At 45.7% G+C, this 71,166-nt stretch overlaps 3 protein-coding genes across 3 annotated transcripts in view; 1 reads left to right on the top strand and 2 right to left on the bottom strand.

Moving 5' to 3' along the window:
• Window positions 1–6,909, bottom strand: part of LOC134393306 (dnaJ homolog subfamily B member 6-like) — a 10,239-nt gene extending 3,330 nt beyond the window's left edge. The window contains exons 1-5 of the mRNA XM_063118337.1: window positions 6,845–6,909; window positions 4,687–4,796; window positions 3,677–3,730; window positions 3,092–3,202; window positions 2,008–2,110 (exon numbers count right to left, since the gene is read on the bottom strand). Of these exons, the coding sequence (XP_062974407.1) occupies window positions 2,008–2,110; window positions 3,092–3,202; window positions 3,677–3,730; window positions 4,687–4,796; window positions 6,845–6,909 (443 nt within the window). The remainder of the gene's footprint in view (window positions 1–2,007; window positions 2,111–3,091; window positions 3,203–3,676; window positions 3,731–4,686; window positions 4,797–6,844) is intronic.
• Window positions 6,910–29,438: 22,529 nt separating this feature from the next.
• LOC134392452 (tubulin alpha-1D chain-like) lies at window positions 29,439–59,164 on the bottom strand. The gene is made up of 4 exons (XM_063116796.1): window positions 59,067–59,164; window positions 32,821–33,043; window positions 31,626–31,774; window positions 29,439–30,504 (listed from the first exon to the last, which is right to left on the bottom strand). The coding sequence occupies exons 2-4, from the start codon at window positions 32,939–32,941 to the stop codon at window positions 29,521–29,523; spliced, it is 1,254 nt and encodes a 417-aa protein (XP_062972866.1). The 5' UTR covers window positions 32,942–33,043; window positions 59,067–59,164; the 3' UTR covers window positions 29,439–29,520.
• A 128-nt stretch (window positions 59,165–59,292) lies between these two features.
• Window positions 59,293–69,165, top strand: TUBA4A (tubulin alpha 4a). The gene is made up of 4 exons (XM_063116785.1): window positions 59,293–59,400; window positions 64,956–65,178; window positions 66,085–66,233; window positions 68,130–69,165. The coding sequence occupies exons 1-4, from the start codon at window positions 59,398–59,400 to the stop codon at window positions 69,099–69,101; spliced, it is 1,347 nt and encodes a 448-aa protein (XP_062972855.1). The 5' UTR covers window positions 59,293–59,397; the 3' UTR covers window positions 69,102–69,165.
• The last annotated feature ends 2,001 nt before the right edge of the window (window positions 69,166–71,166 follow it).

Genomic DNA, 71,166 nt, shown 5'->3' with positions numbered 1-71,166 from the left:
GAGGAGAAAACCAGACTCCTCTGAGCTAATCTAACACCCTATGGACCTCCTGCCTATACTGTACCAAGTGGTTGCTGCAGAAGTGGATCTTCAGGGGAGAGGGAGCAGGTTTTGCATCTAGCAGAGCAATCCTAAGTGGAGCCAGAAAGGAGCAGAGCGGAGCAGAGGATCTCCCACCACAGCTCAAGGATGTGTGGGTGGCATCTCCCTGTTTGACAGCCATGTGGAGGGAGTTGCAGAGGTGACAGGCCCAAGTCAGGACCACCTGGGAGAATAGAGCAGCTTTGGATCCAGCCAATCCAAAGCTGGTCCTCCCCATCCCAACCTTACCCCTGAAAAGCACAATTTTGGGTGTTTCTGCAACTTACCACCAATGGGAGAAGCATCAATGGTAGTTTTCCACCTGCCTGGGCACAGCATGTAGATCAGGGATGCAGAACCTGAGGCTCAGGGTGAGGGGCAGAACCGGCCCTCTAGGATTCCCCAGATAGCCACCCCCCCTTCCCTTGGCTACACCCCCTTTCACCAACCACTAAGGATTTGATAGTTTCCCAGCTTTTGCGCATTTCCCCCCATTCTAAAATGGTGAAGATGCCTCTCCTGAAGCAAGAGCTTTCAGCTAAAACAAGCTGGTATTTGGGGGGGGGGGAGTATTTCTGGCTCCACCCTTTTTGACTTTGGCCCTGCCCCTTTTGCCCAGCCCCAGCCCCATTCATTGGAATGTGGCCCCTGAGTGCTTCTCCAAAATGGGATTTGGCCCTCAAGGCTGAAAAAGGCTCAACACCCCCAATTAAGATGGGAAAGAGTCAACCAAGCTTGAAAGCAAAGCTTCAAAATGGAGGATGTAAGTCAATATTTGAATACACCCATATCTGTGAAAGATATTTTGCTAGGGGAGGTATATTTGGCTCTTATCTTCTCCCACCTCCATTCCACAATATAGCTTCTTAACCTTAGGTTTGCCAACTTTTTTTCAGTGGTCCTAATTATGTAACTTTCACAACAGTCTGACACACAGACATTAAATGTCAGGGGGGGGTCTTGACAGTGGTGCATTGGTACCGCCAGCCCCAAGACCCCCATGCTAGCACTCCTTTGCGTTGTCCCCACAGGAAGGAGCTAACGCAAGGTTTAAATGGGAGGAGCAGGGAACCTTCTCCACCTTGCTCCATTTTTTTTAAAAAAAGTTTTACTGCGAAACTTTGCAGGAGGTGAGGAGGCAGACCGCACCTCCCCATGCCTGGCTTAGCTTCTTTTTTAAAGTCTTTTTGTTTTCCTGGGCAGGTTCAGGGGTCCACTGAGACAGAGGCTCTCTGGACTGCCCTCTCCCCTTTCCCCGTGCCCCCCTTTTTAAAAAGAAAAATGTGTTTAACTGCAAAGCTTCACAGTTATAGGAAGGTGAGGAGGTGGACCGCTGCCTCCCCCCTCTCGCCGTGCCCCATTTTGCTTTCTTGTTTAAAGTATTTTTGTTTTCCTTTCCAGGTTTGGAGATCCAGTGAGGTGGAGGCTCACTGGATTGCACCCCAGTGCCTCGCTACATTTCATTGTTTTTTTTTAAAAAAATACATTTTCTTTTAATGCCAAGCTCCGGGAGGCATGCTCGCTGACCCACCCCGTCCCTGTCCAGCTAATGCGACCAATCAGGGGTTAGCATCGGCTGGGGCATGCCCCTGACGCAGCTCCGGATCAAGGCAACAGACAGCAGATACCGTCATCAGCTCACAGTAAGCGAAAAAAGTTGGGGTAAGTAAGTAGCCATTTTTTAAAAACCAGGGCTTTAGGGGAATGCTCTCAGATGGCTTCGCAATGGCGGCTGCGTCATATAAATGACCTGCTGCCACTGCGGATCCACCCTGAGTCTTTCCCCTCATCAAGACATACTGCAGGTTTCTGTTAAAGGCATAGGACAAGTGCCAGAATTAAGTAGGGTACCCTAAGTAAGCCACATCACTTGCTTAATTGGCACAAGTCATGGCTCTGGCTGCTACTGGCCCACCCTCCCCTCACCTTTTGGTGGTGATTTCTTTGCCATTGATGAAGTTACTTGACGAAGAGTAGAAACGGAACCCTTTTCCTCCACTGGCACAAGCACTGAAAGCCATTGGCTCTCCTCCTGAAAAAAACAAGATGGTTAACTCAGGTCTCAGGTACTGGGGATGAGAGCCAAGCGGCACAGAGAAGCCTTTAGCTTTCTTGATTTCAGAAAATGAAGTTGGAGGCAGATAAACATTTTGTAAGAGAGTTGAAAATAGTTTGAGAAAGGCATCTCTTCCTTCCCAAGACATTTTGCGGCCTAAGGGCTTCCCATTGTGGGAAGTTGACTGAGAGCTTTTCCACAGGAAGCATTTGTTGTGCACTCATTATTCCCTGCTCATGATTGTTTACAGATTCTTTAAATGACATTGTGACCCACCAGTTTCACTTCTGTTTGTAAAAAGCACTTTCCACAGGGTTTTTAAGAGTAAGGAAAATGGGGTATTACTTCTAATTGGAGAAAGAAAATATGATTTCCTCTTGAGTATTCCTCTTGAGCTATTCTGTTATACCTCAATGCCACCTAGAGGTTATGTGGAGGAAAGGCAGGAAAGGAAATGCTACTCGTGTAGTGCTTGGATCTCAATTCTGCAACAAAACCAAAAGTAAATGCAGCTGGATGAACTGTGTAGAAGAGCCCTGAAACAAGATGTTGGACTAGAGAGTCCCTTGGTCTGGGACAAATCCTCAATTAGGGTCAATTCCTGTTTAACTTTTTCCTCTCATTGCTATTAGACCCACACTTGGGATTTCCCACCTATGCCAAGCTAATAGCTAGAGCTGGTTTAGCCCTAATGAGCCTGTGATTTTCCAATTTGATCTATTCAATGCAAGGCTACTTCCAGACAGTCAGTCAGAAGGCATTGTGCAGCAGTTCAGCCTTTTCCTTAACAGATTTTCTGCAGTAAGAAGAAAGACAGAAGAAGCCGTGGAAAAGCACAGGAGGGTTTTGAGTGGAAAACAATGATGGCTGGATAGATTATGTGAGTTGATGGACAGGGGCTTGGACCAGATGGCCTTGTGCTTCTGTCCATTCTTTAAAAGGATTTTCACTTACCAAAGAAAGGGTCCCGTCCCCCAAAGAAGTCCCTGAAGACATCATGGGCACTGCGAAAATGGAACATATATTCGGGGCCAAAGTTGGTCCTAGAGGATTCCCCAGGCCTACCTGAAAGAAGTAAAAATGAAAGAAAAGACATTTCAAAGGCAGGTATTCAGGGTATATGAACAGGTGGTTGGGTGGGACTCAGGATGTAGAATATGTCAAAACAGGAAACCCCCTCCTTTTTCACAGCCAGGTGCTGTGGAACCAGAATATAAAAGCCCAAGAAGATGCAGTGTTTTTTAACAAGGTATTGATCCGTGTGCAAACAATCCCTTGAACCTTGACTAGTGAGCTCCTGCAGGGGCAAGTACAAATGGGTCAGTTTAATGTAAAGTAACCCAAACTAAAGGCGTGATCTGTCCAACCTTAAACACTTTAACAAACCACACTGAAGCCACTGTGCTGGATGCAGACATCATGACAAGCCACTCTGAAACAAACAAGGCTGACAGCCCACTGTGTGTTGTCAAGTTGAGTGAACCAGATCACTTATGCAGTTTTGACTTGGAGGAAAGTTTTATCTGCGCTATCACTTACCTCTTGCTATGAGTCCATCCTTACCATAGCAGTCATAGACATCACGTTTGCCCTCTGAAAAGGAGAAAAAGTAAGAACGTAACCGGCTCTCCATCAGTTTTCAGAAGCAGTTCTGTTGTTGGTTTACAACACACTGGCCTGTATAACACCTAGAAGTAGAAACTACTGACTGTTTGGGGCAATTGCTTTTGCCAGTGCTCTTCCAACCCCAACTATGGAAGATGCTTTGAAATTTGAAAATGGATAGGAGCCATAGGAACAGTCAAGATAGATCAAGCATGTGAGAATGAATGGTGCCGACCATGACACATTTAGGTAAGGATGTGTGAGAAACGCATTTTAATGCAAACTTACCAAATTTGCAGTTTCTGAACCTACATCTGAATTGCAATGTAGTGAAATTGCGATATTCACACTTCCCCAAATTTTGCAATGCAGTTGCAAATTAAAAAATACGCACAGAAATGCATATTGGGGGAACAAACACACACAACCACTCCATAATAGACAAAAACCGCTGGCAAAAAAGAAAGTATATATTTAGAAACTAAGTACATATTTAGCGTTGTCTCTTAAGGCAACACTGACAGTCAACGTGTCTGGTAACACCCAAACAGACATCACAAGGAAACACACACACCTCCATCTTCCAAACCACAAATTGTTGCACCTATTGAAAAGCAGGTGTGCGAGTAGTAGTGTGCAACTGTGTTTTGCCTACCCACTCCTTTCAGTATTCTGAATATTTGTATAGTTCCTAAATATAGTTCCTATATTTGTATAGTTCCTGAACTATTTGTATAGTTCAAAGAAGTGCATCATCAAATGAATTTACCTTGAGTTATTGTTATTTTTTAAGCAAAACCTCAACCCTTGTTTTAACACATACGAACAAGAAACATGTAATTTGTTCAGTTCTGGAAAAGAAGGAGGGGGAGGGGAGAGCATTAAATGCATAAGGGGCACTGATGAAGCAGAGAGACAGAGAGAGATCGAGATCAAGTACTTACTGTCAGAAAGTACTTCATACGCTTCTGCAATCTCCTTGAATTTCTGCTCTGCATACTGCTTGTTTTCTGGGTTTTTATCTGGGTGCCACTTGAGAGCCTTCTTCCTGTATCTTTATGGTCCCCAAAACACAATGAATGGTATGTTAGCATCCCTGTAACCAATGTCTACCATGAAGCTGCTAGAGTAGCAGCTTTTAACCATCATAGCCTTGTGTGCATAGCTGCCTTTTGTATTTTACTGACCCCAGGACAAGGGAGCAAGCATCCTTCTGCTCCTGATCAGGTAACTTTATTCTCTGCTACATCCAGGAGCAAACTATTCAACCTACCCTCAACAAGTGTCTCCCGACTGGGTGGGAGGAGTCATGGGGCCGGCCCTATTATCAGGCAGTGTATGCCACGTTTAGAGGGTTGCATCCAGATTTTGGCCCATGGGAGGAGGCAGGGCACCTCCTTCCACAAGTGGGTATCTTAATTCAGTCTATTGTCCTGTAATTATTATCGCATTTTAATGTTATATGGTTTGCAAGCTGCCCCAAGAAGACTGTTATCGGGCAACATATAAATGCTGTTCATTAACAAATGGCCTTAATGGCCATGGGCAAAGTTACCACCTTTGCTCAAATGAATGTGCCCAAGTCTTATTATTTATTTATTGCATTTATATTCTGCCTTTTTTTCTCCAAGGAACCCAAGGCGGCATACATAGACCTCCTCCTCCTCTCCATTTTATCCTAACAACAACCCTGTGAGGTTGGTTGGGCTGAGAGTGTGTGACTGGCCCAAAGTCACCCAGTGGGTTTCCATGGCTGAGTGGGGATTAGAACCCAGATCTCCCGACTCCCAGTCCAACACTTTAGCCACTACACCACACTGGCTCTCTTAACATCTTAATATCAGCTTCAGAGTCCCTGCTCTCTGATCTATCTACATTGGGAATCCAGCTGCTGAGAACCAGGGACATGGACGATGGCCAGGGCCGGCAACAAGGTAGGCATGAGTGAGAACGTAGGCCACTCTTGCTCCTTACAGTCAGAATACTGTGGCTGCCATTCATTTAACATAAGCCACATTAAGGTGTATAGTCCCTTTCCCAAGCTCCATGCAGCTTTTTGAAATTGCAGAAGCATGGGTAGTAACACAAAGAAGAACAAGAGGATTGTGGTCTCCACAACACACTAATGTTTCTCGGTGTGCAGTAGCCAAGGTACGCAACTCAAATGTGTTGGACACTGATTGTGGTGACCTGTGGCGGAAAGCTATCCTACGCATACTCAAATGCACTCCCCAATTCATTGTATTGTACTAATGCTGTTCCCTGCCTCAATCCAAAAGGACAGCCAGGTAAAACTATTATTATTATTATTATTATTATTATTATTATTATTATTATTATTATTCCATAAATTGTTGAACTGAGTGCTTGTATAAGTTTGGAGTCCTGACTTTGGAGAGCGTCTGGGACTCAGCCCTAGTAAGTCCTGGCTCAAATTAAGTCTCCAACACCCCCACTCATCTTGCCTGTGTATGTATGCTTCTCTGCTTGCCTGCCACTGGCAGCAGTATACTATGCCTTTTGGGTCACAGATATACAGGGCCCTGGTCTGTAATTCCACATAGACGTGGCCTGGCCTTTACTCTATCCCTACCCTCATTAATGTGTGTGCATGGTAGTGGAGGATAGGATCAGGGTCCTAGGGCTATTACTAAATTGAAGAATCTTATTGATTTGGTGGATGTATTGTATTGGCAGCATTTTTATACCTCCCATTAACATATTTTTTAAAAAGCATTCTACCTCTTGTGTAAGAGAAGGGGTTTACTTCTTCTAATGTTGTTCGATATCTGCCGTTTTAAAAAGTACTTGTATTTCTTAAAATATTATGTGGGTTGTTTTCGTTGTTGTTGTTGATCTAAAGTTTTTTAATTGGTTAAATGCAATCCTACTGGACGACTGTTTGGGGGAATAAAAAGAGTTGAAGCCCAACCAACTCTTCCTTCCTTGGTCCCAAAATTACAGCAATAAGAAAAAGTTAGTTAAAAAAGTACCCTGCTTCTTCTCATAGTGCCAATCTTGGCTAGGAGCCTGGGAGGACAATATCCCTCTCAGGAAAAAGAATAATAACACGGGGTATGAGGTTACACAAGAAGCACTTACGCCTTTTTAATGTCATCTAAAGAAGCATGTCGGGGAAGGCCCAGTGCTTCATAGTACTCCACCATGGTGAATTGATGCCTTCTGCAGAACCAGTGAGGATGTAAACACAGTATAAGCAACCAGGTCAGGTGTGGTCTCTGGGTGTAAAATCAGCGTCTTTGGTTTCTCAAAGGAGGTTAGAGATGGTCATGGCCATCCACCAGGTTGGGCAGTCCCATGCGGAGTGGCAAAAGGCAGTGGTGTGGACAATTGATCCTATGGTATATAGAAGAAATCTTATGCTAATTGGATATACATTAGCATCTCCCAAATTCCAAACTGAATACAGACGTGGAGAAAATGGACCTCTGTTTTGGCATTTTTGGCACCCAAAATAAAGCCAAAGTGTCTATATACATGCCATGGGTGACTGCAGAACTGCAGATTTTAAAAATATATAATATCAGTCTGTCCATTCTAGCTCTCTTTTGTTCTCGGTCCATCCTTCATTGTAAGAGACAGCCAATTAGGCCCCTCTAACTTAAGCACAGAGCAGCCAGATCATTCTGCTACATTTTTTGCCTGTTGGGCACCATTCCATCATTCTGTCTTTTTGGATTATCCTTTTTGGTTGTTTAGAAATATGGTCCTCTTCTCTTCCGGCCATTGCCGGTACCAACATATGGTCTGAGCAGCTACTCAACCCAGCTTATCTGATCTGCCCTGCAATCCTGTCACTTTTTCTTAATTCAGACTTCTGGACATCCCCAATCATCCATTTTGGATGTTTGGAACTTCAACTCCCATCAGCTCCAGCTAGCATGAGCCATGGTCAGGAATGCTGAGAGCTGCAGTCCAAATCTATAGAAGCGCACCAGGTTGGGGAAGGCTATATGTGTCTTTCAGAAGAATTCATAGCCATTAATTAACTACGAGCAGGTGACACTGTGAAAAGTTTAATCTAGAGCAGTGTAGCCCAGCCTGACACCCTCCAGATGTGTTGGACTACAGCTCTCATCATCCTTCATAGTCCAACACATCTGGTGGGTGTCAGGCTGAGGAAGGCTGTTCTGGAGTTTAGAGTTTAGGTAGATGGTCCTAAGTGGAACAGGTCACTATGTTGACTCACATAAAAAGACCTGTCAGGCAGGATCAGAACTATGCTGCCCATCTTTGCCTCTGCCTGCCTGTACTAAAGAACAGGATCGAGTGCCAAAACCAAGGGAAGCAAAAGAGCTACTCATTAAAACAACGTTCACTGCTTATGGGCTGTAGCACAGGTTCCTTTCTCTCACAAAGGGACTAGTTCAATCTTCCCTTGAACCTGGTGCCCTCCAGATGTTTTGGACTTCATCTCCCATCAGACCTAGCCAGCATGGCCAATAGTCAGGAATGCTGGGAGTTGTAATCTAAAACATCTGGAGGGCACCAGGTTAGGGAAAACACTGATTGCTCTAAATTTCACCCCCACCTACTAACTAAGGACAGGACTGCAGGCATACCTTATTGTGCAAGGAGAAACTGTCCTGGCTGCATGGTGGGCTCAGTTCTAAGGTCTTGCAGGTGTCAGTTTTCACCTGCACAGGCACAGTTGCTGCTGCCTGATGGGAACATGGGAAGAGAATGAGAAAGGAACTTAGCAGCAGCCCACCATACAGTTCCTTTGTTGATTAATAACAGTAGCAGCAGCAGCAGCCAATGGGAAGCTCAAGCTAATTATGATGTCACCCCTTTGTATTTTTCACTTAGGAGATTATAAACTAGCCACAGATGAAGAGGTGAGAAATGCGTAGCTGTTCTCATACTCAACATACTGATATCTATAATTTCTAGTCCGGCAGCAATCCTGTATTCTTTTACCTTGGTATAAGTCCCATTTAACTCAGTGGGGCTTATTACTGAGTAGGTGTAGATAGGAATGCACTGTAACGTTTTGATCAACTAAAAAGACACAGTTGATGTATTGAACTTCATCCCACGTACCGGTTTCCCTCGAATTATCCCCTACAGTGCTAAGCTGTCACCGTTGTTGTTGCTAGATCTGTTGTTGCTACAGGGCAGCTAGATCCTTTGCATACCAGGAAATGGGTTTAAGGGGGGAAATGTAAAAAAATAATAAAAAGTTAACGGATGACCCAATCTGATTTAAATTGGTATGCTTAAAGCTCTCCTTAATATCTATTACTGTGCCAATTTTGATGCCTTTATCTTTAAAGCTTACGCAGATGCAAGCGTTTAATTTTTCTTCAAATCCTGCTCCTGCACCCCAGTGGCCACTCGGAAAACAACAAATGATATACTCGAAAACTAGTAGCAAAATATTGCACTTCTTTTGGTTAAGAAGTGCAATTAAAGCAGGACGCACGGGAGTACTTCACAATAAAAGCAGATTATAAACTGGAAAACTTCTGAGTCCTTTGCATGCAGTTCACAGTGATTGCACAGTATAACGCTGGTATGATAAAGCTCATTATCTAGCAGATCTTTTAAAAAGAACACAAACGGCACAATCCTATGCATGTTTAGACAGAAAAAAGCCCTGGGAGTTGTAGAACTATTTCCCACCCACCCCTAATGGCTGGGGAACGCTGGGAGTTGTAGAATTTTTTTCTATCTAAACATACGAAGGATTGCAACTTAAAATATTTTGAATATAAGTACCTCTAAAATCTGCAGGTGGCAAGTAGCCATCACAGGAGGCATCCCTTCCTGTCAGAAAGAGAAGATGCTGCTACAATACATAAGTATCTTCTAAAAACAAAAGATTTTTTGTAAACCATTTGAATACAGATTTTCAAGTTGGCGTGCAACCTTATGTTTTGTATATTTCTAACTGTAAAAAAAAAGCTTCCTTTTTTCCTTTAGAATTGCTTTTTCTTATGCAAATATATGCAGATTTAAATGATTAATCAACTACAATTTATACATCAATCAAAATTTTAAAAAATTCAGTGACATTGCTAATTACCTGTGAAACATCAAGGAAAGGCTTTTTTCCTGCTTCATCAGAAGCAAAGGGCAGGGCTTCATATGTTGTGTGTGGTACAGCTGCTTGTTTTCCTAGCTGTAGGAGTCCTGATTTTGTTGCAAATGCGTTTGTTTCGTCACCGTTTCCTTGAGTGTGGCAACAGGCATCCATGCACTGTCATTAAGAATGGCCTGATTAGGGGCATACCAAGCAGAACTCACTTCAGTTAAATCTCTTAGCAAAGTTTAGGACTCCAAGAAGTTGCTTGTCTTTGGCTCTCTGTGGCTGGGTTCACACAACATGCTAACCCACACTCAGTGGTTGAGTGTGGGTTGTTGTTGAACTGTGGGTTATCATGTTGTTAGGAACACAGCACGTTTTCCGCAGGGTGGCTTGTTAACCATGTGGTATAGCCTATTAACCACCCTGAATAACCCAACAATAAACCATGGGTACTCAAGGTGGCTTGCTTGAGAAAAATAAGCCACACTGTATTATTAACAAACCACCCTGTAAAAAATGTATTGCACTCAGACAACACAATACCCACAGTTCCGCAAAAGCCCACACTCAACCACTGAATGTGGGTGAGCGTGTTGTGTGAAATGGATACTGTTTTACACTGTTGCTTTTATATTTTTGATGGTTTTAAATTTGTATACTTTTTAATGTTCACTGTTTTAACTTTTGTAAACCGCCCAGAGAGTTTTGGCTATGGGGCGGTATATAATTTTTTTATCATTATTATTATTATTTGAAAATTTTTATTGCTTTTCCACATTACTTAAACACACATCATTACAATAACAACAACAACATACTACATACATGTTGACTAAATGTTGATTACAAAATATCATATCATAACATAATCAATCTTAACATATAAGTGCTCCCCCCACCTCGGGATCTCATTCCTGATTTCAAAATCTCATACTTTCTTCTGCTGGCGGTTTCCCACTTCCCTTAGAAAACATAAATATTAGGAACTGTTTCCAAATTCCTTCAAAATCATTTGTTTTAGCTATACCTCTTCTCCACTTAATATTACAAGTCAATTTATCATTAATAGCTATATCCCATACTTCTTTATACGATTCTTCAATAGAATATTCCCCTTGAATCTTCCAGTTCCTAGCTACCATCAGTCGTGCTGCAGTCAGCAAACTCGATATCAGTTCTTTAATTTCTTTTCCACATTTTAAATCTTCAAATAGTGACAGTAATGCAACTTTTCGGTATATAAATTTAATAAATCAATAAAGCCAGCCTTTGTGTCTTTTGATCCCTGTCAGCTGGTGTCTCTTTTTTGTCCCTACCTCTCGAATGCCTTGGGGCTTCCACTAAGTTTTATTTTTGGCAAATCTACACATTCCTGCTTTGACTTGATATCTCAAGGCTATCTCTACAATCAATGGTATATGTTGTAACATGGCATCCACACATACACCTGACTTTGCTACTGGTCTTCTGATTTATATAGGGTTTGTTGTGCATTGGCAGGCAGAAGCAATTCCAAGATGATGCTAGTTGTGCAAACTGCAATAAAGTGGCAGAATATCTGAGAAGTTCACCATGAGCAGGTGGAGTGAAAGCATTTGAATTACCCCCCATGAATGCATGTGGAAGAATAAAGTGAACGGAGCTTCCGTTTCAGACTCAGAGCCCTAACATGAAGCTAAGATGACAAAACTCTTGCAGCCCAGTACAATGCAGGATTGTCTGGAAGTAAGGGGCAGTATGTGATACTGTGCTTCCACTCATTCTGTTGCATTAGTGAGACCCGTCGCGAGTGCTAGGATGACCATATGGAAAGGAGGACAGGGCTCCTGTATCTTTAAGAGTTGTATAGAAAAGGGCATTTCAGCAGGGGCCCTTCCACACGCCGTAGTGAAGGCGCCTGCATGCGCCCCAACTACGGCCCCAAAACGATAGTGTGTACCTGTAGCCTGAAGAGACGGCGGCGGTGGCGGCTGGGGAATCCGGGTGCGTCTGCCGCCGCCGGCCTCCTGCTGCCGGGGTAAGAGCGACCCGGGTCGGAGAGCTCGGCTTCCACCTCTGCCGAGCTCTCCGACCCGGGTCGCTCTTACCCCAGCAGCAGGAGGCCGGCGGGGAGGTGGCAGCAAGGACGCGCCCGGATTACCCAGCCGCCGCCACCTCCGTCTCTTCAGGCTACAGGTACACTATTGTTTTGGGGCCGTAGTTGGGGCGCATGCAGGCGCCTTCACTACGGCTTGTGGAAGGGCCCCAGGTGTCATTTTTATGCATGCAGCACCTAGTGAAATTCCCTCTTCATCACAACAGTTAAAGCTGCAGGAGCCCTCCCCTCTTTTGTATCTGGTCGCACTAGGTAGATTCTAACAAATGACGAGGTGACCATGTCATGAAAACTAGGTCAATGTTTCTAATTCAAAAACAGTTTCCAATGCACTGCAAATGTGCTCCATTTGCAAAGGTCTTTTCAGACAACAAAATCTGGGCTTTGTGGTCAGTCTCTGGAACACAGTGCCTACTGCTGGTATAACAATCACTCCCAAAGCTCCTAACTCCTACATGTACCTTGGGCCAAGCTTCCAGGGTCTTGCTGGCTTGCCTCTCACAGTGCTATATAAATAAATAATAATAATAATAATGTCTATGTCCATTGTTATTGTTGCTGTTATGCCTTCTTCCCAATATTGGGAATCAAGGCAACTTTACGAAATAAAAACATATACAATTAAAACATATAAATGGAAATATACAAATGGAAATATACAAAAGTTAAAAATATAGTTAAACCTGCTGATACAATAATAAAACATTTAAAATACAATTAACAAGTTAAAAAGGTTTTTTATGGAAGTACAGTGGGACAGAGACTGGAAAATTTTCACTTCCGCCCTTTATTATGCATCTCTCCAGCTCTCCAGGATTTATAAGCTTCTCCTCAGTCTAGGAGTTATAGGAGCAGCTGGAATGGGAAGGCAAGGGAGAGAAATCCCCCCTGCCAGGGAGTCTATTTACTCTGCCCAGGAGCCGGTGGGAAATATCTGGAAGATGAGGTGTCACTCCCCCTCGTGTCCAGTAGGCTCCTTTGAGGAGATGTGGCGGGATTGCTCTACCTACGCATGGGTTCCGTTCCCCTTTGGGCCAGCCGGAATGGTCCAAAAACATATTGCTTCCATGCAGGAGAGGGCTGCCTCCGCCTGGCAACGGCCTCCTCCCCCGCTGAGGGGGGCTGTTTATATTTGGGAGTTGGCTGGTGACACTTGTGCCCCTGGCTCCTTCTGCAAGGGGCTCTTTGGAAAGTTGGTTCCCTCTACACAAAAGCTTCTTCGTTCCATCCAGAAATCTCCTCATACCACTTAGTAGCCCATCTGAGCTGTCCAGGGACAGCTTCCTTGTGCCATTGAGTAGCTGGCCCTGCTCATCACAAGGCAAAGCCAGCGCGGTACTTCCACTTTCTGCCCTAACGCAGCTGGGAGCCCCTTCATTGTAACCCAAGGATGCTTTGCTTCCAACAGCTGGCCTGTATCCACCAAGTAACTCCTTCAGTCCTTGAGGGACTTCATTCCCTCCAGAAGATGGCTCCAGGTGATCATGCAATTCATTGCACCCTGGAGAGGATTTCCCTTCCTTCTGTAGTTTGTTCCAACTCGCTGGCAAGTCATAATCAGGAGTCGGGAAATCTTTGGGCTGAGACTCGTTCTGCTGCATGGGCCACTCGTACACAGGCGAGGACTCATATTCATAGATCGACTCGTACACAGGGGAGTTCTTGCATCCCCTATATTGCATTTCATAGACCGCCGGGGTCTCGTATCCATATTGCCACTCATATGGAGAAGAGTGGTCAAACCGGTACTTAGACTTGGGCCCCGTGGTTTCGTAAAGGTATTGTGACTCGGGTGGAGAAGAGAAGTCATAATCGTATTGTGGCTCGTAAGCGGAAGAGCATTCGCAGCCATACTGCGACTCGTAGGACTCGTAGGCACTTTGTGGCTCGTACGCAGGAGAGGTCATGTATTTAAAATGTGGCCCGGTCTTCCTTGCATACGACATAGGAGATGTGCACCTGGGAGGCAACTCATAAGCAGAGTAGGAGGGGCATCCATACTGCGACTCATATGTTGAAGACGAAGGATAGGTGTAAAACAGCTCATCCTTCCCTGCCTCGTATCCCTTCCACTCATACGCCTCAGGAGTCTCATACGCCTCAGGAGTCTCATACGTCTCAGGAGTCTCATCATCCTCATCAGGGGATTCACACTCAGGCTCCAACCCACATCCAGCATGCTCTTTGTATTCTGGTACTGACTCATACTCCGCCTGTATCTCATTGTCTACTGCTTCTACATTGTTACTTTCATGCTCATCTGTTATCACAAAAACACAACAGTTGTTGGATTATTATTTTTATCAAAATAGCAAATCCATGCTCCAAAACAAGCCTTGCACTCCTAATATTCTCACCAATAGAGCAAGGGGTTGAGCAGGGGGTTGGACTCTATGGCCTTATGGCCCGCTTCCAACTCTACTATTCCATGATTCTATGATTCTAAAGAGTAATACAGGTGGGGAGCAGATTTCTGCTTTCCCCAGAAATAAACTAGATAATTTCCCCATGGCTAAGAGGTATAAGAACATGCTTCATCTATTTTATTTATGTATTAAGTTTATTTTTAAAAAATATTTCCATACCACTTAGCACATACAATATATTTAGACAACAATAAAACTGCACTGTAAGTATACATTATTGCTATCACAAAGCACACCTGTATTACATTATAAGTGGGCCGTAAACTAAAAATCATGACAGGTGTCATGACCCAATAAATGCTGAGATGAATAAAAAAAAGTTTTCACCATATGCCTGAACTGGATCAGAGTTGTTTTACTTCTACAGGAAGGGTATTTCAGAGTGTGGGCATCACCACAGGAAAAAAAACCCTCTCTTCCTGGTTAGTAACAGATGGACATCTACAAGACGTAGCACAAGTAGAAGGGCCACTGAAGATAATTCCATCAGCCAAGAAGATTTATCCATTCCTTTCCTTACCATGAATGAGGTTTATTGATGCTGAGGTATTCAGCCAAAGTGCTTTGGTCAAGGTCAGCCAGGTACAGAAGGTGGAAGAAGATCAGGAACAGTGGACAGAACATCACATCAGGAGCCTTGGGGACCAGTTAAAAATAATAATCCTAGAACTGGGAAATGCTGGGGGTTGTAGGACTTTTGTCTTTCTAAACATGCATAGGATTGCACCCTATGGCCCTGTTCACACAACTATGGGGTGAGGGATGGTAAAGTGTCCACGGAGTGGGGAGAGGTAGAAAAACCATAGTGGTTCATTTTCAGCCTAGAGTGGTGAAAGGATGGTTCATTTCCACCCCCTTCAATGCATGTTTATGGAAAGCCTAATTCAAATTAGACTTTCCATAAGCATACACAACCGAGGGATGATAGTTATTCAGGTTTAATTAACATAGAATATGAAGTGTGGCCTCTGTCTGAGATAAAAAGGACCGGGCCCTCATACTTTCTTCTGTACCTTTTGCTAGAACTGTATGTTTGTGAATAACAGATTGCTCTCGAACAATTCCTAGTTTCATGAACCTTGCTGTGGCCCATAAATCATTGCTACTTACCTGAAGCCTCAGCAGATTTCAGCTCTCTATCATCCTTAGCTTCTACTTGCTCAGAATCCTTCTCCGCAGACCTAGAAAAATCAAGAGTTTGGCATTACCTAACAAGAGTCAGAGAACTTTTCTACTCAAGGCTGTGAATCAGCTATCAATCCACCGTATTTACTTTTGGTATCAATGCAGAATTGAAAACTGAGCGCTACACAAGGAATGTTTCCTTTCCTGCTTTTGCGCTACCTGATCTCTAGATGGCACTGTGTCATAGCAGAATAGTGCAAATAAACAAGAGGAAATCACACTTTTTTTCACAATTAAATGGTACATTTTCCCTGCTCTAAAAAAAGTCACCAAAAGTGTTGGTTAGAGACAGAACAACCATGAGTAGGGAATGACAAGCACACAATAAATGCCTTGTGTAGAAAAGCCCAGAGAGATAGACATCTGAAAGATCCTCATCCCACCTCCCACATGCCTTGAAATGGTTGTCTTCATTTTTTAAAAAAATCCAAGATCCTTTTTAGTTTCTTGGCACATCTGGAGTAATTTCAGAGCATCCTTGAGAAACTTTCTTGGCACATTAAGAAAAAATTTGAAAAAATGTAAATGATCTTGATATTATCATTATCATCCTTACCATCCTTGTATTTGCTATCTTTCCAGCACATTGTAAATTAAATAGCATCCATCATAATTGCTGTTATCACTTGACTGATTAGACTAGCCAGCCCAACCTGGATCCCTCCAGGTGTGTTGGATGGGAACTCCCATTTTCCCCAGGAATGATGGAAGAAGCAGCCCAACACTTCTGGAGGGCACCAGGTTGGGGAAGCCAGATTTTGATTGATTTATATTCTAACCAGGATTTATCACTATATCTGATTGTTATTGTTCCTATTAGGGCTTTTCTAAATGAGGCTTTTAACCCACGACTTTACTGTGTTTTTGATTCTGGATTCTTTGTGGGATTAAGATCAGATCTGCTACACATGTTTTTTTTTGGGGGGGGGGGGTTCTCCTCTACTATAAAACCTCTAGATGGCACTATGATACAATGAAATTGTGCAACTACACTAGTGTTTAATTCTGCCATTCCCCAATATACTGGATTTTCCCTGATTAAAACAACAACAACAACAACAACATGAAAGGTTCTGGAGAATGATGATGTTTAAAGCACACACAAACTACCATGTGTCAGGAATCACAAGCACACAATACATGTCTTGTATAGAAAGATCAAACTCATGTTCACATTTGTACTAGCCTTTTTATGCTGAGAAGTTCTTTGTTTGACCTAGCACGACACCCATGAGACATTTAAATAAATAAATAAATAAATTTGACCTACTATGCCAACCCTTCCTATCCCACCTCATCACTACTACCATCACAATATGACATGGCAAATTGCCCTTGCAATTTGGGACAGCTGAGGGATGGGTACTTACTTTTTTCTGGTTATGATGTGTTTTAAATTGAAGACTTTGGGATCAAGAGAGAAGAAACAGAGTGATCTTTTGGGGCCGAAAGTTATTGAAACACCTGCAAAGGAAGATGACAAACTAAGTGGTGGGAACACTTGACCCATGCTACCAGACAATGGTGCTGGTGAAGAGGAGGAGCAATAGATGCCGCTGCCTACTTTCTCACTGGCTCCCTGGCCTGTCAAGCAAGCAGTAGCAATGATGAGAAAGAGAAGGCGGAACAGCAGCAGCTGGTGGCAATGGCAGTGAGAAGGTAGACTCACCAAGGATGGGGTTCCACTGAGGGTGTCTTGCCCAAAGAATCTCCCAAACCTGGATCCAGCATTAATCCTGCCCTTACTCAAAATAGCTCTGAGTAGATTGAGGTTATACCGGTGATGGGAAGGGGCAAGTTGAGAAAAACTGGTTCGGAGGACGAAAGGGCTGGCAAAGACCATTATGAGGAGAGCAAAGATATTGCTACACACATTAAACATATCCTTTATCAAGTGATGGTAAATATTGTTAATTTGTTTGCAGGATATGCCTCTTGTGAGAACTAGCAAATATTTATTGTGCAACTGCCCTGCCTCAACCACAAAATTTTAGGATGGGGGGCAGACAACATCAGCTTCCCTTTGTAAAACCCCAACATGTCTGTCTTTTTTTCTTACTGCAGAAAATGTGTTAAGGAGGAAAAGATGGAATAACTGCACAATGCCTTTGATCGGTAGCACTAGGGACCCTAGGTCTGGAAACACCCTTTGACTGGGATTTTTTCCTTCATCGAACATGACAGCCAAGTTCCCTAACTGGTTATTTGTCTTGCTAATATAGGTATAGACTTATTTTAGAGGCAATTACTAGAATAATATTCTTCAGCTGATTCTTCCAAACGAAGGCCTGTTTCTGTCGGAGCACAGCTTATTAAATTTCAGAGCATTTGCTTTTCTCTGAGCTATTTTGTTCCCTAAAAAGCTCTTAAATTGTAATGATTGTTTGTGTGCCATTTTTTTTAAAATTAAATCATTGTGTTCATAGATTAGGTGGGCATGAAGAAACTGAAAAGCGTACACTAGCAATCCAGAAAGAGAAAACACATCTCAGGATGCTAGAAAAATTGCTTTATTCATAGAGTGACCATACAAAAAGGAGGACAGGGCTCCTGTATCTTTAACAGTTCTAAAGAAAAGGGAATTTCAGCAGGTGTCATTGTTATGCATGCAGCACCTGATGAAATTCCCTCTTCATCACAACAGTTAAAGCTGCAGGAGCCCTGCCCTCTTTTGTATCTGGTTACTCTAGTATAGCTAGGTGCTGCATGCATACAAATGACACTTGCTGAAATTCTCTTTTCTGTGCAACTATTAAAGATACAGGAGTTCTGTCCTACTTTTCCATATGGTCACCCTATTCTTAAGAAAGCCCTATGTCTTTTCTGCCAGAGATTCTTTAAAATAGCCTTCAAAGAACTCTGGAAGATATGCCTCATACTCACCAGTTATTGATTGTATATAAGACACAGGGGTCTGCAAAGCTTCAGGACTGAGGCAGAGAACAATAGAGCCATACTGGCCACAAGAGGAACCAGGGTGAGGCCCACAAATATGGAAAGGGCCCCAGAGAAGGATGAACTCATGAAATGCCCAAAACAGAAGCAAAAGAGCTGAGAGATTACAGCAATCACATCAAGAGGCAGAAGAAAGGCAAAACACACACTATCATATTCAAGGTTCATGCTTAATAGAGGCCAGTAACATGATCCTACCTGAGTCTTCCGAAATGGAGATGGAAAATAAGGGGCCTCGTAAGTACCATGGAACGTCTTCCTCCTTCCTGGCTGAAAAAGCAGAAGAGTATGGATAAACTCCTGGCAAGAGCATGTTCCCCACCCTTTTTCCATGCCTGATCCTTTATCGTATTGCAGGTCCTTCCTCCCCGCGCATTCCTTTTTCCTTTATATATGGACTAATCTCCTCCTTATTATCTACTCTTTCAAATCCCTTAGCTTCATCACACCATGGTTATACTGTGCAATCACTGCAAATTGCATGCAAAGGACTCTGAAGTTTTCCAGTTTATAATCTGCTTTGACTGTGAAGTACTCCCATGCATCCTTGCTTTAATTGTGCTCTAAAGCCCAAAGAATCAACCTATTTTGCTACCTGTTTAAGAGCGAATCGCTTGTTGTTTTCCGAGCGGCCACTGGGGGCGCAGGAGGCGGATTTGATATGTTTAAAGTACAAATTAAACAAATACTTACATCTGCATAAGTTTTAAAGATAAAGACATCAAAATTGGCACAGTAATAGATATTAAGGAGAGCTTTAAGCATACCAAATTTGAATCGGACTGGGTCATCGATTTTTAATGATTTTTTATATTTCCCCCTTAAACCCTTTTCCTGGTATGCAAAGGATCTTAAGAGCGCTGCCACCTGGGGTGTGATTTAGCTAACAACAACAACAACAGCTTTACGCTGTAGGGGATAATTAGATGGAAACAGGTATGTGAGATGAAGCTACCTCTTTAAGGGCCTTAGTTCTGGGGCTTATCAGGTTGTGGTTGTTACTATAAAGGCCTACATGGATATTTTCAAATTTGAGAGTTACAGTGGAGGGATGCTCAGAGCTCCATCCAACAAGGGTTTTATTGCATGCTCCTTCCTGGGCACTCACAGATTTTCGAGGGTCCCTCTCATGACATCGTCTGCCTCCCACACGCCTTGCCCCTTCTAGCCTTTGCGCCACAAAAAACCTCCCCAGTAGGTTTCCCCCTGTGTGATTTTCCCTCAGATTCTAAAGACATGAAGTACTACTATGACTACTGCTACTGTTACTACTACTAATAATAATAATAATTCAACCATTGCAACAATAATGACAATATTGTTTCGCTTCCCAAAATAAATGACTGTTAGATTCCACTACTATCTACCAAAGAGGGTTTGTTGATTTTTAAAGTCCTGTTTCCCACCCACATGGGCTCCATTGCTTATCCTGTGTACCTGAAAGTGGTATAATGCCAGCGGGTGAGTGGATGCCCTGAAAATGGGAAGAACCCAATGACTCTGGTGGGTGTAGTTCATGATTTCATAGAGAGAATGATATGAAAGTAAGGAAGGGGATGAGGCTAAGAAAGGGATGGCCTGAGACCTTTTGCTGCTTGGTGAAAGATAAAATGGCTCTCCTCTCCCATCCAGAAGCAGAGCCAAGAGATGGTTGAAACTTACTTCAACACTGGTGATGATGGGACAGCATCCTCCACCACTCCTGAGGACAGTAGCTTCACAGTGTGTAGCACCCATAGCTCAGTCCTCCAAGACCACATGGCTGCCGCCGCCCCTGCCCAGGTATCTGCCAGTGAGGTATCTGGATAACTCACTTTACCCTGGGCTAAGGGATTGGAATTCTTCATTCCCATGGACAAGGCCCATTATCTCAAGATAATAACCCAGGGGTAACAAATTCTGGACCTTAAATATGCAAGCACACCTCAAATAAGAATAAGAATTTTCCTATGTGAGGATTTTAACCTGCCACTTTACAGAGGTTTCTACTTCCCAATTCTTTATGAGATTAAGATCGACTCCTTCACACATTTCCCCCCCAGGGATTTTCTTTCTCTGACTTTCTATATATTCCATTATACAAACAGTAGATGGTGCTGTGGTATAGCTGAATTGCACAAATAATACATCCGTTTCATGCAAGTTCAACCACAGCTTTTAAAGCTCAACTAAAAACTTTTCTTTTTCCTAAAGCTTTTAAAACTTGATGTTGTGCAGACTTCTACTGTTACTTTCTACTGTTAGTTTTTCCCTACCCTGTGCCTGCTTACCCTTCCCTGTACCTGTTGGCATTCTCTTCCCCTCCTTATTGTTTTACTATGATTTTATTAGATTGTAAGCCTATGCGGCAGAGTCTTGCTATTTACTGTTTTACTCTGTACAGCACCATGTACATTGATGGTGCTATATAAATAAATAATAATAATAATAATAAATGCTGTTATTCCCAGAAACACCAGACTTTCCTCATTAGGAAAAGAAAAGCTATAATGTTTGCAAAGGTTGAGAGATGCCCTGAAGGATGATGATGTTGTGTAAAGCACCTGCAAACAACCACGAATGAAGAATCGCAAGCACGCAAGAAGTGCCTTGTGTAAATGGCTCTGCAGCTTACCCGAACAGGAGTCTGAGCTCCCAAACATCTCTCGGAAAACATCCCATGGGCTACGGAAAGTGAATTTCAAATCTTCTCCATCAGGAACTGCTGTGGAAATAATGTGATTCACAAACATGTCACCAAAGTCCTGGGGTCCTTCCATTGTGGGATTTTTACGGAAAAAACTGGGGGGGGGACCCTATCTCTCCCTCTTCTTCTCCCTCTCATTCCTAGACCATCAACAGTAGGTCTATGTAGCCAGGATGAAAGGCCCATGATTGATGCTCCTTTGGGGAAAACTCATGGAAAACCATCTCCCAATTCATCCAAAGTTATCCTTGAGACCATGAAGACCGAGAACAGTTTAGGGCGATGACCAGTTTTACACCAGTCCCTTATTTCTTTATCATTAGTATTTTTGAATTAAGCCTCAAATGCTCATTTCAGACTTAATATATTTAATTGAACGTACACACACACACACACACACACACACACACACACACACCCCATACTAGCAAAGATTTGTGCTACATCCTCTGGGTACCCCTTCAGAACTAGTTTGTTTGTCATGGGAGAAGAGTGTTGGGATCTCCTTCTATGGCTATGGTGTGTGGGTACAAAACCAGATACCAGAGACATTTAACCTGCATGTGAGGCTAGCAGGCTTTGCAGTTGCATGAATTAGGGAAAGGGACTGGATCCTCACCTGCTGCTGTGAGTCCATCCTCATAGCAGTCATAACGTTCACGTTTAGCCTCTGGAAGGAAGGAAGGAAGGAACAAAATTAGCTCGCCCATTCACAATGAAGATAGTAGCCTTTGCATTATTCTAACAACTGCACTCTGGTTCTATAGGTTGGCCTACCATGAAGCTTCCTTCAGGTAAGTGATGGTCACCAATTTGGATGGCTTCAAAAGGGGGTTGGAAAAATTCCTGGAGAAGGAGGCTATCAATGGCTACTTGTCCTGATGGCTATGTGCTACCTCCAGTATCAGAGGCAGTGGCCCTATGTACACCAATCGCTGGGGAATATGGGTGGGAGGGTGCAGTCGCACTTGTGTCATGGTTGTGGGTTTCCCATAGCAGCTAATTGGCCACTGTGTGATCAGAGTGCTGGACTAGATGGACCCTTGGACTGATCCAGCAGGGCTCTTCTTACGTTCTTAAGTGTTTGGCCCAAGGTTTGGGGGATTCTTGGGCAAGATGCTCGGAGTAGCCCCTCCTTCTGCTCCACCTCCTCATTGCTGTTGCTTGCACTGTCCTTCTTGGTCCAATCTGCACCACTGCCCCAGAGGGAGAGAGCAAGGCAAGGAGACACTGCTGGTCTTTCTTCATGCACCTGGCACTGAGCACTCACTTGAGCTGGACAGATGAACGCAAGCAGTGGCAGCAAGAAGAAAGAGTAGCAGGGTTACAGAGCAGGGCCTTTGCTGGGGTGGGGAATTTCGCAGGTGCCTGGTGATGCCAGTCCCTGCCAGGTAATGGCCTTCATTGTTGCTCACAAGACAAGAACCGTGGTCTGACTTAAGGTGTCCCACCACTATCATTGTTCCCAGGCCACCTATGTTGTACAACCTCCATCCTCAAGAACTGCAAGAGACGAGCAAGGGGGAATCTTCCTGAGGGACAGACCTCACTAGGGGAGGGGCTCAGTGACAGAGCCCCTGCTTTGCATGCAGGAGGTCCCAGGTTCAATCCCCAGCACCTCCAGGCAGGGCTAGGGAGGAGGAATCCTGCCTGAAAACCTGGAGTGCTGCTGCCAGTCAGTGTCGGCAATACTGGGCTAGATAGACCAATAGTCTGACTCAGCATAAGGCAGCGTTTTATGTTCCTCTCACAACCCCACACTCCTTAGCGGAGATACTTAGCATCCCAAAGTCTAGAGTGATGTATAGTCAATCCTCAAAATTCCTGGTGAACTAAGGGAGAGGCAGAGGAGGCAGAGGGATGAACTGGGTCTCTTACTGTCTGACAGCACTTCATAAGCTTCTGTAACTTCTTTGAACCTCTGCTCAGCATATTTCTTCCTATCTGGGTTTTTATCCGGGTGCCACTGCAGGGCTTTCTTCCTGTACCTGCAGAATCCAGGAGAGAAAATAAATGTAGCATTGGCACTCCAGGGCACATTGCCCAATAATAAACCAGCTTCAAAACACAACCCAGTTACTCCGGAGACATTCCTCTCCACTTTCTGAATAGACATACCAAACAATCCCAGGCTGGATAGACCCAGGCTACTATAGTGCTTTCCTGACCACTATCTGCCAGTTTGCTGCGATCAGCCACTGATTCCAATAATTATTCAATTATTCAATACCTTGGCCACTGTGGTTCACTGTGGGCGCTCCCACACTAGAGGCCTTCAAGAGGCAGCTGGATAACCATCTGTCAGGGATGCTTTAGGGTAGATTCCTGCATTGAGCAGGGGGTTGGACTCGATGGCCTTGTAGGCCCCTTCCAACTCTGCTACTCTATGATTCTATGACAAAACTGGATGATTGTAATATGCTCTATGTTGGGACTACCCTTAGGCCTGGTTTAATAAATTTTCCTGCACATTGCAGAGGGTTGGACTAGATGATCCTTCCAACTCCACAATTCCATGATTACCTTGCCACTGATTCCAGTAGTTCCAATCACCCTATGATCTGCTGTTCATACCTGCCTGTGGAGCCCTTTCTTATTTCTGTTGCTAAATCCAGGGAAAGGAGGAGCACCAATTATCCATATATAGTGGTGTCATAGTAAATTTGAAGTGCAAGCACGAGTCGGTCAGGTTCACTCGATCACTGCAGTGGAGAGCTATTCCCTCAGGAATTAGGACTTTCCTACATAAAGCTTTTAACCTTCCGCTTCTGCTTCCAGATCTTTTGTGGGACTGAGATTGGCTCCTTTACATGTGTTTCCCCCTGTCCCGGACTTTTCTTTCTCTTCTTTTGTATATGTTTGATTACAGAACCACTAGGTGGCACTGTGGTATAGCAGAATTGTGCTCATACACAAGAGTTGCATGTCACCATTCACAGAAATACCAGACTTCCTTTGCCATGAAAAAAAGACCCACTATGTAGAAAGGATCTTATGCTGAACCTTCCAAGGGATAACATCTATGTGACCTTTTACCCTTTGTGACACCTTAGGAGACTAAGTTCAAGGAAAGGATCCTGTTGTTGACGAAGTATTCCAGATCCAAGAAGAATATTTTAACAGGATTCTGAGTTCGGTCCAAGGAATAGCTGAAGCATCTGGGACTCGTGTCCCACCCCCCTATCCTTTTTACTAACATGCACTGAGCCTTCAGGATAGACTCCTATTCAATTCATGGATTCTGACTGACGGTAAAGAGCTGAAAAGAAAGACTTACGCTTTTTTAATATCATTGTCGGAGGCATCCCGGGGAATCTCTAAAAGCTTATAATAGTCCGGCACAGCAGCCATTCGTATGGCCTGTGCAGAAACCAGTAGCAGAGAAGTGGAGGGAGATTTGCAGCTGCAAGGGAACAATGTCTCTGGGAGCACGGCAGGGGGCGTCCACACCACTTGAGCTGCTTCTAGGGCTGATCATGGCCGCACTCTTGGCTGCACTGCTCCTTACAGCACAGCAGGAGGTGGGTGCTGTGGGCAACAGGCCCTGTGGGACAGGAAACAGAATGATGTGCCACAAGAACCAACCACCCCACAAGACAACCCGCCCACCCTGACTGGACTCAGTCAGGGCTCCCCAACCCTTTTGAGTTTGTGGTCACATTGGAAGTTTGAGAGCTTTGTGGGTGCTCTCATAAAATGGCTGCCATGGGGATTGTTGCCCATTCATAAAATAGCTACCATGATGGACATGGCCAGTCACAAAACACTCATTTCCCAGAAGGCAAACTGATGAAAGTAAAAGAAAAGTAACTTGCCCAAGATAATGCCAAAAGTGGGTTCTGAGCTCTAAAACACAAAGCCACTGTTTGAATCTAAATTAAAAAAGTAAAAAATAAAAAATCAGGAGGGCAGAGAGCCTGATGGACACCAAGAGAGGAACCATACTGGAGATCCCAGGACAAGGTGATCGGTCTCCAGTTTCACCAAATTGCTTCTCCATTCATTTTCAGCAAATCATAGTATAGAGGCAGAGTTCCCCATCAAGTCTGTTTTTCTTCCTTAGAACTGGAAGGGCGGAAAGGGAGGGGTACAAAGGGCCACTTTTAGCCCAAATTCTCTTGTCAAAGGCATGACTATCCAACCATCAGCCCCCTCCTGACCAAGCCACACAAACCTGACCATAATACCATGTCAATCCATCTAAAAGATTGGCCAAAGGAAATGCATGATTGGCCAAACCAGAATGGGTTCAGAAGGATAGTACGTTGTTCTGGAATATGCAATGCTAATACATGGATAAACCCCAGTCCATGGAGGCAGGGTTGGTTGACCAGGTAGTAAATACCTCCCATCAGCCAATCTGAGCTAAAAGAAGGCTTTGACCACCTTTACAGGATCAGTTCTACTCACCCTTGATTTTTGAGCTTCTAATAATGTGTGTGTGTGTGTGTGTGTGTGTGTGTGTGTGTGTGTGTGTGTGTGTGTGTGTGATGGGAGCGTCATTCCATAAGAAACAAACTGAACTTTGGGAAGGCTGATGGAGGATAGTGTCAGGATCAGGCCTGGTCTCCCTGGTGTGTATCCCAAATTGAACTCAGAGCCTGAAGAAGAAGTAGACAAGCCAACACAGGAAGCAGGGAAGGAAATTCTCCAAGACTCTCCAGGAGGTTTATCTTACCAGGAGTTTATCGGATAGGAGGCCCAGGCTCAGAGACCATCCCCACTGCCCCTAGGAACACAGTCTTTGTCAGAAGGGGAGGGAACATCAGAACTGACAGATCCCAAAGTCCACCGCAGGGTCAAGCAGGCAGAGCTGAGAGGAGGTGGGAGGCAGTCTACTAGGTTAGCCACTCACCAGAGGTTACACTTGAAGACCCTCCCTGAAGGAGGGATTCAGTAAAAGCTTGTTGAGCACTGTGGGAAACCGTCTACTTAGTTGATAGGCAACTGCCTTGCTTTGTAAAGCTAACTAAGCTTAGAGGATAGCTCCGAGCATTCACACTCCCTTCAGGTGTGAAGAGATGTCTATTTACTGAATAAAGCTTCGTGGATTGCATAGCAGACCTCTTTATTATCTCACATCTCGGTAGGAGGGCTTGGAATCATGACAGATAGTGATGAGGCAAAGGTGTTTGGGTTATACTGATGGCTGGGTTTTCAACACCTCCATCTGAGAAATAAAGATAGAGCCCTGCTAGCATTCAACTACTAAGCCTGATCTTCCAAGACATCTTCTCCTGGCTCTTCTTCCTTCAACCTTACTTCCTGTTTCCCTCTGACCCCAGGTTCTCCTGTTCCCTTATGCCAACTTCCACCCTCTGTTTTTCTCTAGAGTTCATTTCCTGTTTCCCTTTTGATACTCTTTCTAGTTTCTTAACATCACCTAGTTCGTCTTTACCTTAGCTCATCCAGAGACTGCCCGTGTTCTTTGCTCCACCTGATGGCTAGCTGGGCAACAGATGACTTTGGGGAGGCAAGAGCTTACCAGAACCCCAAACCTGCTCCCTCCCCTGATGATTAACAGCTTCAATAGCCAATGGGAAGGTGGGAGTCATTGTGACATCAGAGCTTTATGCTTTCCTTAAGGATGTAAGGGAGGGAAATCTTACAAAATTCTTGGCATTTGCTCAGTTCTTGCTCTTTGTGGACACACACTTACCTTTAACTCTTTTGTCCCTGTAACAGAATTAATTTCAGGGGTGGGCAGCTTGTGGTTGACCAGATGATTTGGCCTACAACTCCCATCAGCTCTAGCCAGCAAAGCCAATGGTGAGGAATCATGGGAGTTCTAGGCCCAAACATCTGGAAGGCCATAAGTTGCCCACCTTTGCATGGACAACTTAAGACTATGCTGGAGCTTCTAGCTCAAAGATACTTCTCTCCATGTGATTTGGAGGATTCCAAGATTTGTTTGGATATTTAGAATTTCAGATGAATGGGAGGACTGTATCTATAAGTTTATCCTAATGTGAAGCTTTGGACTATAAAGTGATTTAGTTCTCTCAACAAAGGGATTCAACTATCTCAGTTATGCAGAAAAAGTATATTATGAGGACTTCTTTGCAAAGCAGATATAAGGCTAAGTAAGATTGTGATCATCTGCACAATTTACTTAGGGAATAAATCCCACTGAATTCATTAAATAGGGTGACCATATGAAAAGGAGGACAGGGTTCCTGTATCTTTAACATTTGTACTGAAATGGAAATTTCAGTAGGTGTCATTTGTATATATGGAGAACCTGGTGAAATTTCCTCTTCATCACCCCAGTTAAAGCTGCAGGTGCCTTACCCTCTTTTAAATCTGGTCACTCTAGTATAGCTCCTGCAGCTTTAACTGTTGTGATGAAGAGGGAATTTCACCAGGTTCTGCATATATACAAATGACACCTGCTGAAATTCCCTTTTCTATGCAACTGTTAGATACAGGAGCCCTGTCCTCCTTTTCATATGATCACCCTAAATCATTAAGAGATCTGAGTTTGATACTGTGGATATTAGACCAGAGAAGAAAAAGGAGAAGGAGGCAGTCTATGGTTAGTGCTTGTGAACTTGCCAGAGGGGAAGGAGAAAAGTGAAGTGGTAGTTTTCTTAGCAGAACTTACAAATCACCCAACCTATTCTTGGGAGGGTCAAGGTCTGTATCCTCTTCCAATAGGTTCAGAGTGCCTTGGAGGGTGATCATAATCAGAGAATTTGGGTAAGCTTAGCCAAAGCACTGCTTTCTTTGAACTGAGGGTGTGACTAGAACAGCACCACCTTGAGGTGCCAAGGTGTTTGTCATATAATTATAGGCTTTTTCTACATGAGGCATTTATTGTGCACTCAACATTCCCTATTCACACTTGTTTATGGGTTCTTTAAATGACATAGTGACACTCCAGTTTCATTTCTATATCAAACCAGCACTTTTGGCAAGGTTTTTTTTTTTAAGAGCAGAGAAAATGTTGCATTTAATTATGAAAGAGAGTGATTTCCTCTTGTGTATTTGTGCTATTCCACTATACCACATTGCCACCTAGAGGATATGTAGAGGAAAACTAGGAAAGGAAATGCTCCTCATGTAGTTTTCAGATCTCAATTCTGTGATGAAACCGCAAGTAGCTACAGTGGATTAACAGTGTTGTGTAGAAAAGCTGATAGTCCTAAACTGTGATAGGATTAATTTTGTTCCAGTGTTTCAGCCAGTATATTTTAGTGCTGTACCAAAAATTTTGGCCATTCCATTTTCAGCATTTCATGGGGGGCGGGGTTTGAAAACTTGGCCGAAAGAGGCTCATCCAAATGCTCGAGGAAGGGGGTGGGGTTTTGTTGTTGTTTTAGAAAATTAAAAAATAGGATGAAGGACCCTCAGCAATCAGCTACGCTTAAAAAAAAGTATATGGAAACCCTGTCCCCCTCTCCAAGGAGAAAATTCTCCAAACTTTCCCCCCCTCCCTGTGAAAAAAAGCAGAAAAAACAATGCCTCTTTCACAAGAAGAAAGTTCCCAAAAATAGGGGGCAGATTTCAGCCCAGTACTAGTATATTTCCCTCTCCTTATAGCTCAAAAACAGCCATTTTCCCCTAGCAGCAAACTGAATTCCACAGAAGCCAGTTAGACTTGCTTAGTAACATTGAAGTGGTCTGATACAATTGATGCGTTTGTTCCTATCACAAAGAGGGTTGCTCCTTCAACCCAGTTTGGTTTGTATCTATATTAATAACTGCAATATAAACTGCCTCATAAAATAGTTTTACACAGTTACTTGTGAGTAAGCCTCATCGAACACAGTGGGATTCATTTCTGAATAAATGTGCACAGAATTGTAGCATAAGGCCTTTGTTTATACCAGGAAAGGGCAACTTGTGGCCCTGCAGACGTTGGATTGCAACTTCCATTATCCCTTACCATTGACTATGCTGGCTAGTGGCTAGGGCTGATGGGAGTTGCAGAAGTTGCCCATCTCCTATTTACACTACAAATGTGTATTAGTTTTTATACCACTTTCACTGTCAGGACTTTTCAAAGAATCCTGGGAGTTTTAGTTTGGTGAAGTGCTGACAATTCTAAGTTAGAAATCTATAGTGCCACCTGCCACTGCATATGTATAACCACATTTGCCTGGCATCTGTGTTAGTGATATGCCACTTCGACCGGCTCTCCCTAGTGGGACAGAGCCACTTGAATAGTAATAGTAACCCTCAGGAATGGAGACTGCTCCAGACATATCTTACTGTTTAGACCAGATGAGTAAGGAAACGACTGGTGAAAGTTAAGAGTCAGCAGGAAAACGAAACCACATTTCTATGACACAGTGAATATTTTATTTTGAGAAGCAAAACCCCAAGTGCTAAAGCAATTGAAATTTTCATACCCCATACAAGAGAGATTTGGCTGTGCTAATACTCATCACCTTCCTCTTCTTCTCCTTCCCCATCAATGGTATCTGTCCCCACTTCTTCATAATCCTTCTCCAGGGCAGCCATGTCTTCTCGGGCCTCAGAAAACTCCCCTTCTTCCATGCCTTCCCCTACATACCAGTGGACAAAGGCCCGCTTGGCATACATTAGGTCAAACTTGTGATCCAGGCGGGCCCAGGCCTCAGCAATGGCTGTGGTGTTGCTCAGCATACACACTGCCCTCTGCACTTTGGCTAGGTCTCCACCGGGTACTACAGTGGGGGGCTGGTAGTTGATGCCCACCTTGAAGCCTGTGGGGCACCAGTCCACAAACTGGATTGTTCTTTTTGTTTTAATGGTGGCAATTGCAGCATTGACATCCTTGGGCACCACGTCACCCCGATACAAAAGGCAGCAAGCCATGTATTTGCCGTGGCGAGGGTCACATTTCACCATTTGGTTAGCAGGCTCAAAGCAGGCATTTGTGATCTCGGCCACAGAGAGCTGCTCATGGTAAGCCTTCTCTGCAGAGATGACTGGGGCATAAGTGGCCAGAGGAAAGTGGATACGGGGGTAGGGCACCAGGTTGGTCTGGAACTCTGTCAGGTCTACATTAAGAGCCCCATCAAAGCGCAGGGAGGCAGTGATGGAGGAGACGATCTGGCCAATCAGGCGGTTAAGATTAGTGTAAGTTGGACGCTCGATGTCCAGGTTCCTACGGCAGATATCATAGATGGCTTCATTGTCCACCATGAAAGCACAATCTGAGTGCTCAAGGGTGGTGTGTGTGGTGAGGATGGAGTTGTAGGGCTCCACCACAGCTGTTGATATCTGAGGAGCTGGGTAAATGGAGAACTCCAGCTTGGACTTCTTGCCGTAATCAACGGAGAGCCGTTCCATCAGCAAGGAAGTGAATCCTGAGCCAGTGCCTCCTCCAAAGCTGTGGAAAATGAGGAATCCCTGGAGCCCAGTGCATTGGTCAGCCTGTGGAATACAGGAAACAAAACATAAAACAGTCCATTGGGGTTAGAGAGTGCAGCAGCTCCCAATTTGCTATCAAGCCATGGTCATGATGTTACTAGCGCTCTATCAGATCCCAAACAGCCAGGACCAAGTTATCTGAGAGATCACCTTCCCCCATATAGGCCACCCCAGTCTCTATGTTATGAGGGGCTTCTTACTCTACCATGGCCTACTTATGTTTGTTTGGCTGTGGTGCAGAGATGGGCCTTCTCTATTTTGGTGTCCACCATGTGGAATGAACTCCCCATCTAGATCAGGCAGGCTCCTAGTGGAGACTGTTTCTGCCAACAATATAAGGCACGTTTGTTTGCCCAGGTGATTCCCTGGCCGTTAGCATTGCCAGCTACCCTTGGTTATTTTAATGAGCTATTGATTCTATTGATTCATTTTATGGCATTTTATCATGATTTTATTTTGTGAGCCACTTTGGATTATTATTATTTTTTAAAAAATATTATTATTATTATTATTTATTTATATAGCACCATCAATGTACATGGTGCTGTACAGAGTAAAACAGTAAATAGCGAGACCCTGCCGCATAGGCTTACATTCTAATAAAATCATAATAAAACAATAAGGAGGGGAAGAGAAAGCAAACAGGCACAGGGTAGGGTAAACAGGCACTGGGTAGGGTAAAACTAATAGTGAAATTATGGGATGGAGTCTTCAGCCAAAGCCTTGACATCTCTCTCCTTCCCTCTCTGTCTGTATTTCAGCACTACAATTTAGTATCATCACTGATCAGATGAGCTGTAGGAAGAATCTGAAACTCTTCAATTCCAGCAAAGATGGAGTTGCTACAGTAGCTATGGAGCACTGGTCCCCATGAGAGACAGTCATTGTATCATAGCTGCATGATACTGGCTCTTGCTTGAGCAGAGACTGAGCCTGTTCCACAGATCACTGTGTGCTCAATTGCCCTCTGAAGACAACCTTCTTTTTATCCAGCCTTTTTCTAGTGCCTACAGTGTGCATCAGCACAAGCCACTTACTATCTACACTCCATGTTCATCGACCAGGAGTCCCATATAGCAGTCCCCTTTCTGCCTCATGTTTCCCTGGCCAACAAGCCCAATTACCAGCTTCCGGATCCGGTCCAACACCAAATCAATTATCTCCTTGCCAATGGTGTAGTGCCCACGGGCGTAATTATTGGCAGCATCTTCCTTTCCAGTGATCAGCTGTTCTGGGTGGAAGAGCTGGCGGTATGTGCCAGTCCGAACCTCATCTAGAATTCATAGTACACAATAGGTCAGGTCATTTCCACTCTGGATTACTCCTCTGTCACCTCCTACCCTTCTGGAATTTGGCTAGTGTTTTTCTGCATCTGCAAGGGCTTCTCTGCTAAGAGACCAAGGGCTTCTCCATATTCAGAAAAATTCCTGGAGTCTTCACGGGTTTTAATGATTAGCAAAATGCATGTGCTCCCCACCCCCATTTTTGCCAGTTCTTTCCCATGTGTTTCAGTTCTACTGCCAGCAGATGGCACTGTGTTACAGTGCAGATTTGATTTATTAAAGCATTTTCGGGTTTTATGAAATGGCGGATTCTCACTTGAAAATGGCAGAAGAGGCATTGGAGGTTGACAATATCATAAAAAGAACCCACAGGGGTACCTCCCTTGGGAGGGCATTCCAAATTTGGGCACCACCACAAAGAAAGTTAACTGTGGCTCTAGGGCATGAGAGAATGAGGGTGCAATCCTATGCATGCTTAGACAGAAAAAAGGTCTGCAACTCTCAGCATGCCTCAACCAGCATAGGATTGTGCCTTCAAGCATTTAGGGGAAGTCTGTACCCCTGGATTTCAGGTGTACTTCATGTCAGACCAACCCAAGACAGCGTAATTTGGTCTGAAATGCTCTGTATAAAAGTACTATTAAAGCACAGCATGTCTTTCCATTAGGGAAGTCCTGAATGTCCAGTGCCCTACAGATTTCCATAAAACTATGCTTTTGAGAGGATTTCCTCCTTAGAAACTGAATGCCATGAATTGCTGTGATTCATTAATTGGCTAATTCAAGATGATTTAAGCTGGCCCGGCACTACCATTAGCTGGGGTCAAGTGGTCCAGCGGAGGTAGCAGATTTTAGGGTACCATTAAAGAACAGAAAATGGTTAAATAGGTGGTTTATTATGATATTTTTTACCACCAAGGCAGGAACTAAAAATGTCTTGGGCAGTCTCTGGATTCAAGTCAATATCCAATCAGAATACACAGAGATATCTCTCTGGAGGACTCAGTCAGACTCCACTCCCGATACACAGCACTCACCAATCACAGTCGGTTCCAAGTCCACAAAAACGGCCCGAGGCACATGCTTTCCCGCTCCAGTTTCACTGAAGAAGGTATTAAAGGAGTCATCCCCACCTCCAATGGTTTTGTCACTGGGCATTTGCCCATCTGGCTGAATCCCATGCTCCAGACAGTACAGCTCCCAGCATGCATTGCCAATCTGCACTCCAGCCTGGCCAACGTGGACTGAAATGCACTCGCGCTGAGAAGAGAAGGAGAACAGACCCATTAGTGGTGTTAAAAAGCAAGCTCCATGTCAGGAGCTGAGGCTAGAACAATGAACTCACAGCTCTGCATACATATGGTGAGCACACTGCACACTGGAACATCTTCTGGGCAAGGATATTCCTAGGTTGTCTGAACTCGCCGGCTATTGTGCCCTCCTAGACAAGAAAAGCTATACAAGGCTTCCTATTGGGGCTTGGGCATTCCCAAGTAACAACACTCTTTCTGTCTCGTGTATTTTGGTGTGTTCCTCTGGGCATCTCCACGTTAAAGAAAAAATCAGCAGCCTTACCAGGCTTTTTTTCTCTGATCTTTCCACATTCACTATGGCTCATTTAGACAGTGAGCAACAGTGACCATGTGATTTGTAACTGAAAACTTCCCTCTGAGCAATGCTCCATAAAGTTCAATGAAACAGAGCCATGGAACATCTAGTGGCAGAATTAATGCCGCAATTATTTTAAATACCACATTGTCTCTGTTTTTGTGTGTGTGTTTTAAAGCAAGATTACTGGGGGAAAGAGGGGGGAGATGTCCTGGTGATTGATGGCATCATGTAAAGGACCAGAAAACTTCTGTAAGTGGACAATCGTGAGCGAGCAATAAATTGCTCCTGTAGGGAAGCTCCTTGACTTCCTGGCACAAATCCTGGCTCCCCTCCAACAGCTCAGTGGCTGGAAGACGCTGCCACCTCCACCAGGACTTGAGTTTAATAATCAAAGGTCACAGGGAAAGAACAAGAGCCCCCTACCTAGTCTTCCAAAGAATGTATGAAATTGCTACTTTCTTTGCAGATCACTCAGGATGCAATGCCTTTACTAGACTTCCCAGAATGGTTCAACTTTTATAACCTATCCTCCCCCTCCCCCTCCCCCCACCTCTAGCTTTTCCTGCCTCTCTTCTATGGCTGTCGATATCAGCTTGACTTGACCATGTCCTGAAAGAGAAGGTTGATGGACTTGGGTATGTTTAAACTGGGGAAGAGACAAGGAAAAGGCAATATGAGAGCTATCTTCAAAATAGTTGAAGGGCTATCATGAAAGAAATTGGTTTTCTGTTGCTCAAGAGGGTAGGACTCAAGCCAATGGGTTCAAATGACAAGGAGGATTTCAGCGAAACATTAGGAGCAGTTTCCTAGACTGTTTGCCAGTGGAACAGCCTGCCTCAGAAAGGGCTGGGCTCCCTTTCATTATTATTTTATTAAGACATTTGTATCCCGCCCTATATCACAAGGATCTCAGGGCGGCATACAGATAAAATCATACAACCAATATGAAACAATAAATATACACAGCTAAAAACAAATTAAAACATTATTAAGCTAAAACAAGTACAAATTTTTTAAAAAGTAAAACCAATTAAAAAAATTAAAATTAAATTGGAGGTTTCCAAACACAGTCTGGGTGGCCACCTATCAAGGGTGCTGTAGCCCCAAATTTCCTGCAGTAGCAGGGAGCTGGACTACATGATCTTTGAGGTCCCTTCCAATACTATGAACCTTCTCTCACTTCAGGGATACCTACTTGCTCAATCGTTTTCCTAGTCTTTGTGCCCAAAGCACCTATTTTCAGTAGCATGTTTAGCCACAGGGCTGCATTTCCATGGCACATTATGGCATTTTCACTGAGTTTATCACACTGATGCCCTGCCCTTTCTCCAAAGAGCTCAAGATACTGCACGCGCAGTTATCCCATTTCCTCCCTTATAATTTTTTTAATCATTATTATAAAGTCTCCAAGGCTGCTTAAATCCTATTGATTTCAATCTATTTATTTAGTTTTATTCTGGTTGTACTTTTACATTGTAATTTTAAATTTCCATATTTTATATATATTTTGCTGTACTTTATGGTTTTAGTTTCTGTGAACTGCCCAGAGAACTTCAGCTACTGAGTGGTATAAAAATGAAATGAAATAAATCCTTGTATACAGAATTGTTGTAGCCAACATTTTGATACCACCCTTCAACAGCGTTACTGAGATGGTGGTGTGCAAGTTTAGAAGTTTATCTTCAGAACCACTTTGAGAAGTGGTGGCTTGCTTTAAGGCCACCCAGTTAGCATCTAGGCTGGAATCCTGGCAATCTATCCACTACACTACGAAGGCATGTTTTGGTGAAAGAGATTTACATGGGTCTTCATGGCACACCATAACTAGTATTATGGCATAGGGTAATATCCAACTTTAGTCCTGCATAGAGTAGACCCATTGAAATGAATGGGGCTCAAGTTAGTCATGACTAACTTAATTCTCATTCATTTCAGTGGGTCTATTCTATGTAGGACTAACATTAGATACAAGCCAGTGTGTGCATTTCCAAAACTGCCCCTAAAACATTCAGAACAATCTTACCAACCTGTTGCCTTCCAGGTGTGTTGGACTACTGCTGCCATCACCTTAGCCAGCATGGCAAGTAGTCAAAGATGTTGAGAGTTGTAGCCCAACATATCTAGGAAGCACTAGTTTGGGAAAGGCTGATTTAGATCAATACCATGTTAGTATTGCTTGTTAATTAGAACCGAGGCTGAGCCAATAAAGGGGGAAAGTGGGTGAAACTGGGAAACAAATACCCTTCCTAACATCCTCTCCATCATACAGTAATGATTCCCATCCCACTTCTATCTCTGTTTCTTCCTCTCTTTTCTACACCTTGCACATTTGGAGCTACACCGTGGTACAGATCTAAGGAAGGGTACAGAGATTGCACTGTATTATATTTTAAAAGAGGAAGACATGATGGTTATGGAGAGTGGGGCTGAAGCTAACAAGTCCAGGCAAGACTCACCATCTTGCAAAACCTCTTCGACCTAGCAGCGATGAGCTCAGAGGACGAAGAATGAGAATGAAGGTGCTGTTTGCTGTGGCTGGGATTTATAGCATTCCAAAGCCCATCTCCAGGCAGGAGAGATGCTTTGTTGTTAGAAACGGATACGGGGCTAGCCTTTTTCTGAATGGTTTCTGGGAAACGATCAAGCCTAACAAATAACCAATAGTGAAAGTAGAGCTAAGCCTCCGGGGGCCTTGGTTACACCAAACAATGCCACAGCCAGGGCCTGATGTGTGTGTGGTGGTGGCAGGGGGTGTAAAATCCCCAGAAGTTTCATATGTGGTATCAAAACCTTATTCAGCCAAGCCGCACAGTAAAGGCAAACCTGACCTTAGGGGATTTTAAAAATGATTCTTGGTAGTACATCTAGAAGCTTGACCTTGGGACCAAAGTCTGCCTGCTTGTTGTGCTTCAGTTTGACGGATTAAGCAGAAAGGAAGAACAGCTGAGCCTGGGAGTGTTTGAGCAGCGGCTTGTCACAGGAACAGGCAGAGGCTAGCCCCCACACTTCTTCTTTACAAAGAGTACCGGAGCCACTGCAGGTGAGGCAGAGGGCCCTAATAAACCCATGTTGCAAATTCTTGCAGCTCAGCTCACTCTGGTTCCGACAAGGAATAGATCCGCCCAACTGGAATCTTGGAACCTGTGACCAAGTCGATGGGACAATCATAACAGCGATGTGGTGGCAGCTGATCCACTTCCTTCTTTCCGCTTAATCCCCCAAACTGAAGCACAACACTGCCCCCCCTGCCGAGATGACCACCCAGACAGCAGTGATGTCAGCACCTGGCCCCCATCTTGATGGAGCCACTTTGGTGCCACGAGGCCCCTGGCTCCCGCACTTGGGTTCCTTCCCGGCATCTGCACAGGAAGGAACGCAAGTGCGAACGTTCCCCCAGGCGCTGAGCACAGGAGGGATCAGGGAGGAACAAGGCAGCCAAAGGAGGACAAGGAGAGGAACTCAGGGCGCCCTAACCACCTCTCCTCCCTCTGACCTCACTTACATTATAGACCAATTGTTTTGGAATACAAGTTTGTTGTTAGAATTCATTTAAAACCTGGGAATAATAATGGGGGGGGAGGTTTACTCCCAAGTACACATTAAGTTAGAATCCTATTATTTTAATCACAAATTGCTTTGGAAATTATGCTGAAATTAAAAGGTGGGTCTAGATACCCCACATACATGTATAGTGCTCAGGGCTATTTAAAACTGGCCATGGTGAGGAAGTGGTAGAGTGATCACTAATGAACAACCAAAGAAAAAAGAGAGATGCATCAAAGGATTTGCAGCAAAATAAGAGGACACCAATTTACACAACATCTGCACATACTAATTTATACGTATAGGGGCAAGTTTAAAAATAACAATTACAATTTAAATCGAAATACAGCATATCTCAGCATAGTGGGAAAGACTGTAACCGTGTGTGTGTGTCTATACAATTCCGTGTTGGAAGGTGATTTCCTCAGAACCCCGCAGCATCTGTGCTGTGAGGTGAAAATAAAAAGCTAGTCAACAGGAGGGAGCATGGGCTATCTGGTCAGGTCAAGCCTGCCCCCTGCCCTGCTCTGCATTCCCACACTTGCCCAGCTGGGCCTGCTTGTGGCTAATCCAAACCGAAGCTGGGAAACATCATGGTGAACTCGGAGCAAATTGAAAAGTCGTGGTAACTCGAGACTTTGGAAACACGCAGTTGGAGGCTGCATCATATAAACAATGCAGTGCCACTCTGTAGCCACTATTGGGTTAATAGAGTGTATAGACACCCCCCTGGGGCACTTCCATGCGGCCCCAGTGCGACCCCAAAGCGATCGTGTAACTTGCCTGTAAAAGAGACGAGGAAGAGGTGTCCTTGCCGGCGCCGGCGGCAGTGCCACCACCCACCTCTCTCCTCGATGGCCGGGATGGAGAGCTTGGCGGAAGAAGGTGGGGTGGAGAGCGGAAGAAGCTCTCCACCCCGCCTTCTTCTGCCGAGCTCTCCGAGCCGGCCAGCGAGGAGGGAGGTGGGTGGCGGCGCCGGCAAGGACGCCTCTTCCTCATCTCTTTTACAGGCAAGTTACACAATCGTTTTCGGGGTGCACTGGGGGCGGATGGAAGCGCCCTGAAAACGACGTGTGGAAGTGCCCCAGGTGACTTGTGTACCTGACTGTTTCATCTGCTGTTTAGGTGCTGACTTTTGATGGGCAACAGTTCTGAAATCGGACAGGATTGCCCTTCAAATAGAGGATGCCTTCAAAATAGAGGACAACCCCCCTGGCAGCCCTTCAAACAGAGGACACATGGGCACCCTAAGACCGTTGTGAAAAGTAGAATATGGGACTGGGGGATCGATACACACAACAAATTGTGTTCTACAATATGTTTATAGTGTAAACTCTCTCAAGCCTTGACAGGTCCTCCCAATATGTACTCCACCTGGAGTGGCTATTCTTAGGTTCTAGTGTAACCTAAGACACACTCCGCCACCCCACCCTGAGATGTGGCTTTGGAGTGCTTCCTTGTTTGTCTTTTCCCAAATTGCAGCAAAGGGGGGATTTTTTGAGGGGGGAGGAGAGGCTTTGCTTATTCTTCACTCCCTCGCAGCAATGCCCCCCCTCCAAACTGCCCCCATACACAGTAATTAGGCTCTTAGAAAGCCTATACGGTTGCAGAGGGGAGGCTGCATGCTGGAGGTCTCCCCTGCTCTGCCCTGCCTAATGTTCTGTTCAGCCAAGCTGTGACCATGGAGACGGTGATGAGATGAGGGTTGGATCTCTCTTATATTTGCTGCTCCTCCAGGCCCCACCAGCATACACAAACACACAGGGCAGCCACCATATGCACGCTTCACCTCCTCTCTCAACGCCAGGTGGGGTAGCCACTCCGCAGAGTACATATACAAAGGGCCTGTCAAGACTTGGGAGAGTTTATACTATAAACATTTGTGTGGCCTTCTTCCAGGACCCAGCAGCAAACAAGGGACAATGCTGTCCCCTTGTGGTGTACAGCCAACAACTAGGCAGACTTTGTTGGTATTTCCAAGGCAACAGGCAAGTCTCAACAGAGAGCATACTGAGTCGGGAAAGAAAAACAGAGAAGAAACCCTTTGACAACACCAGAGCTGGACTGGTGGGAACGGAACAGAGTCTTTTTCTTTTTTTACCATTGGTTTCTAGAAGGAAAAAAGGTCCTCTTCCCTTCAAGCCTGGGTCACTCTGCCATGATTTAGCTCTTGGAGGTGGGCGATACATTCCCTAACAGTGCAAACTAGTGGGCCATCCTGCCCAGGAAAAGCTCCATCCTAGCAACAGAGCTTAGCTGCAGCTTCCATCCACACACGTGCCTCTGGCCTTTTGGATTGTGATCAATGGATCCAAGCTACAGTTTCCCGTGGCGGGAGCCAATGCCAACAAGCCACGAAATCTGGGACTCCCACAGAGAGACCCTCCAGTGGAGCAGGTAAGGGTGACTTTGATGGTAAGGCACTCAATTACAGTGATGCAGGTGTAGAGTGGGAACATAGCCAAAGGTCCCAGGCAGGGTCTGACTCTGCCTTCCCCACACTGGTGCCTTCTAGCTATGTTGGATTACAATGATCATCATCTCCAGCCAGCATGCTGGCTAGGGATAATGAGAGTTGTAGTCCAGCACAGCTAAAGGGCACCAGGGCCATGAATATATGACTCCACTTTGCCTCCTGATTCCCTCAAAACCCTGCAGTGTCGCTGCTGCGCAGCGGATTCAAAACAGTTACACAGCAGGGGAAAATTGGACTGCCATACAGTGGGAATGGGGAGCAAATATTGAGGGACCAGGGGAAACGTGAAACTTTTTTTTTTAATGGCAATGCTGCACAACTTTAAAAGCTGTAACAGCGTAACATATCTTAATTACCCCTACTTTCATTCCCCGACTTTTACATTGCCATGGTGGCCATTATGAGACTTTTCAAGCCTACCCCCAGCCCTGCATTCCCACTCCTACCCAGAGCTGGAATCCTCCTTTGATCCGCCCCTCTTTCTAAACTTGAACTGAAGCCACCACTGACAGACAAAGAAACAACAGTGGTGCCATTGGAACAATGGGAAAAGTCAAAGTAAATTGACACTTAGGCCTTAGCTAAACCTACAGTTTATCCCAAGATCGTCCCAGGGTCGTCCCTGCCTGCTCCCGGGATCCCCTGTGTGTCACTTTCATGATCAGGGATGATCCCGGGATAAACCTTCAGTCTAGCTAAGGTCTTAGAAAGAGCGCAATTTCGCAGAGAAAACCCCTATGTGGCTGCAAGTTGGCGGCTGCGTCATATAAACAACAGGGTGCAACTGCGTGGCCACGACAGGGTATTTAGAGCGTATAGACAAGCCCCAAGTTGGGGAAAGCTGCTCTGACTCAATCTTTTTTTACAACTCTGCCGGATAAGTGAACCAAATTCAAAGATGCCAAACCGGCTGGATTTAAAGGTACCTTTCCTTGTGATAATATATACCAGTACAAACCATATACTAGCTGCACTAATAAGAACCCATTATCTTTAGGGGTAGAAGGGGCAGGAAAAAAATGCTTCCACTTATTTTTACACTGGTGGGTCTTCTGTTTTAGCCTATAAGTAACCACACAGTTGGATCAGAAAGTGGATAGAATCTGTCCACTGCCATCATTCCTTCTGGAACTTTTTAGAAGGGATGGAAGAATTTATCAATTATGGTTTCTCATTTTTCCAATATTCAGTTTGGTTCATCAGAGTCTTATATCAATTTGAGAATTTTTTCAAAGTATGCACAAAAACTTGTATGCATTTTGTATGCTTACCTAAGAACTTAAGAAGAGCCATGCTGGATCAGACCAAGGTCGAGTCCAGTACTCTGTTCACACAGTGGCCTACCAACTGTTGGCCAGGGCCCAACAAAGCAGGATATGGTGCAACAGCACCCTCTCACCCATGTCCCCCAGCAACTGGTACACACAGGCTTAAAGGAAAGGAAAGGAACCTCTCCTGCAAGCACTTGAGTCATTGCTGACTCCTGGAGGGACGCCTGCTTTCGCTGACATTTTCTTGCCAGACTTTGTAGAGGGGTGGTTTGCCATTGCCTTCCCCAGTCACAGTTACCTGGGTACTCATTTTACCGACCTCGGAAGGATGGAAGGCTGAGTCGACCTGAGCCAGCTGCCTGAGAACCAGCTTCCGCTGGGCTCGAACTCAGGCCGTGGGGAGAGTTTCGGCTGCAGTAACTGCCGCTTACCACTCTGCGCCACACGAGGCTCTTACTGCCTTGGATACTGGAGGTAGCACAAAGCTTAATATGTGCAATTTTATTTATTTATTTATTTATTTATTCTATGATATGCATTTTTGCAAGCAATGTTACCTAATATAACATATTTTTGTATGTTATTTTCACTGATATACACATTTCTGTTTGCATTTTTAAATATACATATTTTAATATGCATTTTTGAACTTTTGTTGAAATAAATAACATAAAATAATTAATAAATGTTGATGGTGATTATATTGAGAGTGGGAGGTGAAAGGTTGGAAACAGATATATCTCTCATTTTTGCATGTGCCTCTCCAGACATTTCCGATTCATTGCTGCAGGAGTTTGGTGAATAAGCCCCACTTCCCCATGGCTGAACTTGTTCTGAACGTTGTGTTGGGTAACACCCTCTGGTGGTAACTAGTAATAATACATGTCTGCTGCATATATGGCTCATCAGAAACCCTTGTTCAGGAAAACAGGGGACAAACAGCTGTCAAGTCAAAGAACTGCTGTCAGGAAAAAGGTGGCACCCCCAATGGCGTGAGTGAACTTAGGTTTACCTTACCACTAGTGCAGCCTGCTAGGAAGAAAGCATAAGAATATAAGAAGACCAATGCTGAATCAGACCAAGGGCTTATCGAACCCAGCATTCTCTTCATACAGTGGCCAAACAGCTGCATGTGGGAAGCCCACAAGCAGGACACAATTGCAACAGCACCCTCCCACTTCTGTTCCCCAGCAACTGGCACTGAGAGGCGTGCTGTCTCCAATACATGAGGTAAAATGGAGCCTACATAACTAGTAGTCTAGCTCCTTCCTATCTCTCCTCTCTCATCTCACGCTATTGCCCCGCTCGTGCTCTTCGCTCCTCTGGTGCCATGTTTCTCACCTGCCCAAGGGTCTCTACTTCCCTTGCTCGTCTCCGTCCATTTTCTTCTGCTGCCCCTTACGCCTGGAACGCTCTTCCAGAACATTTGAGAACTACAAGTTCAATCGCAGCTTTTAAAGCTCAGCTAAAAACTTTTCTTTTTCCTAAAGCTTTTAAAACTTGATTTTGCTCTGACTTTTATACTGCCTGTTTGGTGCATTCGCTTCCCCTCCTTATTGTTTTATTATGATTTTATTAGAATGTAAGCCTATGCGGCAGGGTCTTGCTATTTATTGTTTTACTCTGTACAACACCATGTACATTGATGGTGCTATATAAATAAATAAATAAATAAATAAATAAATAATAATAATAATAATAATAATAATAATAGTCATTGAGAGACTTACTCTCCATAAATCTGTCTAACCCTCTTTTAAAGCCATCTAAATTGGTAGCCATGACTACACCCTGTGGTAGTGAATTCCACGGTTTAACTATGAGCTGTGAGCTTCCTTTTTCTCTTTCCTGAATCTCCCAACGTTCAGTTTCACGGCATGACTCAGAGTTCTTGCATTAAGACGTTTTCTTCCCTATTCATTTTCTCCACACCAGGCATCATTTTGTACATCTCCATCACGTCTCCCTGCACTTGTCTTTTTTTTCTAAACTAGACAGTCCCAGACATAATTGGTCAGCAGGACTGCCTTTGTGGCAAGCATTTGGAGCCCTGCCCTTTGGCCGTCTGCTCCCACATTGCTTTCCCATGTGCCTGGGGAGAGGTGACCTGGGGCTGTGTTTGTTTCCCTTCTGAGACACACATACTCTGTGTCTCTTTCGTTTTGTGCTGCTGAGACTATGGTCATTAACTGCCATGACCTGCTGAACCAAGAACAACTATTAGCAAGGGCTCTTACCTTTGTTCTTCATGCTAGCCTTAGTCATGGCCAAAGAGTTAAGAAAAAGAATAGAATCACTCTCTCTATTTCACACTCACACACACACACACAGCTTCAAGTTCCAGAGGACTACATGGAAAATTACGGATTAAGATAAGAATATCACTCTATTCTGCATCTCTGTGGTGCAAGCCTTATATACCTGGACGTATCAATTAGGACTCAGTGTAATAAATGGGATATTCTATTCCAGCTCCTGCATTTCCACCACCCCCCCCAACAGTCATTCAGCATTCCATGCCAACTGAGCATGCTCAGTTCTTATTCAGCTGTTTTTGTGTCTCCCCCATCCCTTAGGATTTTTCCCTGTAAAGGGGTTTGTTTGTTTTTGTACTGCAGACTTCAAGACCTCCCCCAAGCTTTCTGATACCTGCCTCTTGCATGTGGATGGCGCTGTTTTGACTACATCAGGATAAGCACTCTAAGAACTTCTCCACACAAGTGATTTATTGCATGCTCATGATTAGCCATTCATGGAAGTTTGTGGATCTTTTTCATGACATCCTCAACCTCTGATGCCTCTCCCGCAATGTTCAAGCAAGAAACTGCCATTTTATAAAATCCCCAAAATGTGGTAATAAATGGAAATCATGCTATAAAGCAGCACCATCTGTTGGCAGGAAAATTGAAACACACGGGAAGGAACCAGCAAAAACAAGGGGAAGCGCGGATATTGTGCCAATCATTAAACCTGCATAAACTCTAGAAGTCAAAGCCCAGGAAAGCTGCAGGAGTTTTGCTAAATGTGGAGAAACCCTGAGACTTGAGATTGACTCGAGTCAATAAGAATGGAGTAGAAGTTTGAGCTTGAGAGTGTCTGGTTTACCAGTGTGGCTGTTAGTGACCCTGCAGCCCGGACAGCCATCTAAGTTTATTTATGTATGCGTTACATTTTTATCCTGCCCTTCTCCTAAGAAGCTGGATTTGCTTTTTGATTTTTTTTTGTTGCTTTTTTACTGTCCCCTTAATAGCAGGCCAAGTAAAACTTTCCCCCATCACTTTATATTTGCGCCAGGGAAAACTTCACCTGCTAAATTCCTGTGTGTCAGGCTGCTGTTAAAATCACAGCAGCTGAGCCGGAAAATAAAATACGTGATGATCTTGCAAGGAGCCCAAATGTGCATTTTAGCTTCACAACTGCATCAGGTAGGAGAAGTTGAGCCAAAGTGGCTTGCACAAAGCCCTTTTATGGTGCACTATGTTTGCACTGTGAACTTTAGAACTTAGCAAGGATTTGGTTGACAGACTTCAGAGTTCTAGTGAAGAAGAAAAAACTAGATTCTGCACACCTAAAGTCTGCCTGCTCCTATATTACACCAGCACAAGGTACTTAGGTGTGATCTTCTTCAGCTCACATCTCAACAGAAAAAAACAGAACTGTAACATTAGCTTCATTTTTGTATGACTGTTATGTATAGTTGTACCATCCTTACAGCAGATATTACTATCAATGATACAATGGCCCTGTTCAGAAGACATCTTAAACCACTGAGGTTAAGGCTTTTTGGTTAACAAAAAAGCCTTAACCACCATGGTTTAAGGCGTCTTCTGAACAGGGCCAATATAACACACATTCCCAAATGACAGTTCATATTGTAGGAGTTAAATGGGGTGGGGTGGGAATAGAAAGGTGTAGGTAGAGAGAGAGTTATAAGATAGAAAGGTGTAGGGGAAATAGCATAGGTGTGGTGCTTAGTGCAGGAGTACTAAAATATACCATGATAATTTAAAAGACCCTTAGGTAGTTGCACAATCAGTCAATTCTGTTTCAGGGAGTTCCTGCATCTCGCTTGGGTGATTTGGCACAGGTTCTACAACATGGTTTGCCTTTGGCCTTGAAAGGTACTGAACTCCAAGTAGCAACTAAATAACAAGAGTACAATTTGCTTTTATTAATAAGACAGACAACTTTAAAATTACAATATGAAATGTACATTAAAGTTCAACCTTTTATTTCAGTGATGCACAACCTTTTTGGCCCTGGGGGCCAAATTTGGTCTTGCTGAGGGGTTGGGGGCTGCACATGGCATACAGGGGAGAGACACAGACAGAGTTGCTTTGGGGTCCTCGGACAGCTTTCATATAGAGGGCGGTCTTCTGTGAAGTAGGACACAGGTCCACCCTCCCCATGGTTTCTACTTTCCCCCCATGGATTTATTTTTACAGCATATTCAGAGATATGGGCAGGCCCAGGTGGGTACAAGTCCCCCCACTAATTTCCTTGCATACATTCTCTATGGGCTTGATGGAGTCCTTGCTCTGGATTTCAATACGTCCAGTTATAGCAAGTCCTGCAAGGGATATTGTTCTGCCCTTGGCCTCCCCTTTAAAACTAGGGTGGGCCACTTGTGGCCCACCTACAACTCCCATCAGCCCTAGCCTGATTTTTGTGAACCGCCCAAACAGCTTCGGCCATTGGGCAGTATAAAAATGCAATAAATAAATAAATAAAAGCCAGCATAGCTAAGGGTGAGGGATCCTGGGAGATGTAGGCAAGAGCATCTGGAGGGCCACAAGTTGCACACTCCTGCTTTAAACAATATTCCCCACAAATAGTGGCACAAAGCAGCTCTGAGGTTCTGGAAGTGGCACATTCTTGAAAGGCAAGGCCAGCTAATAGCAGCAGCAGCGGCAGCGGCAGCGGCAGCTGTCCAATTGGCATGTGTCCTACTTTACAGAGGATGCTGCTCTGTTTGAAGGGCTGTCTAGTCCCAAGTCTGGTATAAAGGTAAAGGAACATCAGAAAAGAAGAGCTGCACATTGAAGTTGCCCATCCACAGCGGACTAAGCAGCAAACACACAGGTCACTGGGGCTCTGCCTTCATGGTACCGAGTTGGTGCCGCCTCCCTCCAAAACTCTGTGGTTTTACTCACCAAGGGTGATGTCGGGTAATCCCGAGGCCAAGGAGAGAGCACAGGGTCTCTGGCGGTCATCCGGGTACCAGAGCTGCTCCCCACCCTCTTCCTGTGGAAGGCAACCAATTGGCAGCAGTCTTCCACCAGGACCACATTCCAGGTTAGTGCCGGAATGAGGTCAGACGGCGAAAAAGCCATACTGATGAAAATGTCAGGGTAAGTCCCTGACTTTTTTAATGTGCAGCTTTGCGGGAAAGCCCTGCAGTGTTTGCAAATCTGTGTCTGTGTCATATAACTGACACAGTGCAGATTCTGAGCCACCACGGGGCTTTTCCCCGCGTATAGACAGCCCTCTGGTCACAGTCTTCCCCAATACGATGAGATGCATTGTATTTCTATTTAAATGATAATTATTTCTAAATTTGTTTTTATACCTATAGATTAGCATATGCAAATTGATGCAGACCTATGTCCTCTTTTTTGGTGATGCACCAGTGGCCACCTTACCTCCAGTGTGAAAGAACAGAGCCTCTAATCCCAGGCTCAGCCAGCACAATAGTAGACGGCTTCTGTGTGCAGTTTCCATTGGGCTAAACAAGGAGCCCATCTTAGAATTGAGAGGACTGCAGGCTTAGGAATGTTCTGTCATGTTCCTCTGCACTGGGAATCTTGGAAATAAATGTTGGTGTCGATAGGACAAAACAGACCGGGGCAATTTAATCTTGCAGCTCACAGAATAACACAGCCCAGCTAACTCCCAGCTATTGCGCTCTCCGTCCCTCCACCCTTTCCATCTATTGCTAGGAGACCTGGCGTGGATGGATCTGGAGTGGTTACCACCCTGGACAGGACACCAGCCAGAGGCTAGAGCCACTGAATAAATCCAAAAATGTTATGTGCCCCTTGTGCTGTTTCTCTGCCTCAGGCAGTCAGAATGGGCTAATTTCTCTTCTAGCCAACCCCTGCACAATGCACAGTCTAGATGGGTGCTTTCCTTGCTCTGCTATTCAGCAATGGACTTGTTTTCCACACACAAGAACTTTTATTATTTCTGCAAGCATCAGGGGAGCACAGGAGCTGCTGCTTCTACTTGCTCGTTAACTAAACAAAATTCTTTTGCTAACCAATCATTTCCTCTCGAAGCCCGCCCCTTGTGCCTTGGCTGCGTGCCCAACCCTTTCTTCCTCCCAGTGGCTTCTCGCATGCGCGCAGCCCCCTTGCTTGGTTGGTTCTCACTAAACTGGAGCATTTCCTCTCTCTGGCTCTGCTGGGGGTTGACAGCCTGCTTACACAACACAGGCTTTTGCCCATCTGTCAGCTAAAGCACATTCACCAGACAGGGACAGGACGAAGTGCTGGGATTCAGCAAACCTTCCCCCATAGGTCCCTTCGCCTCCAGGGAGCTCTCTGCTGGGGAGAAAGGATCCTGGGTTTTGCAAGGATCCTTGCAAAACCAGGCATGTGCAACAAGGTTTGCACATTAAGCTTTGAGAGGGTAGGCGCCTAGAACGTAGCTTTTGCAAGTGGCAGGAGTTCACAGACAGCCTTAGGAAGGAAGAGCTGTTAGCATTTCTTGTCTGCCCCAGGCCCTGCTCCCCTGCCATCTCCATGAGGTGTTCTCTGCTGAGTAGTTGGCGATCAAAGGGCAAATATCCACTGTGTCTGCTTTGCAGCCCTTCACGTTCAGCTAACTGCCCTGCCCTGCCCTGCCCTGCTGAGAGGCTCCTTTGGCCACCTGCCAGGGAATTCTACTCACAGAGGGCACCTAGTTAAAATTTTGTGTCTGTACATTTTCTTCTTCCTGCCTAACAGCAGTTTGGGGGGCATTTGGATCAGGACCATGGTGCTGGGACAAAAGGTTAGACTCATCCTCTCCTATGCCATTGTACCGGTCTGAATTGCCCACCCAGCCCTAAAAGCCTCATCTTCTCCATGGCTCAGTAGCCTCGTATGAGAGCTGGGGAACCCTTCCACCAGCAGTGCCTGTTTCACTACCAGACAGATACAACTGGAATCAGGACACAACCCTCATTTTTAGCACGGGGTTTGCCACTTGTTTACCCTGACAAGAGTCCCCTGCCTTTAACACAAGATTGGAGAGCTTTCTGGCCATAGGCCAAATTCAGCCCACCAGGCCTTTCCAACTTGCCAACTCAGGCAATGCTATCTACAGCTGTTACCATTTGTTGCCTTAAAGCAGCCTTTCCCAACCTGGTGCCTGCCAACGGTGTTGGACTAGAACTTACAGGAAGCCAGATTCCGGCTGGACGGAAATCAAGCAAGGTACTGGTTCCCTTCTATTCAGCATTGGTTAGGCCTCATCTAGAGTATTGTGTCCAGTTCTGGGCTCCACAATTCAAGAAGGATGCAGACAAGCTGGAGCGTGTTCAGAAGAGGGCAACCAGGATGATCAGAGGTCTAGAAACAAAGCCCTATGAAGAGAGACTGAAAGAACTGGGCATGTTTAGCCTGGAGAAGAGAAGATTGAGGGGAGACATGAGAGCACTCTTCAAATATTTGAAAGGTTGTCACACAGAGGAGGGCCAGGATCTCTTCTCGATCCTCCCAGAGTGCAGAACACGGAATAACGAGCTCAAGTTAAAGGAAGCCAGATTCCAGCTGGACATCAGGAAAAACTTCCTGACTGTTAGAGCAGTACGACAATGGAATCAGTTGCCTGGTGAGGTTGTGGGCTCTCCCACACTAGAGGCCTTCAAGAGGCCACTGGACAGCCATCTATCAGGTATCTTTTAAGGTGGATTCCTGCATTGAGCAGGGGGGTGGACTCGATGGCCTTATAGCCCCCTTCCAACTCTACTATTCTGATTCCCAACATGCCCCAGCCAGCATGGTAGTTGTAGTCCAACACAGCTGGAGGGCAAAAGGCTGGGAAAGGCTGCATTAAACCAATACTGGCATAGATACTTCTCCACCACCCCATAGCTGCAGGAGAACATGTGGGTGGGAGCAGAACTATCCACTTCAAAGGCAAGAGCGCAGCTTGACTTTGGAGAAATGAATACACGCGTCAATTTTAAGCACAGTACTGCCTGGCGTTAGTGAAAAAATAATTGGAAAGTAAGAATGAAGGAGGAAGATAACGACAATGCTAAACCCATCTTGGGCGTAAGGCAATGCTGGAGTGTGAAGAGTGGTGTGACGGAAACAACGTAGTACAGAGGGGTGAAGAAGAGGCTGAAAATGCAAGGCAAAAAGTGCTCATAACCTTAATGGGGATTAATTCTGTGGGGTGGATGTACATCAGTGCTTTATATCCAGCAGTGACCCCCCATTTGTAAATGCATTAGAGCTGTAGTTTTCAAATCTCCTATCTTCCAAGGAACTTTTCTGTACTGACTTGTATTCCAAAATATCCTTGCACACAGCAGAGGATGTTGGGGAGTGTTCTCTGAGTTCACACAGAACGTTCACATGAGGTTTTGGCCAGGAGGTGTTAGGCCTCACTGCATAAACTGAGGATGGATTCCAGAATGCAGCCAGCACATTGTAGATGAAGCAGTGATAGTGGTAAGCTGTCTTGGCGGGAAACATGCCCACCGTTCATTATTGTCAGTGAGTAATCCTTTCTTTAAAGGAGACATAAAACAGGATGTGAAATACACTATTAGCATATTAACAGCTCTCAGCAGCCTTGTGGGGTTGATAGTTCAATGTCTTCACCTTCCTGGTTACTGTCATTAACATTCCTGGGTTTGTTTTTTAATTGATTTATTTACACCTCTTTTAATATATTCATCATGTGCTCTGTGGCAGAGAGTTCTACAGACCAATAGTATTCTTTGTTGGGGATATATTTTTGTTTGCTGTTTGTGCCTACTAGTTGTGCTACTATGTAAAGAGTAGAACTTGTCCCTTATCTGATTTTGTTCCTCAAACAATGTATGGCTTCAACAATAGTCACTGTTTACCCTTTCATCTACCTGACTTTATTGTATCTTTCCCAAAGTGTGGTATTAAGAGAATGAGAGAGACTGTAAATAATAGACATGCTGTCCCTTTAAACTAAAGAATGGTGGTTACTGTGTGCACCCAGTTTATTAGAGGGCATGCTGGGAGCTGTAGTCTGAATACAAGGAACAAGTGACAGAGAAATACACATTGTATAAAGCTGGCCCTTCTGGTAGAGATCAGAACAGGCAGGAAAGTTAGGAAGATATGGCAGTCTCTTACTGAGCAGGAATAGCGCTTAATCAAGGCCATTCTAGCTTGAAAATGGGAACGGCTGTTACTTGATCACTGGAAAATAGTATTTTAATACAGAGTATATAACCTAGACCCTCTTCTCCTTCTACTGGCATGCCTCTTAAGGATCAGACCAAGTTCAAGCAGATGAGCTGTGTTTTCATTTAGAAATATAAATAAGAGTAGAGTGACACAGATAGCCTGAATGTCCAGCATACAACTGAAAGTTGTTATTGGCCATGGTGCGCCATGGCTCAAGATAGGAGAGTCACTTTACCCTTGCATGTGTGGGCAAGCTGATGTCATTGAGATGTTTTAGATTACAAATCCAGCCACCATTGATAATTGTTGGGGATTGTGGAAGTTGTGGTCCAGAATTTCTGGAGGGCACCAAGTTGCCTATCCTTTGGGTAAGCTCTCTATGCAGGCATTAACACTGAAGAATTCAGTGTAATTCCAGAAGTGTTGAATTTACAATTGCTTGGGATATTTTCTTCCTGTCTGTCCTACAAAATGCTGTTCTTAGAAACATTGGCAAGAAAAGTTGTATCACAAAGTGAGAACTTAGGCAATGTGGCACATAGCCAACAAAGATTGATAACCCTCATTTTTGCATGCATCATGGCAGGCTAGCATTGCCCTTAAATTTTGCACTAGTAAATTGCTAACTTTCTAGATGCTAGAAAATAAGTTTTTAGCCCCAATCCAGCAACAGCCTGATTAAGGGCCAAAACAGGTGTCACTTTAAATCCATATTTAGCAGCTATGGTTTGTGTGTGTTTTACTCGAGAGTAGGTTTATGGGAATCTTGTCTGGATTTGGACTCTAGCATGGAAAGTAGGGGGGCTTTTAAGATCTGGATTGGCCCCCGACACCTACTCTAGCGTAAAAATAAAACTACGTAGATGCTAGACTGATTTAAAGTAGTGACTGTTTTGGCCCTGACAGGCCAATCCTATGCAGAGCAAAATGCATTTAATTGGCACACCTAACTGGATAGGAACAAACTGTTCTATAGTCATTTCCTTGTAGGAAGCCCTATTGAACTCAATGGGACTGAGATTCAAGTGAGATGTAGCTAAGTTCATCTGTTTCAATGGAACCTGCGGACTGATCCCAGCTAAAGCTAGCCTGTGCTGGCCCAAGGGGCTGTCTTCATGGCCTGGGTTGGCGTCACCTCCCTCCTGATGCCGAGGAGGGAGCGCAGGGTTTCTGGCCAGCCATCTGGGTCCCAGAACCACCCCTGCCTTCTTCCTGGTGGAAGGCAACCAATCCCTGGTTGCCGTCCACCAGGCTCCGCTCCCAGGTTGGCCCTGGATTGGTCGCAGAGCAACATTACATGTGTTGACATCACTCCCTTTGAAAAAGTCGGGTAAAAACTGACTTGGTCAATTTGAAGCATCATGGGAAGCCCCGCAGTGGCTGTGAAGCTGCGTAGGCATCACCTAACCAAAGGGGCACAGATCCACAGCCACCATGGGGCTTTCCCCGCGTGTAGACAGGCCCCATGACATTTTGCTGCCTGAAGCCAAGCCCAAATAGTGTCTCTTCCACCACCCTACCAGCAATTCTTTCAACTCTTGCTGAACCATTCAACACTTATTTTCTGACTACATCCCTTCCTTCCTCATTGTGCAGTTTGAAGTAGGTTATTTCACCATGCTGCATGGCAGGGCCAACCCCCTAAGCCGAGGGGCAGGGACCCTCCTTCAGCCCAAGGGCTGGATTCAATTTCAGAGAAGCTGTCAAGGGCTGCACTCAAGAGATGGGGAGAGAGAAGGCAAAAAGGGGTGGAGCCAAAATTCCATCAGATTGTAGCGTAAAACTCTCACAAAGCTTTAAGGGAGGCCTTTCAACCTTAGAGAATGGGGAAGAAAACAAACACATACTGGGAAACCACCAAACGGTCAACGGCTGGGGGAAAAGGGGGCAGGGTCATCTCAGGAATCCTGGACGGCTGGACTGGAAGCCTATGAAGGCTGGGTTTGGCCCTGGTGCCTGAGGTTCCCTACTCCTGCCAAACCCCACTGAAATCAATGAGTGTAGGCACACTTGACTACATAAGACCACAGCCATAGTCACCCCTAACTTTAGTTAGATCTTGCTCAGCGTTTGCAGCATGCTTAGCCTCCTGTCCTCCACCAATAGCACCATGCCTGACTGTTAAGATTCCCATCTGAGTGTCGTGCTTTCAGAAGTGAGGTAGGCAGCTACGAAGAGAGGAGGGCCTCTTCTGTAGCAGATCCTCATCTCTGGAACTCCCTCCCTAAACCTGTTCACCTGGTGCTGACTTTGTGTGTGTTTGGGTACCACATGAAAGCAATCTTGTCTGTCATAGCCTTGTACTGGCTCTTAATGGTTTTAATAGCTTTTAGTGGTTTCTGTTGCTCTTATTAATTTTGCCGCTGATGTTTGGTTTTGGTTTTTCTTGTATTGTATTTTTAGTATTTTGTTCTTCTATTTTGGGGATATATTTTTTAAAAAGTGTTCTAAGCCAGGTGTGGGCAAAACGTAGATCTCTACAGGTTTTGGATGTCAACTTCTGGAAGCCCCTGCCAGCAAGGCCAATAGTCAAGCATGCTGGGAGCTGAAGTCTCAAAAAACCTGGAGATCTACTTTGCGCTCAACCTTGTTCTAAACCACTGTGAAAGCTATCCCAACAGGATGTAAATGTTTTAAATGAGGTGTGGGGAGAGTGTGGCCCTCCAGATGTGGTTGAATTACAACTCCCAAGATCCCTCAGTTTTGGCTGTGCTGGCTATGAATGATGGGAGTTGCAGTCCAATAATATCTAGAGGACCCTGCCTTGTTTCAAACCAGTTAATTCATTCCCAGACATAATGGGTGGGGATTCAAACTACACTCCTGCTGCAAGTCACCTTCCCCTTAAAGAAAAAAAATTACCCCAAATCCTGTGACTATCTACTACTCAGAAGTAAGGCTCACTATATTCAATAGAACTTACTCCCAGGAAAATGTGCTTGTGATTGCAGCCTTGGAAGCACTGTGCACTGCAGCGTTGAAAGCACACTGCCTTTTAAAAAAAAATCTAAAGAAAAAAAATTAAAGGAAGGGCACACAAAATGGTGTGTCATTGCTGCAAGAGGGAGGAGGCAGCCTTGCTGGTTTTCATCATTTTGTTTGTTTAAAGAACTAGCAACGCATTCTTGCACTTGAGTTGTGCAGCAGGGGCTGGGAGCACTCTGCCTCTTAAGACTGCTTAGGGCTGCAATCCTAAATGTATTTACTGGAGAGTAAGACCCATTCTACTCAGTGGAACTTACTTCTGAATAAGCATGCTTAGGATTGTGCTGCATGAATGTAACACTCTATCAGAAAACAACTCAGAAGAGCCTCTTACTCTTCTGACATTTAGATGTCAGATGAATTTCTTGTTTTCCCAAGCTTTCAACCAATAATATTGGCTACCTTTTATTGTTTTTGCTGGGCTTTGTTTTGTTTTCCTTGAGGTGTTTTGTTAGGGGTTTTATATTTCTATTGCTCTATTTTAAACTTCTGACCAATAGTTGCCTTGAATATGTTTTTGTAGAAAGGCAGTAGATATGTACTCTAAATAAACAACTCCAATCATGTACTGCATTGCTCTTCTAATGCAAAATGCCAGGAAATGAAGGTGTAATAGTCCAACCCCATACATACATACATACATACATACTCAGAAGTAAGTCCAGTTAGGTTCAATGGTCTTGTTCCCATGTAAGCAGGTATAGAATGCAGTTAAGAACATTAGAAGAGCCGTGCTGGATCAGACCGAGGGTCCATCTAGTCCAGCACTCTGTTCACACAGAGGCCAACCAGCTGACAACCAAGAACCCATGAGCAGGACATGGCACAACAGCACCCCCCCTCCCATGTTCCCCAGCAACTGGTGTTGATAGGCTTACTGCCTATATACATGGGAGTAATTCCCACTGAACCCATATAGATTGCACTGTATCAAATCTAGGAATACCAAAACTATCCAATCAATGCAGAAAATTTAAAATCCCAGAATTGTAAGGTACGTCAAAAGTCATCTAGTCCAACCTGCTGCTGATTCAGGAAATCTACCTAACGAATCCCTGATAGGTAGATTCTGCTTAAAAAATTCTAACAATCCCAGGCAGTCTCTTCCATGGTCAAACAGCTCGTATCACCGGGAAGTTTTTCCTAATGTTTTTTTTTTATCCTCTTTCCTGTAATTTGAGCCAGGTAGTTCAGGTCCTATGTACTAGAGCAGGGGATCCCCAATGTGACACCCACGGTGACTTACAGCAGCACCCAGAAAGCTCTCCCCTCTCTGCCCCCTTCAAAGAAATTGGGTTTTTAAAAACACCTTGAAAAGGATTAGGGCAGCCTTCTTCCTTTCCCTTTCTAGCCTCTAGTCTTTCTCTTTTGCTCCCCTCTACACCTTTGCCTTGCTATTTCTCCCTCCCTCCTTCTCAGCCTCAAGCATCACTATTTCCCTCTCCATTTGGCTCAACTTTTCTCTCCCTCCTAGCCTCTAGCCTTGCCCTCTCTCTATCCCTTTGCCTTGCTGTTCCCCCTCCTTCCCAGCCTCTAGTTTGACTGTTTCTCTCCCCATCTCTTTATCTTGCTGTTTCACCCCACTCCCAGCCTCCAGCCATGCTCTTTCTCTCCCCTCCTTTGCTTTGCTATTTCCCCCTTCCTCCCAACCCCTGACCTCACTATTTCTCTCCCCCACCCGTCTTTAGCTCACTTTTGACTAGCCAGCCCCCCACGGCAGCCATTATGTGATTGGCCCCATTCTCCATGGGAGCCATTTTGTGGTGGCGCCTATAGCAATTTCTCAAATACCCAAATGTGCCCATGGGTCCAAAATGGTTGGGGGGGGCTTTCTCTTGAGAAATAGAAAACAATTTTGCTCCATCATTTATGTGACAGCCCTTAAAATATCTCTCATATCATCTCTTCATCATCTCTTCTTCAGGGCAATAACACCCAGCTTGCTCCCCCTACCCCCCATTCCCTATGGTCTTTTTGCCAGTCCTTATAGTGAAACATTTCTCAAAGCATTGTCAGGTGGCATGGGCAACTTCCTTAGACACCATGGAGAAAACCACACCAAACCAAACCAATTTTCTGCTGGCTATAGAAAACTGGGGGGGGGGGGGTGGAGACGACACACAAATGGTTGCCTTAGGCCTGGGCTAATGACCACACATTATGAAACATAGCCACAAGGGAAGCCTCCAGGCCTCTAAGAACTTTCCCCCACCCCAAATTATGCTGCCCACCTCCCTACCATCGCTCCATGTTTTCCCACTGCAACCTTTTCGGAGACTGAACAGCAGACTTTTGTTCAAATAGGGAAAAGCAGCAACACAGGTGCCAAGCCCAAGGCCAGGAGAGCTCAGCCCACAAATGGAATGCAGCTCCTGAGTGGCTCAAAAACGCACAGCCGCCGGCCCTTAACCCTCTCTTCACCTCACTGCAGCTGCTGCTTGAACGTGGGGGAGCATTTGGGGGCACATTTCTCTCTAGTAAGCAAGTCTTGTCTTCTAAAGGGATTTCATTAATTAACAGGTCTCTCTTCTTTTCCACCTCCAGGTTTGATCAGCCACGGATTACCTGAAAATCTGTCTGGTGAACTGGAGAACTGGTATGTGTACAATGCCCCCTCCCCAGGAGCCCACATGCCAAGTCTGTGGCTGTATCCCTTGGACTCCTTTGAGCTGTCTCCTCCAGAGTACTGCAGAACTGAAACAGGAGGATGGTATCATCCTTGGAAACAGGATGAAATGTTTCCCTGATTGGCTCCTTCAGCAAGGCCTGCCCTGGGCATTTGGCCATTCTAAGCAGGGCCCCCCTAATTCTACAAACTTGCATGGCCAGCTCCATTGCCACCCTTTGCAGCCTACCTCAACCTGGGGCGCTCCAGATGTGTTGGACTGCATCTCCCAGAATGCATTCTGGGAGTTGTAGTCCAACACATCTGGAGCGCGCCAGGTTGAGGAAGGCTGCTTTAGAGGCTTGCCCTTAGTTCAGGGGCTCTACATCTCTACCTAGAACATAAGAGCCATGCCGGATGAGACCAAGGGTCCATCTAGATCAGCGCTGTTTGCACAGTGGCCAACCACCTGTTGACCAGAAACACACAAGCAGGACATGGGTGCAACAGCACCTTCCTGCCCATGTTCCCCAGCAACTGGTGTATATAGGCTTACTGCCTCCTCCCTCCCTTCTCCTTCTTCTTGGGCTCCCAAATCCATCCGATTTCTGAGATTACTTCTTCAAAACAAACAAAAACCACGAAGTAGAACTTTCCGCTACAACCCACTCACCTGACTTCAGGCCCTTCTAATGAGAAGTGAAGTCGGCTCCCAAATCAGAGGCGGCTTGTTTAGCAAGACGGATTTCCTGCACAGACAGTGGCCGCAGGAAGGGTTACCTACCTGTCCTAGCAGGCACAGCTGGAAATGCACACCAACTGTGGCTCACGTGCCCAGGCCTGTCATCACCACAGGCAGCATTCTTGAGGAGAGGTGCAGGGGGAAGGGAGGGGCTTCTACAGGCCTGGGGACAAGGGCTAATCCTAGTGAACAAGGACCCCTGCCCCCATCCTTGCTTTTCTGTTTTCAGGCCCAGTCATTGGACAGCCCCTCTATTTTATTCAGAAGGGAGAACAAATCTCACATGTGGCTTTTGCCATTATTACAGCACTGGGGTGTGGAGCTATACCTAGTAAAGTTCTGATTGCCATGCTTCCCCTACCCCACCCCACCCCACCCCACCCCCAGCTTGTGTCATGACAGTGTTGCTGGCACTGAGCCAGGTCTCCTTGGGTCCTGCTCCCACCTCAAAAGTTTTTGTGCACATTTGACAAACACTATACTAGGCATAATCCCATTTTTCCCCCAGCCCTGTCCTATGACCTTGAATGCTAAACTGCCCTTGCCCAGTTTCAGCTGGTGCACCAACTAGGCTTGTTCCTGGACACTGCAGATTTGGCAGGGTGGCACAAGTCTTAATTGCATTGTGTCTGGATTATTGCAGCATGCTCTATGTAGGGCCACCTTTACAGAGTGCCTGGAAACTGCAATAGATTCAGAATACTGCAGCCAAGCTGTTAACAGGAGCTGCACATGCTGGAACAGTTACATGGCTTCTGAATCCCAATTCAAAGTGCTGGTGATGACCTTGAAAGCCCTTTATGGTTGTGAATCTGCCTGCCAAGACCATCATCACAGGCCATCTTTTGTGTCTCAACTCCCTCAGAAATATGCCTAGCTGGGACCAGGGCAAAGAGTAGGCTTTTCCGGTGGCTAGCCTTTGCCCATCCTCAGGGCCTCTCTCCCAAAGACAGCTCAACCTGACTCTCTCTTTAGGCACCTTCTGTAGGATGGTCAGAAAGCAAGACTTTTGAGCCACAAATGGTTGCTCTCTCTTCGTTGTTTTAATTGCCTCACTGAAATGATTTTTGAAGGTTGTTTGCATTTTTCAATAGTTTTTCTCTGCTGTTAGTGTTTTATGGCTGCTTTATTGTATTTAATGTTATTGCACTTCTTTAAATGAGCATTTTAGAGCACACTCATGACTGGCCACTCACAGATGTTCGTGAGTCATTTTGATGATGCCATCAGCCTCCTGCGCATCTTGCACTCCATTCCCCAGTTTTAGCAGTAAAAAATAAACCTCTGAAAACCTGTATTGTATTTGAAAACATATATTGTATTTGTGGGGTTTTCCTGCCATGTACAGGCAAAGTTGCGCTATAAAACATCCACTAGAGGGCACTGTTCCATTGAATTGTATGGGCCATTTGTTCGCCACTCTCTTACTCATGTAATTACAGCTCTTCGCAAATGCGGAAGAGAAGCAGAAAGCAGAGCAACAGTAAGGGAACATGACTTCCCCATGTCTGAAGGAGCTCTTTGTGGGGTTTTTTTAATGTGAGGTTATTGTTTTAATGTATGTTGTTAGCTGCCCTGGGCTCCTTGAGGAAAGGCAGAGTATACATGTTCAAGGGGCTGGGGCAGCTCCCCTATGAGGAAAGGTTACAATATTTGGGTGTTATAGCTTAGGGGGAAAAGGCAAATGGCGGGGACATGATAGAGGTATATAAAATGATGTGTGGTGTGAAGAAAGTTTGTTATAATACTAGAACCCATGAAGCTGAATGGTGGAAGATTCAGGAGAGATGGAAGTAATTCTTTGCAAAACATATAGTTAAAGTATGGAATTTGCTATCACAAGATGTAGGTAGTGATAGCCACCAATTAGGACAGCTTTAAAAGGGAATTAGACAGATTCATGGAGGAGAAGCTATCAATGGCTACTAGCTGTGATGGCAGTATGGCTCTCAATTGTAGTTGCTGGGGAACTTGAATGGGAGGGTGCCTTTGCAGACATGTCCTGCATGTGGGCTTCCCACTGGGGCATTTGGTTAGCCACTGTGGGGACAGAATGATGGACTAAGACAGGCCAACTCTTCTTGTCTTCTTCTGAGTCCACTGAGTCGCAAAGAACTGTAAGGCTGCCTTCTTTGCCTAATTACCTGGGAACAAGTCTCATTAAACTCAGTGGATTATCTTCTCAACAGACATAGAACTCCACTAAGAAGGCAATAATCTGAAGGTCAGCCGCTGTCCCACAGGCTAATTTGAGCCCCTCAAGTTAGCACATCTGGCCTATGGGGTCTCAGACAAGGCCCCTCACCAAAGCCCCTGCCTGAAATTGAATGATCAAAGATAATAACAGGATTCCCCTCCCAATTCAATTGAAAGGGTAACCAGCATACTAAGGGGTATCCCCATTGAAATCTCCACCTACTGATGTCATTCAGCTCATGGAGGACTAAGACATCCAGCCCGCCCAAAACAGTTCCCCAGCCCTGGCTTACAGCTTTAGGCGAACTAAGCCTGTACAAAATGGCACTGCAGCTACTTGCAGCTTGTCGAAGAGGAGACTTTGATACGCTCCTCTTACTAAAGCTGCGCCTTTCTAAAAACCCCTCTTATATACGCCCAACCATGACCAGTTCAGAAAGCGGCTCGGTCCTCCTCGGCCTCCGGACACCCTACCTGGCAACGCCCCCCTCCGATCTCATTTCTAGTCGCCCGCTGCTCTGTGAAAAGAGTGAGCGCGATGGCGGGGGAATTGCAGCTCGAATCTGAACCAGCCACCTCGGAAAACAAACGCTTCCCTCTCCGCCCTAAAAGTCTCGCCTCTCGTCAACAACCACGAAGCGTTTGGGCGCGGCTACCTTCGAGGTCCGCCCCCCGGCCGTGAATACTCCGCCCACTCCTTTATAAAGCCACTGCGGCAAGGCGGTTTGCACCAGGCGTAGCTGCTTCTCACAGAGACTCCGTCGCACCGACTCTGCGTGAGACCTCAGCCCCGCCGTTCCACATCATGGTAAGTGGGGCGCAGGCGGGGAGGGGCCCGGGTAGGAGCTGGACTGAGGCTGTGGGGCTGCTATAGTTGCAAGGCTCGAGTGTCTTTCCGGGTAGGGTAGTGCCTGCTCCACTCGGCGCTGTACCTGGCGTGTTTGTTGGTAGGTGCCCGCAGGCGCTGACCCGTGCCCGTCGGGGGTGCGTCCGAGTACCTCTGACCTTCCCGCGCTCCAGCCGCGACCTTGGGGTGGCGAAAGAGTCGGGGCCCGCCGTGCTCGGCCCACCTCGTCTCCCCACTCCTTGTCGCTCGAGGAGCGTGGTGAGGTTGCAGCCAGGCCTGGCAGCGAGGAGGGGAAAATAATTGGCCGAGGGGCTCCCCAAGAATTCAAAGTCGGCGCTGTAGGGCACGGAAGATCCCTGACAGGGGTTGTGATGCACGTGTGGAAGCGGAGTGGGGGAGCAGCCGCGCAAGAGGGTCAGGCAGGCCTCGGCCTCTATGGGTAGTTGGCCGCCTGCCCGGAGCTGCTCCTGTGCGCGCTCAATCTCTCGGCGGCGCCCTTAGAGCCACGTTGGTGCAACGGGCAGGGACAGCTGGCCTGAGGCGCGGGCTTCGCGCTCACACGGAGAAGGGCGGGGAGAGACCTCGAGAAGTTGCTTGCTGCGCTCGATGCCACGGGGGAGTGGGGAGAACATTCTAGTCACGCCTTGGGAGAAGTCGTGCGGCAGATGTACCTATTCTTTCCCCCGACCCCTTACCGATCACCGCCCGCGTACTGTGGGGGTGGGAGGTTATTAATAGGCGGGTGGCAGGAAGGGAAAGCTGGGCCAGGGCGCTTCGCCGCGTCCCGCCGTCCCGCTTCCAGCCAAATCCCAGAGCTGGAAATAGCTGGGCCGGCGACCGGGCTCCGGTCCAAAGTAGGTAATCGCATCTCCCGTCTCATCTCGGGGGAATCTTCGCACTTTGACGGAGGGAGCCCTATATTTAGCCTTCCAGGCTGGACGAGTAAATGAGCAGGAAGCTGGTGCTTGCCGCCATCCCAATCCCACCCGAGGCGATCCTTGTCGATCGGGGTGCTGGCGTTTCCCAGTAGCTAGACTTGTTCCCCCAGCTCTGGGAGCCAGTTCTCTGGAGGCCAGGGCGTTTTCACAAGTGACGCAACTTTAAAAAAAAAAAAAAATTGGGCTGCGTCACTTGTGAACGTGCGTTTGGTGAAGTGTGGAAAGCGGAAGAGAGCCATTTTAAAAATCGCACGTTCACTCTAGCTAGCCAATGTCGAGCTTGCGATCCGAATCTCGAAACGGGAAGTGCAAGAAACCGATGTAAGCGTCCCTTGAGAGACTGTCCCCTTGTCACTAGAAATCCTTGGGGAGGGGTTCAGTCGAAACTGGCTCGCCTGCCCTTTGCCAGGAAGAGTTATTTCAACTCTGTTACATGGCACCATCTGCATCAGAGACTGTGGAGCAACCTTCCAGAACCTGGTGCCCTCCAGGTGTGTTGGACTACCACTCCCAGTATCCCCCGCCCACTGGGAGTGGTAGTTCAACACATCTGGAGGGGGCACCAGGTTGGGGAAGGCTGCTGTTGTGCTTTTTTAGTTATATGTGCTGCCGTCTCTCCCCTGTTAACTGTATCAGGAAGCCAGGAGCAGAGCAAAATAAAGGGTATCATTGCTGTTGAGCCCCTGCAATATTTGGCTAGTTAGCAGACAAAGGGAGGAGCTTAGCTCACCAGACTTCACCTGGTTGGTTGCTTTGGTTTCAAAATTACCATCGGGTGGAACGGCTTGGCTGAGATCTCACACAGAGTTTGATTTTGGTGTGGAGAACAGCAACTCAATAGGTTCCTGTATTTATGGAGAGCACAGAGTTGAAATTGGAGCATGTGCGTCCTCCGTATATTTAGAACTGCAACTCCCATAAGCCTCAGCCAGCATGGCCGAAAGTGAGGGACTGTGGGAGTTATAGGCCAAAACATGCTGGCTGAGGCATGCTGGGAATTGTATGACTGCTTTTCTGTCTAAACATGCATGTGATTGAATCCTAGATGAATCTGTAGCCCTTAGTGAATCTAATTTTTGTGGTTTAGTCTTAGTTGCTAGTTTATATTGTTTAGCTATTGGCCAGTACAAAACGTAGCCATATTGTCTTGTAATAGGTCTCTGTTTGAGGAACTTTAACATAGTATCCTCCTTGTGCAGTTGAAAAAACAGTTGTAGATTATGGATACTGTTGTGAGTTAGAATTTGAAGGGGGGAAAGTATGGTGTAAAAATGTTGCAATAGCCTTTAAAAACAACAAACTTACCAGCCTCCCCTACCATGCTATGCTTCAGATGTTTGGGGGACCACTAGTTCCAGCAAGCATGGCCCACTACAGTGCTCACTACCTCTAGCCACCATTGGCTAATGGTTAAGCATGATGGGAGTTGTAGTTCAAAACATCTGAAAGATATCCTATTAGGGAAGGCTGCCCTTACCTTTCAGACCTATCAGTTGACAACCAAAGTGTCAGTCAGTTGCAAAAAAGGTGAACTTTGAGGCTCTTCTGCTTCTGTTGAGTTACTGGCAGAGGGAACAAAGATCTTTAATATGAATAGAATCAGCCTATACAGCTTTACTCAGAAATAATCTTGCTGAGCTATGTGGGCCTTACTCCTAGGTCTGTGAGCTTTATGATACTTCATTTCTTTTAAAAGTATCCTCTGTTTTCAATTTATACTTTAGGGGGTTGGAACTAAAAATTTATTTCATATATTTATTTCACTGAAATCTTATTTCTACTGTAGAGCAGAGCCTTAAGTTGTGCTGTGTTAGCTTATGCAATGTGGATAGTATTGTCTCTGATGCTACCCCCTGCAATGCGCCACTTGCCTTAGCCTGTGATTGTAAAATAAGGTGAAGAGCAAGTAGTCTGACACACTCAGTCTTGGGAGTGCAAGTACACCTTGATTGGGTTGAGGTAGGGAAAGGCTCAGTGTAGGAAAAGGCTCTTAACAATGACAAAACTTTGGTCACAATTTTATGGGGTGGCATGTAACCCCATTTGGTAGAATGGTGGGTTCCTTTTTGACAGTAGTTGGGTGATGTATTCTGCTCATGTATACACTTGGTCTGGTGGTTCCATTTTAAAATGGAGCCATGGTCTGTAGCCTAAAGACTCTGCATCCTTGCCTCTGTTCGTCCTGGGTAGCAATGCCTGCTGTGGGTGAAGTTGGTCCTGATTAAAGGAATTCTGTGCTGGGTTCACATGCTAGAGCTAATAATTTTTCATAATTGAGCCTAGTTCACAGTGAAGACTGCCCTGCTTCCTTTCCCTCTCACTTCCCCTACTTTCCCGTTTTCTATTTGGAGGGTATGCTCAAGGTGGAGCATTCTTTCTCTTTGATCTGCAGCCTAAGGTGGCCCAGCTTATACCATGGCTCTTTATTATTATTTATCATATTTATATACTGCTCAACTGACAGAACCCCTTGGGTTGGTTTACAATCATACACACACACCCAAACTATAATACAATGACAGCCAAAACAATAAATATGCCCAGAGAACAGTGGTTATTGGGCGGATTAGAAATGTAATGAATAAAATAAATACAATAATATGAATTCACCACTTCCGTGAGTATGAGGTCTTAGCTTTAAAGCTATGTTCAGCAATTGCAGGATGGACACCCCAATCCTAAATTTGGATTCTTCCCCCCCCCTCCCCATCAACTAGTTAGACAACTAGCTTTCTTGCTGTCTTTTTTTTCTTTTCTTTTTAACCTTGAACTCATCCAGTTCCACCAATGTAACTTGCAGCTAGCTGGTTCTTTCTCTCTGGATTGCATAATGCCTTAGTGCTGGAGGTGACAGTTCTGATTTAATGCACAATGTTCTATGTTCCCAGGCCCTAGGCCCATTCAGCACCTGGCTTTGAGTGCTGCTGGCACTGAATCAAACTGTCCCAGCAAGGAGCTTTGCTAACTCCATGGGCTGGGCTGCCCAACACACTGGGTGACTCTAAACAGCTGCCCTCCCTGGCCCTGACCTAATTGTGATGGTGTGACCCAATACCAGCTGGCATAAACTCACCAGCCACATGAGCTCTTTGGGAATGTTCGCTCAGGCTGTTGCCAGCTTGGGGTCTGATGGGTGGTGGAATCAGATCAGGGCAGGCATTAATCATCAACTCTGTGGAGTGGGGTTCTGGGTCCCACCTTTGTTCATGGAAGTAATGGTCAACTATCTCTGTCACCCCCATTTCCTCCTTCCTCCATTCTGCTTTGGGCTTTAATCTATGTTAGCCTTGATAGATATGCTGCTGGATGTTCCCCCTCCAGTTGGATCCAGTTCTGATGCAGCAAGCACTTTGCAGTGCCATCACCAAAGTCTTGGCTTCCAGGTGGGAAGTGATTGGATGTAACCTGTGTGTGGATTCAGACATCCTTGCCTTTGGGACAGAGAATGCTTATATTGTGCACCAACATGCTTTCCAAGTCTGGGTGTTGCCAGGGTGTGGAGCGGAATATCAGCCTATGAAACTTGTAGAATAATTGCGTATCCTGTGCATTGCATAGGACAGAACCGTGCTAAAGGGGCCTGTAAAAAATGCATAGTGTGGGTGTGAGAGCGAAATGCTGTTTGAGCATATGAAGTACGTGTGGTGAAAGTGCGCAGAGTGGCAGTTCACAGTAACCCCCCTGTGGCTCTGGTTCATAATTGATTCCTTAGCAACGCTGCTACCTATTTTGCTCGCTTCAGGCATTGCCACCATCGGTTTCTGAAACAGCCACTTAATGTGAATAAATTAGGAATTGACGCTCCTCAGCACAATGCACAGCTCAGGTGCATTACTCCTCGCCAATGCTTACTTTAGCATTGCATTTAACAAGTAAATGTTAATGCTTTTGCTGCCTTATCCTGTCTGTAACTGATTGGGAACATAGACAGTCAACCAGCAGCCCAGGTGCCACAAAAATGTGGTGTCTGTGCACATGGCTATGGCATGAGCATGCTTAACTATCTCTCCCATGCTGCACTGTTGCTGCTTTCTGGTTCAGTAGGCGAAAATATATCAAGATTGGTTTGCTTCTTATGCTCACTAATATGTCACTGTGAAATACTTTAGGCACCACACACAAGCACATACCAGAGAACTAGTGTGGTGTAGTGGTTGGTACAGAGCATTAGACAGAGTGAGGAGATCCAGGTTCTAGTTCCTACTTGGCCATGAAGCTCATTGGGTGACTTTAGTCACAGACTCTCAGCCCAACCTACCTCACAGGGTTGTTGTGAAGATAAAATGGAGACGATGATTATGTAAGTGGCCTTGGGTTCCTTTAAAGGGCGGGGGGGGGGGAAGGCTGTATATAAATGTAATAACTAAATACCTCTGCTGCCTCTGACTGGTGAATGGCAAGCACATTGTGCTGAACGAGTGACCCTGGTAAAACTCCTCCCACAAGTGTGCACAAGCTGCCCTATGTTTGTGCCCTTTGGGCAGTAGGCTTAAGAGTCTTTTGCTTTTGACTGTGGTGCCGCTTTGATCTCCTTTTGCCAAAGAAGGCTCAACGTATTCTCTTCTCTTCTCTCTTCAGCGTGAGTGTATCTCAGTCCATGTTGGCCAAGCTGGCGTGCAGATGGGCAATACCTGCTGGGAGCTGTATTGCCTGGAGCATGGGATCCAGCCAGATGGACAGATGCCAAGCGAGAAGACCATTGGGGGTGGGGATGACTCCTTCACCACCTTCTTCTGTGAAACTGGAGCTGGGAAGCATGTGCCCCGGGCTGTCTTTGTGGACCTGGAACCCACCGTGATTGGTGAGTGCATGCATGGGAAGGAGTCTGGGCCTTATGCCATCTCAAGGGTAAAAGTAGCTATTGCTTTCAACAGCCCTGTGGGTCTGGCTTGGGTCTAGTTCAGCACCCATTTCTGCAAGAACAGGTGCTGTTTTTGACCCTTTCATACGGGGTGCAAAACTTTTCTCAGCCCAGGGGCCAAATTCCATTTCGGAGAAGTTCTCGGGGCAGCATCCTAATGGGAAGTGGGGGCAGGGCCAACACACACACCCGCAAATACCAGCGTTTTGGGGCTTAAAACTCTTACTGCCTGTAGCTAAGCCCCAGGAGAGGCATTTCAGCTTTTTAGAATAGGGGAAAACCCATGGAAAAGCTGGAAACCACCAAAACAATTGGTAGGCTGGGGAACAGCCATCTGGGGAACCCCAGAAGGGCCGGATTGAGCCCCGAGATTCTGCATCTCTGATTTAGTAGCCAAGGAGTTGCTGAATGCTAAGTGAGGAACTGGCAGCCCTAAGGGACAAATTTGGCTCTGTGAAGGATGTAGTCTAGTTCCGCAGTTTGCCACCCAGGGGATTAGATGAGTAGCATCTGCAGCAGTGGGATTTGGCAGCACGTTGAATGAGTCTAGAGCCTGGCTTGCCAGCTCCCACTCAGTAGTTGCAGTGGCAGGCTTCATCAGAACTACTCACTGGGATGTACGCTGCTAATTCAGCCTGCTAGTATGGTGAGGCTGGGCAGGGAGTGGGGATCCCTGGGGTGTTGTGGATCCTGTGAGCTTCTGGGGCATTTGGGCTGCACCCTGGTACTCTTTCCACTTGGCAGGTGCCTTGGCTGAATTCCTCAGGGTACTTGGTCTGTGGAGAGTCTGAAAGCTTCCACCTGCACTGACAGCTTCCTTGGCATCCCCTCCCTAATCTTTTCCAGACGAGATTCGTAGTGGCACTTACCGCCAGCTCTTCCATCCAGAGCAGCTGATTACCGGCAAGGAAGATGCTGCCAACAACTATGCTCGTGGGCACTACACCATTGGGAAGGAGATCATCGACTTGGTGTTGGACCGGATCCGGAAGCTGGTATAAACACAGTGAGGGTGGGATGGTGGGTGGAGAGGCTCTTGGGAGGAGTGGAAGGAACTCTTCCAAGGGGCAGGCAGCAGTGTTGAGCTGGGACTTGGGGCAGGAGGGGGAGGGCCTTTGCAGGGCAAGGCTTTGCGGTGACTCTTTGCTCATGGAACTTCTACTGAGGGGCTGATTTGGGATTTTGCATTTCCACATTAAGCTACGTGCCAGATTTCTTCAGGGGGTGGGCAGCCATACCTCCTTTTCCTTAAGTGCTCCCCCAACCTCCCTGTTTGTGTGGTAGAGGCTGTGTTCAAAAGCTGCAGCCAAAGAATTGGATACTTAGTGCAAACAACTGCCACCTCTTTCCTGCTTCTTGGTCCATGATGTGATGGCAGAAGCCGTTAAGTGGCAGAACTTGCCTTTCCGTGAAGTTCTAAATTAGAAACCTGCCACACACACCCTGGTTTCTTCCCTTGCCTGCCCACTTCCTTCCTGCTGATGGTGCTTATTGACTGTGCAGTCTGCGTGGTTTGCCCAATTGTACTTTCTCTTTGTCTCCACCACCCTGGTTTCTTTTGGCCCCTGGCTTTTTCAAGCCCTCACCACCTTTGACTCGTTGCTTTAGTCACCAGCCTTCCTAGAACTCCCCTCTTCCTTCTCCCACACACACAGTCCTTCCTGACCTTAAACGCGGGGCTATTTCCTAAGAACCCCCTCTTGCCTCGATGTATTTTCTCCTCTGCTCTGCTTCTTTCCCTTGGGTTGTTTCTCAGTTCATTGCTTGCTCATTGGCTTTCCTTGCTGGTGGCTGCTATCAAGACGCTTCTATGAATCTAGGACAGCAAGGGAGACCAAAGCAGGGCTGGATGTTGCAGCTAGCTGGCAAATGCTGCCACTGCCTGTCTGGGAACCAAGCACAAGGTCTCAGGAAGAATATCCAGAATTTGGTTGTAGAGCACATCCTGTGCATGCAGAAGGTCATGGATTTAATCCCTGATCTCTCCAATTAAAAAGTTTTGAGAGCCTCAAGAGCTGTTGCCAGACAGAATAGGCAAAAAGTCTTAACCCTTTCAGACCTGGGGCCCTTCTTTAGCCCAGTCATGCATTTTGGGGGGACCCACTTAGTTTTTTTAAAATCATATATTTGAATGGTGGTAGTGCTGCTCTTCTGACCTGCCCTAGGTCAGGCTGTAACCCAGCAGAGCAGAGGTAGGTCACCTGGTGCTCTCCAAAGGGTTTTGGACTACAACTCGCATCATCAACCAGCATAGCCAGGGATTGTGCGAGTTGTAGTCCCACACCTATGGAGGGCATCGGTTTGCTTACCCTTGCAGTAGTGGATCCCAGCCTACCAGTTGAAGTTCAGTGGAGGAGACCAACCTTCCCCAACCTGGTGTTCTCCAGATGTGTTGGGCTTCAATTCAGATGTCTGGGGATTATGGGATTTGTGTCATCTAGATGTATTGGACAACCAGGTTGGGGAAGGCTGGAAGAGATGGTATTGGGCTAGATGGACTGTTATAAGGCTGCTTTCTTTGCAGTTCAGCTTGCCTACCTGCCCACTCTCTCACCCATACCCCTCCAGTTGAGGCTGAGCTTAAAGAGATTACTGCTTTTCCCCATCTGCAACATCTCATAGGAGCAGGAAGGGGTGGTTGATGATCTTTTCAGTTTGCATGGCTACCTGAAAATAAAGGAAATTGGCTCCTTACTTCCTGGGAAGCCTGCACAGGGAACTCTCCTGAGGCAAAGAATTGCCTCAACCAAGTGGTTAACTGTAAGCTTTTCATTTGTGGGTGAAGGTTATATACTTCTGCTGGATCTCCGGGGTCAGAAAAGCACATTGCACTACAGGCTGGGAGAAACTGACCAGTATTTAGCAAATGTTTCTTTTGGGGTTTCCAACAGGCTGACCAGTGTACAGGTCTCCAAGGATTCTTGGTCTTCCACAGCTTTGGGGGAGGCACTGGCTCAGGATTCACTTCCTTGCTGATGGAACGGCTCTCCGTTGACTATGGCAAGAAGTCCAAGCTAGAATTTGCTATCTACCCAGCTCCGCAAGTCTCCACGGCTGTGGTGGAGCCCTACAACTCCATCCTCACCACACACACCACCCTTGAGCACTCAGATTGTGCTTTCATGGTGGACAATGAAGCCATCTATGATATCTGCCGCAGGAACCTGGACATCGAGCGCCCAACCTACACCAACCTCAACCGCCTTATCAGCCAGATCGTCTCCTCCATCACTGCCTCCCTGCGCTTTGATGGGGCTCTTAATGTAGACCTGACAGAGTTCCAGACCAACCTGGTGCCCTACCCCCGTATCCACTTTCCTCTGGCCACTTACGCCCCAGTCATCTCTGCAGAGAAGGCTTACCATGAGCAGCTCTCTGTGGCCGAGATCACAAATTCTTGCTTTGAGCCTGCTAACCAAATGGTGAAATGTGATCCTCGCCATGGCAAATACATGGCTTGCTGCCTTTTGTATCGGGGTGACGTGGTGCCCAAGGATGTCAATGCTGCTATTGCCGCCATAAAGACCAAGCGCAGCATCCAGTTTGTGGACTGGTGCCCCACAGGCTTCAAGGTGGGCATCAACTACCAGCCCCCCACTGCGGTTCCTGGTGGAGACCTAGCCAAAGTGCAGAGGGCAGTGTGTATGCTGAGCAACACCACAGCCATTGCTGAGGCCTGGGCCCGCCTGGATCACAAGTTCGACCTAATGTATGCCAAGCGGGCCTTCGTCCACTGGTATGTAGGGGAAGGCATGGAAGAAGGGGAGTTCTCTGAGGCACGAGAAGACATGGCTGCCCTGGAGAAGGATTATGAAGAGGTGGGCATCGACTCGTATGAAGATGAAGAGGAGGGAGAAGAGTAGCTGCAAATGCCCTATTTTGTTTGGACCTTCATTTTCATTAAACTATGCTTGGTTTTAATCTGAATTCCCGTGATATGTCTTTTCCTTGGCCAGCCATGGAACAGCCCCATCTAATGTAATTGCTGCTAGTGACAGCCTTCACCCTCTATCCTCTCCCTGGTAGGATGAAAGAAGGGAAAGTGTTTTCCTTAACAGCTAAATTTGAGAAACTTAATGAAATAGTATTGCACCACAAAGGCACCTTGTCTACAGATTATTAGGGAAAGGTGGCATGAGCCTGGGTTGCAACACGTGCCTTTTCCATCTTTAGAGAGATAAGCCTATGCCTCAGCCTTCCCCAACATTGTGCTGTCTAGATGTTTTTAATTCCTACTTCCAACAGACCCAGCCAGCATGGCCAATGTCAGGAATGCTTGGAATTGTACACTTCTAGGGGACACCAGGTAGGGGAAGGCTGCTATACTCATTTAGTGTTAAATTTAACATTGTGTCCAGGAAACAAATGATGTACTTAAATTATAGGAACTTGGATATTATCCCAAATCCCCAAACTTGCTTTGGTACCAAAATTTAAATCTAGGATGGGGAACGATGGCCTTCCTTATATTGTTGGATTGCATCTCCCAATGGCCGTGACAATTAACTATGCTGACTGGGGTTCATAGGAATTTCTGCCCAAAAACATTTGAGGCTCCACACGTTTTAAATGAAAGATTAGAAAATGGAATGAGGTTAGAAAATAAGTAAAGGATTAACTGGGACAAGGGACCTTATTCCTGGACTACAGGCAGGACTACACACCACCTGCCCTGCCTCTGGAGATTCCATACTATCCCATTTAGTCGGGGGTTGAGGGAGACACCTGTCTTTAAAAACCAAAATTGAATTACTCATTGCAGAAAAAGGATATCAAACTGCTAGAAAACATCTGTTTTGCACCCTTCTCCAGAATGCTGAGGAACACTTTGGCTGTTGAGGGTGTTCAGATATGACTAGCAAGGGTGAGCTTTTTCCCGGGCTGGGATTTGAATTCCAGATCTAATTATTACAATACCTAGAAAGAAACACAGGGTATGCCAGAGTGGCTTAGAAGGAGCTCTCATCCAAGCTGAGACATGATTAGCTTTAACAATGTAAATATTTTTGGGTCAGTGGGCACATTTGGCATTTTGAATGAGCCTCTACAAAATGGCTCCTATAGGGGTGTTTGCCCATTCACAAAATGGCTGCCACAGCCATTCAAAAAGCACCCATTTCTCACAATGCAAAGTAATGAGAATAAAAGAAAAGTTACTTCGTGTAAGTTACTAAGCATAAGTCAGAGGTGATGTCTGGATTTGAAAACAGGAATCAATCTTCTGCTCCAGCACCCAGCTCAAAAGACAAATTGATAAGGCTCAGACACATAACTTGGCCAAAAAATGGAAGTACAAGGTAGTGGTGGGGGTGAGTCCCGAATGCCAAATCACATATTTTCCTACACCCCCTCCCCCCATTTGCCACCACTGGACATTTGGTCGGTACATGGATGGAATACATGCTTCCTTTGAAGAGTTAGGTCATATGGTTAAGGAACCTGGAAAGATACAATTGAGTCCTTAGCCACAGACTGCTTCAACCTCTTGGAAAAGTTTTTCTTGTGCTGCCTCCTCCCACCACTCCCTGGGCCCTGTTAACCATATTGTATGCATGACTTGCCTACCCATTAACCTGTTCCAGTTGGGGCAAGGAGCTTAAAACAGCTTTTCCTAAGCTTGATCCCTAGATGATGTTGGACTTCAACACCCATCATCCCTGACCATTGCCTACAGTGGGACTTGTAGTCTAACATGTGGGGGGCGAGCTGGCCTCGAGAGAGGAAATGCCCAATGAAGTGGATAAGGAGGGGGTCTTGGCCTCAGCTCTTTAAGAGGCGGGTAGAACATAATGTACTCTGGGTGAAAAGTATTAGCTTCCCGTCTTGCTTGCTGCTTCTCTGGACAAAGTACTTATTCTTCCAGGAGTTTCACAACTGCTGGGGGCAGGGCTGAGAGGAAGAGGGGCTGTGGTTCCACCCAAACTAGAA

The sequence above is a fragment of the Elgaria multicarinata genome, chromosome 2 (assembly GCF_023053635.1).
Source record: "Elgaria multicarinata webbii isolate HBS135686 ecotype San Diego chromosome 2, rElgMul1.1.pri, whole genome shotgun sequence".
NCBI classification, from domain to species: Eukaryota; Metazoa; Chordata; class Lepidosauria; order Squamata; family Anguidae; genus Elgaria; species Elgaria multicarinata.
This window is presented reverse-complemented; position numbering and strand designations above follow the sequence as displayed.

Bases quoted from the DNA above. Each gene is read 5' to 3' on its own strand.
- TUBA4A (XM_063116785.1), top strand. The intron at 65,179-66,084 runs GTGAGTGCATGC...AATCTTTTCCAG, and splicing joins CCTGGAACCCACCGTGATTG to ACGAGATTCGTAGTGGCACT. The intron at 66,234-68,129 runs GTATAAACACAG...GGTTTCCAACAG, and splicing joins TGGACCGGATCCGGAAGCTG to GCTGACCAGTGTACAGGTCT.
- LOC134392452 (XM_063116796.1), bottom strand. From the start codon at position 32,941: ATGCCCAGTGACAAAACCATTGGAGGTGGGGATGACTCCTTTAATACC. The intron at 31,775-32,820 runs GTGAGTGCTGTG...TATGAATTCTAG, and splicing joins CTTGGAACCGACTGTGATTG to ATGAGGTTCGGACTGGCACA. The intron at 30,505-31,625 runs GTAATTGGGCTT...TGTATTCCACAG, and splicing joins TGGACCGGATCCGGAAGCTG to GCTGACCAATGCACTGGGCT.